Below are 65,526 nucleotides of genomic sequence, written 5' to 3' on the forward strand. Positions count from 1 at the left end.
TCACTCACAGTCGCACGCACACAATCCAATCACATAAACCTCCTTGGCTGTGATAATGAGTCAACAGCTACCTATATGAATATTTGAATGTTGGTTATGAATATGCTAAAATGCTAAACGGAATTAATTATTGTTGAATGTGTAGCAGAAGCACATTACCGCAGCTGAAGATTTTTTGTAATATTTGTTTATAAGCCAGAGATGAGCGGCAGTGTTTTTGTCTTTGTGTGTTTTGTATTTTATGGACAGTCTATTGACTCTTACTTGTTTTCTCTGGCAGTTGAAAGATATTGACGTCCTCTGTTTGCTCATGGGGGCTGAAACCAACGACAGATTCAAGCATTCCCCTTCATTGTTTTGCCATCATGTTGTGTATGTGTGTGTGTGTGTGTGTGTGTGTGTGTGTGTGTGTGCCCACTGTATGAAAGTGAGAGGAAGGAAAAAGAAAGACACACTTGCATAGTGTAGTGTGGTATTTGCTTTCTTCTTTAACAGCAGCCCATAAAAAGTTTACTGAGATCCTTTCTTTTGCTTTCATCAGCATATCACTTTGCGCTCCTATTATGCAAATGAATTCACAGCTCTATAAACCATATGTAAATGGAAAACACAAGCATGTCCAGACGAAATTACAGTCATAAAATTGATCAACAGTGCTCTGATAATCAGAAGAGTAAGTGAAGCCTTCCTGCTTCGTACTGTATGGTAAGATCATTCAGTGAGATGTGCCAGCCGAGACGTGTCAAATTGCCGGAGTTTGAAGGCTGATTGTGAGGAAATTTGCTCGCAGCTTCAATAGTCGTGTGCTGCATTTCCAAACATCTTTTTCGTGCACTCAAATACACTCCTGCAGATAAAATGGAAGACAGCTCGTGTCCGTCAAGTCAACCGGCCATGCACGATTGAATTCTTTAGCAATTCCATTTAATCTAAATGCATTGAGGCAAAACCGTCTCAGATGTACAGTAAATATGATGTATTGATAAGCTGGATGCAAAATCTACCTCAAATCAACACATAACATTTTCATAATTGAGAGAGAGCAGAGTGAGACGGAGAGACAGATTTAAAAGCCATGTGGACCGAATGGATCTCATAGGCTTTTGGATGTCAACGACATTAATAATAAATATCGCCACAAGCAGCCATTAGAACGAATGGTAGAAGCTCCAGCATAGCAGCTGAAATGTTCTCTCAACAAATTTCCATTTGAAAAATCGCCAATTTTGGTAAAGCTGTAACCAAATGCAGTCTTGCGCACTGTAAAGCCCCCCATAACATTATTAAGTTTGATAAAGCATCACTAAATAATGCATATCTTTTTGTTACGATGTCTTTGCTTTAACCATTGTTTGAAATAACAATAACACATGATTAAAAGATAGTAGTAGCTCACTGTCATATTACACACTAAAACAATTACTAAATATTGCTTTGTCTAGAGACAGCTATCAACAGATTTGAGAATCATAGATCTTTGCCACTAAAACGATCACGTCTCATCTGAGTTAGCATGTTAGCATGCACATGTTAAAGAATTTAAGCATGATGACTAAACACAATTTAAATATAACTTCGATATTTAAATTGTTTTAACTTGATGTTTAAACCTGCGGTTATTTAATGTCTTTGGCCACCTGTTAGCAAACATTATATACACATCCATTAGCTGCGGAGCAACATTAGCATCCACCTGGCGAACGTAAGTCCATCATAAAGTGGTGCAAGGATGATGTATTTTTGCAGGCCAACCCTGGAAGTTAGCATCACACTGGTTCCCTCCACAACAAGCAAATGGGATTTTTCCATTTGGGTTTTGGATTATTGCAGAACATAAACTCTATGGTAAACCCTAATCAACCCTAAATCCTACTATACTGTATGTAGGAGTTTTGAACCATGAACTTATTCAGAAGTAAAGCTAACGTTAGTAGACAAACGCATGATCACATGAACGTGAGTAAAAACAACAAGGCTGAGAGGGCGGACCAGTTGGCGTGATGACAGTTGGTAGTCTCATTCCACCAATTGTTAGCAACTGCTTTTTAAAAAAGGTAAAAGCTTCAAAATTTACGAGTTGGGGTATTTACTGACATATTTTATATTATAGAACAAAATGATAAAATCTCTTCAGTTTAAACTAACCACAGACCATATTTCAGGCACGTAACCAAAAACACATTCATAAAACACATTGACTTTAAGATGAGGGAACCTGAAGGGTAGAATATGACTCATTGTGGATTTTAGGACTCATTCCTGCACCACCGTATTCTCACTCCTTTTATCTCCCTGTTGTGTCTCCACCAACCCCTGAATGACAAAGCTGTCTCTTTTCGTTAGCCGTTTCACTGGAAACAGTGTTAGCTTGAAAAACACTAAATCTTCTGCAAATAGAAGTCAAGTCACAATGCTGTACAGCTACCCCATATTCCCATATATATCTATCGATTTCATCCACACAAACACACTGATTAGAGCTACTTGAAGATTATGATACATTCTAACTTTTATTAAACAATTACAGTTGAGCCTGAATTTAGTGTTTAGAATCATCAGATGCACTGTTTAAAAAGTCTTCAATTACTAAAGAGAACTTCCCATTGCAACACATTCAAACACACTATCTGAGTGCCAGGCTCATACTTCACCATCTGTACGTTTATGTGATGGGCTTAAAATCGTGAGCAGGGCTCCATTAGGGTAAAGATCTGCAAAATAATGAGCTGTCAGCTCCATTAACACCATTGTGTATGTGAAGCCTTGAAGATTAAGGACTGCATTTGTCTGCATGTATAATTTGAGTAATATTTACAAGCCACAGGAGCCGAGTGTTCTCACACAAAACAGCTGAATATGATCAACTGGTGTCCAGGCTTTCTGTTTGCTTCCTGTTGTGTTGATGGGCTCTGGTCCATGTCCAGAGTACGTCCTCCTCAGCATGAGATGGACCACATGTGTTGGTCCACATTTACACTTTAATTGAAGACTTTAGGTCATTCGCGGACTAACGGGTTCCTGTAATGTTATTTCAAACATTTTAAGGCCTTTTTATTTATTACTTAATAACTCCGTAAATCAATAATTAACATATAATAAATATGCAAATATGCTCATATAGACCATTTCCTAGTTGTAAACGTAAACATTCCCAGTTTATTTCCTGTGTATGTGAATGACATGAGCTGACAGGAAGTGAATTATGTTGAAACCATCTATACCAAATTAATGTATAAATTACAGGGAAAGTCTAATTAAAAACCTGCTTAGTTTGTCACTTAAGAGCCTTTTTTTGATTGTCAAATAGATGGACAAATGAAGGGACCACCAAACCAAATGTCTTCATTGAGATTGAGTAGATTGATGGATAAATTGAGGGCATTGTTATTTCCCAGTGAGCTTTATTTTTGCTTATTTGCAGATAAACTTAGCAGTGATTTCTAAAAAGTAAATGGCGAAACAATAAAGTAGGCTTCATATATCAGAGCAGCTTGGGGAATGTAACAGCTATTTAACAGCTCCTGTTTTTGTCCCTGGTGCGGTTTAGAAGCTCATTCTCTCAAGACAAAACGATGATGGGGGTTGACTTGCGACAACTGATGTCCCCCTCGGGCCACTAGCTGCCTATATTGCTGTTATAATATATAATACGATTTTGCATATAATTATGTTCATAAAGCACTGCAGCAATTTATGGACGTAGTACAATCCCTTTAGTTTCATAAAAAGACAATCCCTGGTCTGTTATCTGCTGGTCTCTGAGCACCAGTGGGCAGGTCTGAACCTTTGACCCTGACGCGATAATGGGCTCGTGTCCGTGACAGGAGTCTGACCTGGTTGTGCCCAGATGGCAGGAACACGGCCGCAGCTCTCTCAGACTGTCGAGGGAGAGTGTTCGCACACTTGGCCCCGCAGCGAGCTGTCCACGCCCGCCGCCTTCAGGAATCACACACGACATGCACGCAGCAGCTTCTACAACCTGCATACTAATTCCAAACATATAGCAGATTAAGCATACACAGATGAGGATTTCAACACAGGGACACACACTCACACACATCTCAGGTTTCTGTCTAGACTGAGCGCTGATCAAATCCACCGTATATAAAAGCTGTCTTGGTTCCCAGAACATAGACGCTCCCCCTCCCTCTCTGTCCCCTGAGGCTCCTGTACCATCCTGCCCTGCCATCCTCCACATCTGAGGCAACCCAGAGATGAAACATTAATTACTCGCATATTGGGGTTACATGTCACATATCAAACAATATGGATTTGGCTAGTTGGGTGTGATCAGATATTGGCATCATGATAAAGTGCTCCTCTCTCCATCGCGTCCACTCGGCTCAGGAATGCTCCCAAATACAATCCTGTAACCACAGTGAGATATTAAACTTTTAAGGTTTAATCATGTTTCATCAAACTATGTTTCCTTTACATTAAATGCTTTGTATAATTTCTGTAATCCCTCCAATAGAGACTCCATGTTGCCACTATTTGAAGGAAGTACATTTTACCATACATCCAGTAAATGGAGCTAAAAGCACGAGGCCCAGTCCAACGTTATTTGGCTGCCATCCACATGCAATCTCAGTCACATCACAGTCTGTACAGAGAGGAGCATTTTGTACGGGAAGGACAGGGCACACAATTTCAGCTCCTGTGCACATCAGACAGAAACACACTGAATGTCCCGCATCATTTTGAGACATGGTTTATCCAACAGGCAGTGCATGTCAACAAACATTTTGCATATGTTCTCAAAATAAGCTCCACACTTTTAACCGAACAAGACCCGAAATGATTTAAACTCAGAGCAGTGATGACGGCATTTGCAAACAATCAACTGGTTTGTTCATTTGAGCCTGTTGAGAAGTGAGTTTTTCTGAGGCTTTAATGTCACTGACCCCATCTGGAAGAAGGTCAGAGCTCAGACTCAGTCAGGCCAAAGTGTCATCATAAATTTGGAAGAGCAAAACAACGGTTGTTCTTTTGTGTCGTCTTGTGCCTTTGATTTCACTTTGTGGAGCAAACAATGCACTTTAAGCCATCTTACTCTCTCCTGGCTTACACCTACATATTTATAATGTACAGACACTGAGTGGTATCCATCTTCTCATCTAACTCTCGGTAAGAAGGCGAATAAGTGCATTTCCCAAAATTTCAAGCTATTTCTTTAGGATACACAGAAATACACACATACAAATTCCTCCCACTCGGGAGCGAGGAAATAGTGTACAAAATATATGAGTGGCCTGTTTACTTGCAGTTTTGCATTCATCCAGCTGTATTTGACAGTAAGTGCACCGTATGGACAGGGGTAAAAATAGCAGCGCTCTCAGCTGAAGTCTTAATGGTCAGACCTGTGGCTAAAACTGATGCCTAAATGTGTTCCCCTCTTGCCGCTGTTCACATCAGCTCCTGACAGCAAGTCTTAGAGATAATCATAGTCGGCAATCAGATGGTGAGGCGCTAATGATCCGTCGCCCTGTTTGGTGTACAAATGGAGACATTTTTAAGAGGCAGCGACAAACAGGGAAGGAGCCCCTGCTGGAAAGACGGAATGAAATTAGTGCCTTCTGATGAATGCCATTACCAAACCAGCAAACTAAATTGTGTCACTTTTCACATTGTTTTTTTTTTTTTTCCCTATAAAATCATCTCTTTGACAACTCCTCATTACAAATTCTTAAGGTTGCGAAAGTCGAAAGCTGTATTATTGATTTAACATTTCCAGTTTCAGAACCACAATTTGTAATAATTTCGATGTTTTTGTGCGATATAGATTTATTGGTTTTCTGAGGCCCCACCATTGCTCCTCCACCCTCTCAATTTGCTTTGTTCTACTGAAGTGCACCTTCTTGCTTGCCTTTGCAAAAATTGCAGTTTTTACTTAACACAACGCTTAATTGCAAGCACATGCTTGAGTGGTCACGGTGCCCATCAAAGTCAAAATGAGCCACAGCAGTGCAGCATAGATTATTCTAGAATCAGCAGCCGTGGTGCCAGGCTCCCACTCTAAGCCCCCTGGTTGCAAACCAGAGCCGAGTCCATCTCTTGGGCACCGGCACCAGATGGCAGAGCCAGTCACAGAGCTGGGGGACAAAAATGGCAAAGAGGAATGAGGAATAGAGAGAAGAAATGAGAGGGAAAAAAGTCGGAGATGGGAAAAAAAAAGCGAGGATGGAAAGCACTTGGGTTGGGTCTGATCATTAGATTTCTAAACTCAGACAGATTTGCATAGCCTAGGGTTGGCAGTGGCCCACTTTTCCCTCGCTGTCTTTCTGAAAGACTGCCAGTGCATTCCATTATTTGTGTCAAGGCGGGTTCTGTGATGAAGAAAATAACAGCGCTGGCACATAGTCAGAGTTTACAGTCCCCCCCCCATCCTGGTGCTCACTTTGACTAGCAGGTTCCTGAATGCAGCCCAAATATCTGCTGAGGAGGGAGAGAGGCAGAAAACGAGAAATACAGCGGGTGAGAGAAAGTGTAAGCGAGCTGAGGGGAGAGAATGTGTTGGAGAATGAAAGAGATGGAGAGATCAGTGAAGGACACGTATATTCTATGGGCAGAGCTGGAGGCCTGGCTGGCTTTGAAGACCGAAGGAAGCGGCTGGAGTCCAGCTCCCACTGTTTAGATGGCTGCCAGACATTACCTTGCTATGTAGCGCTTGTGCTAATGGAATATCGAGGACACACATACATGTATTCACACGAGAGATGCAGAGAGATGTTAAAGTTCCACACAGTAAGGAATTAAACCGATTAGAAATCATGTCCATAAATGTATGAACATGTACTAGGTTTTGATGTCTGCATGCCATGACAAATTGCCTTAAATAAATAAGCATTCACAAATGTTTCAATAAAATGTGTTGCAAAGCAGAAAATAAAATATTTTTCTGTTCTCTGTCTTTTTGATTAGATGTGATTTTAGTGAGTTTATTGTATGCATCCTTATTTACACCTTAAACTAGGAGTAATAGCAGTGGCGGGCCGTGCATTTTATACCTGGGCCTTCAGTGCTGTCCTACTACAGTTGAGCCACCTCCTAATAACCTCATTATGACGCCACAGCTACGGGTTATTAGGGGCATAACAATACATGTATTCATATTGAACCATTCAGTACGAGGCTTACGAACCGAACAATACGTTTGAATAATACTAGTGCATTTGGAAAATGCAGAAGCTTAAATTGTGGGAAATATAATGTTCTCTTGGTGGAGCCACTGCGCTCAACCTGGCAACCCACCCAACGTAACAGCCAACGTGCTGTCTGACACGCCCACCACGGAAGAACAACATTCTACTCTGGTGAGGCCTGTGTGTTCTGAAAGGCACGCTATGCTAAACTAGGAAAACAACAGCAGCACACATGCTGAAAACTCTCCCCACAGCGGAGAAACAGGGCAAAAGCAATCGCCACACAATCCCCATTTCTCCAGGCCATAGTTCCTGCTTTGTAAAAGAAAACAAAAGCCCAAACAGAGAATCAAATGTCCGACCCTAACCCCTACAGGTTATTATTTGTTTTGTGTAAAAATGAAGCTCATCACCTACAAATACACTAACTGCAGAGTACAGATACATGAATGCTTCGGCATTAACGAACAATGCATATAGTCAAAATCAACGTAATTAACACAATGACAAGAACAAACTCACAAAAATGCCAGTCACATATATTTATATGACAACAAAGCGTGCTAAAACACGTATTCCACCACACACTGAAGAGCACGGGCCATTCAAATATTATTCACATCAGAGGGAACAATATTAACCATATCATAAAAACGACACCATAGACAAATGAACACAGTAGTAACGCTACTGCAGATGTAAAACAAAAGCAGTTCACTTACCAAAGCTGCTGTTCACTTAAAGACAAAGTCCATCCTCCTTTCTTTAATTACAAAGAGTCCAATGACGCAGTTGTACAGAACATCGTGCGGTTCAGTTCCAGCCAGAGGTCCTCCTGTGGACGTGTTCGTTGAGTTGTAGATCCACTCGGGTCTCAGCAAAAGTTTTCAAAAGCACCGTAGCTTGTGAGTGTCCTGCCGTGCTATGGTGTCGTGTTGCTGACTTGGTTAGCCACCTCAGGTTAGCAAATCCAGCGTAGCTCCAAACACCAAGTTGCAAATAAAAAGCATTCCCAGCCATAAAATGTTCAACACTTCTCCGACGCTGTCAGCCAGGAATACCGTTCGTAGTTGCTGGACTGAAAGTGGCGCACAAATCCTTTTCCTGGGTGGGTCAGGGCTGATGATTTTGAGTGTTAAAAAAACAAAGCTAGAAAAAAACAAAGCTAGGTAAAAACAAAAGAATCTATACCAAGCAAAATGCTAAAAACTTCTTACATATCTTTCAACTCTTATTACTACTAACTTCTGCTAGCTAGCTTCAGTTTCACAACACTCACGCTAGCCCACTGACCAATCAAGCTGCACGTTATTGCCGACGTACACCCAGAAGCTCTGACACGTCAAAGAATACGCCCAACATGTCAAACTAAAAATCTGATTGGTTGAAGACTATGACAATCAACAATATCGTCCCCATTTATTTAAACTGCAAAGGGATTCACTTGTAAGTCTGAAGGCCTCTGGGCAGATTTTTTTACTGACAGCATAGGGGTGAAATCTGATTGGATAAAAGCTCTACTTACAACAAGCTGTGCTGGAAGCAGAGCAACTGAGGAAGACAGTAGTTGTGCAATAAGGTAAAAAGCTAATGGGAAAAATACTTATAATACATGTAGTGTATTTATGAAAAATTATTAAATTATAAAATAGCTATAACTTTGTGATTCTGTTTAGGCCAGCAGAGAAGGCTTTGCTGGCCCTGACGGCCCACCACTGAGTAATAGTATAATTACACGTTCACCTTATTGTATAAAATACACATTGAAAGTTATCTACGAGTGCTCTTGCATGTTCCCTTTAGGTGTACTCACTAAGATATAAGATAAGATCGAATTAACTGTCCCGCAGGGACATTTTTCTTTAGCTCCAAGCCGCTGCATCACACAACACACTTGGCAACGACGTCACAATGCACATGCACACTTTCAGTCGAAACTGATTGTAAACTAGCAGTGTACTGGCAAGTTCAAAATAACCCAGACACAGTGCACTAGAAGGGTTCTTACATATTTACTGTGCATGTACTTGTATGTGGCATACCTGTTACTGAAGGTTTACTGTACACACAAACTAACTCTGCAGGCCTATTATAGGTACAAAATGACACAGTACAGTAGCATAAAGTCCTCCTAATGTATATTTAAAAGTTTACATATATACTAAAAAGTGGGCCAATTTAATCAGAACAAATGTTTAACTAGTCCACTTACCCGTATACAGTATATTTACACGAGTAAATACACGTATCCACAGAAGTGTGCTTAATTCAATTCAATTCAATTTATTTAGTATAGCCCAAAATCACAAATCACAAATTTGCCTCAGAGGGATTCACAATAAATAAATAGTGTATACGTGGGATTTATTTTTTCTCTCTGGGGTTTGTGTGTGTGTGTTTATGTGTACTGCATTTACACATGACTGACATGTCTGATGTCAGGTTTTTGTTCTTGTGCCCATCATTTTAATATGTATGATGATCTTCTTATTTACTGAAGGCAAAAGCCCCTCCTCATTAGCGCCAGCACATCTCAGGCTGTATTCTTCTTGCAGCGTGAGGCTATTGTTATTCATGGTCAAGGTGTTTTCACTGTCTCTGCATATTTTTAGAGATTTGAATAACCATTCCCCTGTGGCTCAGAATCTGCTGACCTAATAAGCCAGCCTGTCCTGATTGACACAGGAGACCATGAGAGGAGCCATTCATCATCTGCTCTGAATAAACGCCGTCTCTTTCATCCCAATGTATGCTTTATAATGGATCATTTCAATCCGGTTTGAAAAAAAAAAGTCCTATACAAACCGCCAACATGTGCCTGACAATACCTGATCACAGTCCCACGTCTTCAATCCACACGAGGAGGGTGTGGAGGCCGCCAAGAATTAAAAAAATATGAAGTGATGATTGCTTTTTAGGTTCACAAAAGAGCTCATTCTACTATAAAATTGCTGGTGGCAATACAAATTGAAGAAGGGAAAATGTTTCTTTCTTTCAGAGAAGTAACTTCAGTTGACAAGTTTGAGAAGGTGTCTTTAGAAGAGCGATGAGATGCAGCACATGAATGACAATGTTGTGAGTGCAATGCACTGGATGCTTTTTTCATCATTTTTGTCACTTTTGTATTCAGAGGCGCACATCAAGCTGTCAATTAACAAGGATCTTGTTGGAAATCACTGCTGTTGTGGCTTTTCCTCTAAGAGGGTGGATAGACCCAGACTTCCTAAATCTGGCATTAGCTTGTCAAAATGAAGATTAGCAGATAATGTGCATAAGCCTGGCCTGTTTTCTCTTAATGTTTTTGCCAACGCAAAACAAACATAGAATTAATTATTGGAAAGAGGGAAGACAGTATCAAAGTTGTACAAGTTACTAAACACGTTTTAACCACACTGAATGCCCCATCTAAATGCTGAGGGTGGGTTGAGCACAGAGTTACTTTAGAAACTGCTTAGACTGGAAAACATGCAGTAGGCTTGCCCTTTATATCTGTGGCAGTTCAATCCTAAAATCCCTGAGGGAGGCGCACACCCATTTAAAGGCCCTTAAATGATGATTGATGAGGCATCCTCACAATGAGCATAGCATCTTCCACTGCTTTGGAAACAATCCGTTATACCCAAAACACCAAAAGCCAGGCCACTTTGTTGTGTTAGGCCCCCTAATTTTCTTGCATCGGGGGAATGGAAGCCATTAGCCATTTAAGTGACAGCAGAGAGCTTTGAAGGGCAAGTTGTCCAGAGATGGAGAGTCCTATTTCTAACTGGAGGTCAGAGGGCTGCTAGTTTGTTGTACCCCTCAGGGGAGCTCACAGAGCACACTCATGCTCCATGTTAAAGATATCTCTGGAGAACATATGTTCAGGAGAAAATATCAGGATAAAGAAAATAGCAAGTTAGGCTAACAAGGGGGTAAAGTTGTTTCCTTTTCAGTTCAATGAATCTATTACAGAAAGTGTGTGCAATATTACAACCTATTTGTCAGGGTGTCTTCTGTTTTGTCTCATAATATTTAGTTGTAGCTAGATATCTATCTATCTATCTATATACAAAAAACACTGTACAAACACCAACAACTCCCAGACCGGACGACACCGTGGTAGCAACCTGTCAATCACAAGGTAGCCTAAAGCATACCCTGCTTTAAGGTCTATCTGACTCTAAATGGACCATAATTTACTAAATGAACATCATGCTGTATTGAAGAAGACTTGAAACTAGAGATTGAGACCATAAACTCATGTTTACAATGTTTACTGAGGTAATAAATCAAGAGAGAAGTAGAGTCATTTTCTCATAGACTTCTATACAACCAGAGTAGTCGCCCCCTGATGGCCATTAGAGAGAATGCAGCTTTAAGCATTGTCTTCACTTTTCAGTGGTTGCCGCCTGGATAAATCCCAACTTTGTTTTATGCATGGGTTATTGAAAACATACAAACATCTGAAATACTTAATACGTGAGACCAAATAAATGTATTCAGGAAGTAACAGGCTAAAACATGCAGTCAAAAAAAAACTGAATGTACACAATCCTTTCATAATAGATTCCATGTTACAAGTAGATTACAGTCATCAGAACAATATGAACATTAAGGCTCTCTCTTGTGGCTCAAAGGTGTACTGCATATATACATGTTAAATAAAAGACAATGGAAGACATTTAGCAAATGTATTTGGGTACCCAATTAAAATCTCTCGTGACCCACCTGTGGGTGCCGACCCTGTCTTTGGGATTTACTGAACTAAACAATGTCCCCAGAGAACTTTATTTCAATGAGAACAAAGTGCAAATGGGTCGCAGTATTGATCATGTTGTGATCACCTACTGCACATTATTCATTATTTCTGTTCATGGTACATACCTTTCATGTTCTACATATGTATACAAACATTGCATGTGCTGCCCTCTGTATTAGTATGCTATGTAGAATGAAGCATTCAGACACATATAATGTGTTTTTAACTCTGTATCAACTAGCAATATAAATTAAAAAGCTAATGTCTAAATGGGTAAACATAATGAAACAGGTAACGCATTTCATTTGGCTAATTGCTAACTATCAAAATAAAAATAAAATAAACTGTCAGAAAAACTACTTGTGTATAAACTGTTAAAAACGTTTTCTTATTCTTACAAATAGTTAAACCAGTTAAAACAGCATATGTCTAGATTGTTTAAAAAATAGTTAAAACTGCTCATATTTGTCTTTGACTTATGCTAACTTTCAAATATTTTTTTACAATTGAAACAGCGATCTATCAAAAATATAAAAATAATAATAAAAACGTTTTCATTGAGCCACTGATGTTCTGAGCACAAAGCATAAAGTTACCATACACAGTGTACGTGCCACTGCATTTAATACTTTCACAAATCATAGAAATGACCTTGTTTCAGAAATTGCAGTGCATCATAAAGTGGCTACAATATGCTTCTCTGTCCAGTTTTGATTTGGCGATGAGCTTGTTTTTCTGTATTTCTTCATGACTAAATGAAACACGCTGTGACAGTCATGATGTTTACACTACAAACCGCCCTCTGTGTGCATTTCTCGTCTAGTGTCAATATTACATTTCAAGCATTGAGCGTGAGTTGTTAAGGTACAGGAAGACGAGATACAAGGAATGTGAATTATTGATTTAGACAAATGTCAATTTGCTGCTGAAGAACATTTCTGCAAAATAGGAGATGAAATCAACAATGGAGATAAATTATGATTCGGGACACAGTGTAGAAGCGAATTGATTGTCAGGTTAGTATTTTCATCCCTGTCTCTGGTGTAATAAATGTTCCACTCTGGACTGGTATTGATGCCCCTCAGCAGATGTACAGTAGGTGAAAATAAGAGAGAGAAATAGAAATTAGAAGAGTTAGACAGAGAAGACAGAAGCAGAGAGAGAAAAATCTTCACATGGAGGAATTACCAGAAAACAGACGAAGACAGATAGAAAACAGAGAGAGAGAAGATAAAATGCCCCTGCATCCACCAGAAAAAGTATTGACTTCAGCAGCGTGAAAACATAAACCCTTTAAAGGATTTTTTTTTTCATCAATGCAACTAACACAGAATGACCTGACTTATCAGACCAGAGCCCACGGAGCCCTTTGCCCTCACATTACAGATTTCCTACAGACGAACGGGAAAACTCGATCCTTTGTTTCTGCTCTCTCCAGGCCTACAAATCTTTTTCTGATTACTGGATGCGTGTCGGGACTCCGGATTATTGGGATATTGTATTTCCCTTTACCAGAGTTGCTGCATGCATTTGGTCGAACATAGTCACAACAGGACACAGTAGGAAGTTGGGTAATGATTCAAGAAAGAAATGAGAAAATAAATACTCAATGTTTCCATAGCGTACACATTCTGGATTTTGGAAGAAAATCAAGACTATTTTGACACTCAAACCAATCATTCAATTAATCTAGAAGTCAAGGGTTTCATATTATACTAAAAAACAAATACCAGAAAGTTCAGACTGTCAATTATTATTAGTTTTATTGGGGAAATTTCACATCTATAAATCCAAGCTCTCAGGTCTTGCCCATCATTTGAAGCCTTCAGTTTTGAATTTAGCAAAAACATTTGAGTCCTTTCCAAATTCTGAATAATACAAAATGTTTTTGAAAACATCAGGTTTTATTGCCTACCTTTTCTATAAAGTTATTGTTTATATCATTGTCTTCTGTTCTTTTTTAATAGTTTTTTATAATAATATTATATCCTGATACCATGTTGAATGCATCAGCATAGTGACAATTGGGTTATGTCTGTTATGGTATCATTATTTTAGTAAGACACCTAATGTTCTCTGTGTTGTCCTGTTGTCACACATTGTAAATACTGATTTCTACAATACAGAAAAAAAGTTCTCCTAGCCGGTCAGCCACTACAACTCTACTTAATATCAGATATGTGTTAATTTGATTTAATTGACTGTAAATGAACAACTGGACCCTGGACCCCCATTTAAAACTCCAATAACTTTTTATCACCACCAGGAAGATCATGCAATCGGTCACGAGTGTGTGTGAGTAACTGTGCAGCTCTGTGTCTGTCCACGGCTATTTCGATTCTGCTGCAGCAAACTGCATCATATTTTGGCTGACCAGTTCTGGCTGCATGCTCAAGGACCTCTCTGTGTTGCGGTGACTCATACTTTTATTGTTGGTTTTATATTGCCATTGACTGCCTGCTGACTCCTCGCTCATTACTCTTAACCGACTCCCTGACCGGTGTGGGGCCACATGTAAAAATACAGCTGAGTGCATCGCCCAACTCCAGCTGCTACTCTGCGCACAGAGAAACAGTAGGGTGATAATAATTTGCTCACTTTCATTGTTTTGGACAGTGTGCTAACAGCTAACGTAACTACCAATACATAAACTGCTGAGGACCTCGCCACCACGGGCTGGACATATCATCACCTTTTAGATTGAAATGTTGAACTTATTATTAAAGAGTTACATATTTACCATTGTGACAACCCTCTTTCACTCATGCACCCACCTAAACTGCTGAATTTACTGATTCCACATGCCAATCTGAGTTCAGATTTCCCTCTTATATTGCTCAGTTAATTCATAATTTGTCAATTGGCTTGGCTGTGCACCTCCCTCTTTGATCATGGCAGTGCAGTCCGGTTTGCGACAGCCCTCCATCAGACACATAAGCAACATAAGCGTTCATTTGGATTTGCGTTTATGGCCATCTGGCAAATATAGGTCCAACATTTACTCTCCTTTTAGCGCAGTTTGAATCTACACCAACTCCTAAAGGGAAATATCTGGCTTTTTAGCAGCTAAATACGCCACTATGTTCACCAGTTGCTCACTGGTTCTGGCTGCTGTTTGATGCTGGGCAGATAGTGCATGTTGGTTTGTAGAACTAAAAGTAGCCTGTTGCTGAGGCCGAAAAGGAGGCTGTGAGAGTGAACCAGAACAGTAAAGTTGTGGCCCCAAAAATTGAAACAATGAGCCAAAAGACGCTATGAAGCTGTCTAACTACAGAGTCGGGCGATCTCTCACTTCGGGGGACACCTTCCACATACAAGTTGTGTGATCCATTCATCATATACAATTATTTTACATTTAAGATGCAAATGTGTTTATCCTTTAATACAAGATGAAATGAAAGCTGTCAATACACTGTGACACAAACATTACAAACACCATCAAGGAAAATCTATCTTTGAATCCAGTCACTTGTGTTTCAATTCACATAATCTGTCAGTCCTTGTATCATTAACTATTGAATCATTTCCTAAAAGAATGAATATTCAGGTCAATAAGCCAAACAATGAGACATGTCCTCATTCCATCCTCTCCCTCACCTCTCACCTCCCTCTCTATCAGATTAGCGAGTCCTTCTTCTTTGACTCTCTGTCTCCAATCCGTCCGTCAGTATCTTTGTGTCTTACTCTGTCTATTTGCTTTATGATTATAGAGTAGAAGGCATGGGATAGAAGGAATCAAGGGGATAAGGGGAGAAGAGAATGAGCCCATTCTGAAGGGCTGACATGACGGCCATTATTGTTGCATGATGGCCAATTATAACCTCTATTTCCCCATTTGTTTTGGCGCAGCAGACAGGATTTCAAAGTGTAAACGTAGTACTGCCTCTTTAATGACAGTTTACAGTGAATGTTTCTCTTTCTAACAGAGGCTGCCGCCACATAAAGCCAAAAGGGTCAAATCAGCACAGCATCTTTCAGCCCAAGGCAGTCAGTCGGCCACTACACGCTATAAATGAGTTTCATTGTCGTGGTGGAGCTGCCTCAATGACAGTTTAAAGTGAAAGTTGGAGAGAAAAGGAAGTGAAACTGGAGTAAAGTCATTTGACATCACTGTAACAGTATGGTTTGGAAGTTAAACTAGAAAACAGTCTGATCAACAACAGTCTTTAGCTTTTGTTTTGGCAGTTTGAGCTTATTTTTAAGTTAAAATTCCATTACATGCTGCTAAACCTGGGAGCCAAATTATATTCTGCTGTTGAATTTAAAGTGTTTTACATTAGAGAGAAGTTCCTTCTTTCTGATCCAACGTTGCCTTCAGTATGTCAGGCCAAAATATCCCAGAGCATGGTGAACCCGAATCTTTCCACAACGAGATCTTGAGATTTAAATACAAGATGTCATCAAGGGACAAAATCCTCCAAACGGTAACCCACTTTTACCTTTTTGCAAAGGAGGCTCTACTGTGCTCAGCTTTGATTCACAGAGAGAGCTGCAGACGCTGACGGTCTAATGGTACATTCATATTCTGCCACTAACAAACTGCATGAAAGCGATTGGTATCGGAATGGGGGCTGAATCTTTGTCTTCATTTTCAAAAAAACAAAACCTTCCCAGCATTAATTATATTTTTAGTTGGACCCGCCCCTTCAATATCCCTCCCCAATAAATCCTAATTGTATATCAATGGAAAACATAGTGTAGTTAGGCACATTGATTTAAGCTAAATGGGAACATTGGCATGCTAACATGCTCACAATGACCATGCTGATATGCTGATATTTAGCAAGTAGAGGTGTGTATCTTTCCCTCTTAAGAGGATCCAATACGTATATCTATACACGATCTGTGATACCATACAAAATTGATACAGTTAACTATGTATTGATTCAATACAGTTTGATAAAGCACTACTTAGATGTGATCAGATTCAGCTCTGATCCGAGTTTAACCTATGAAGTATTCTCATGACGTGTCAATAGCTCACTGGCCATGGTTTAACATCAATGATAATAATTTAATTTCAACAGTTTGGAATACTATTCATGCAAATTTGACATAGTGGCCAAACAGTAAAATTACAACCTCTGGGTCATGTGATGGCATCACAGTGGCGGGCCGTGTATTTTAGACCTAAGCCTTCACTGCTGTCCTACTACAGTTGAACCACCTCCTAATAACCTCATTATGACGCCAGCATGACGGAATGCTTCGTTATTAACGGACAATGCATATAGTCAAAATCAACGTAATTAACACAATGACAAGAACAAACTCACAAGAACCAGTCACATATATTTATATAACAACAAAGGAGGTATCATAACATAAAACCCAAATAACACGATTCAACAGGCCTCTGGAAGAATGAAATCAAATATAATATTGGTGAGTTAAAAAGTTGAAAGAGCCTTCATGCAGTCCCAAAAATTATAGCAAAAAGAGTGTCATATTTTTCATACAGTCTTCAGTCTGCACGCGATTTAGATAGAGTTCTGTGTTTGTGTGTGCAGGCATACGTTATTGTGTATTTGTGTGAAGTGGGATGGAAGAAAATGAGGCATGCTGAGAGACACTGTAAGAGTCAGCTTCTATCAGTCTGTGGAGGGCACCTTAATAACTCACAACACCGAAAATGCAAAATTGGAGTCAATGACAAAACCTGCTAAACATTTACAAATCCCCTTAATGTCACAAATCAAAGCCTACATCAAATCACGAGGACTCCGTATCTCTAGTAATTGTGATTGCAGGAGTGGCATCATATAATATCACAATTGGCTTTATCGGATTAATTGCCCTCCAGATGCGTACTGCCTATAGCCCGGGCTTCGACTCAAGGACAGCCACCTGGCGTCTGCAGTGTGCTGTGAAGAGGGCTGCCTGCTCATCACTGTTTGATCCTGCAAGCGCCAGCAAACCAGTGTTCTATCAGGACAGCTAATTATAGGCAGAACACATCCTGCCTCCAGAGGAACGCAGCGTGCCCACACATTCATTTGTGCACACATGGGCTGAGAGGCATCTGAGGTTTGGCACAAGGCACTCGCGTGATTGGTGAGTGCACGTGCATCCACACGGAGATGTCAGAATTTCTTCTGAGGTTCACCACCATCCATCAAGGGGACAGGACAGCAAAATGACACGGCTAACTGCGCTGCTATTGTTGGTCAGTGACAAACATTTCTCTGGCCCCAATTTGGGGCCCTTGAACTCGGCGGTCTTTGTTTGTATCCTCCCCTGACCCGGGGTTTCTCTATTGTAAGGAGCTTTGTCGAGGTTAGGTCTTGTTTGGGGAGGTAGACATCTCGCTGGGCTTCGGTGGAAGTTGCTCTTGCATGCCGAGGTTACTCAAGTTCACCTGGTGCTGAGTTCACTTGTTGTGTTATTTGTTGTAAAAATGAGAAAGCTCAGTCAAAAAAAAGCGCCTTTAGCTATGACTAACTAGAAATGATAATGATTGTTTTGTTAATATTCATGATGATAAAGTTCTGGGGCGAAAAGCTGTTTAAGTAAATTAGAAAACTTTTGCTGGAGTTAACAGACAAAAAACATTCTAATCATCAATAATTAATAACAGCCTCATTTTTTGATTTTTTTTCATTAGCTTTTTATTTAAAACGACAGAAGAAAGTCAAATTAATAATATATTAACAAAAAGGGACGATAAACAAAAAAAACAAAAGAACAAATGTTTCAGTTTCCGGACAAAATGTCAGTGAAAGCGAGGCTATGCTCTCATTGGAGTCCAACAAACAAATCCTTGGCATAATTACAGAGATTTGGCAACTGAATTATCAACCCCAAACTCTGAACATCAGTTCATCTAATCAGGAAAGTGTGTCGGCCTTCAAACACTCAAAGACTCCAGGTTCCTTTTTTATTTGCCAATTACCCAGCGTAGGTTTGAGTCATGAGGTCTGTGCCGAGTTGAAATGCAAATAATCCTCCGTGTGTGTGTGTGTGTGTGTTTGTGTTCTGCTTTCTGTTCAGACACACAGGATGTCAGCAGACGACGCTCTAGTCTCGGATGCCGACTTCAGGGCATGATTCATAAAACTGCTACTTCTACAGTAAAGCTTCCTCCACCTGCTTTGAGCACATTTCCCCATGTTTTCTCCGTGTCAATTTTCCAGCATTTTACAGAGCCCCTCCTTTAAGCACAGTCACGTAATATGAATTATTATAAATTATTTTCATGGACATGACAGAGCCGCGTGAGAGGAACTTGGCTCTTCTTTGCAGCAGAGGACCCTCCATAGTGTGCAGGAGATGGAAACGTTGATGTGCGCAATTCATCTTCATGTCAGAGGTGTGTGTGTGTGTGTGTGTGCCTGTCTGTCTGTCGGCTTCTCTGTGTCTATGCGCATATGTGTGTGTTGTGTTCTGTGAGAGTGTGTGTGTGTTGTATTTTATTGATAGATGTTCTGACAGCCAGTCGTCTTCCGCCCTGTCTGAGGAAGAAGAGGCAGCCTGTTCTGATTTGTGAAGTGCTCAGAAGCTGCAGATGTCAAACAGCGGAGCAGTGAGCGGTTTGTGAATCTCTCTCTTCTTCTTCTTCTCTTTGTCCCTCCTCCATTGAAAGCATTAGCATGCACACATTAAGATAGGTCCACTTCAGCTAATTTTGTATTTCTGTGCCCAAAGAAAATACTGAATGAATGACTTCAAAGGGGCCAAATGTTCTTCAGAAAAATGTAATCTCATTCATTGAACCCCCAAAGAGATGAAAATAAGTTCATACAGTAAGATAATACAGAGAAGCAAAATGGTACATTTTTGGTTCTGTTAAAACAAACTCAGGTCTGTTTGCCCAGTTAGCCTGATTCATTTGGGCTGATGTGAATCGAACCCTAGTGCTGACCAAGCAGAAGTAATGGTCAGTATGTATATAACTGTAAGGATTACAGATACTAGAACCCAAAAGCACAACTCGGAGACAAGATTCAGGTATAGATTTCTTTACTTGGTAAAGGCAGGGTCAACACCAGGAGGTCAGTCCAAAAGGCAAACAAATCCAACAAGGGGCAGGCAAAAATCCAAGGTCGAGAAAACAGGCAGACAGGGTCGGAACAGGCAGATCAGAATAGTACGATATATATATAACACTGGAGAGCTTGGCAGAGACACACAAGACAATCTGGCAGGGAACAAGTGCAAGTGAGGAGACCTAAATAGTGAGGGCTAATGAGGGGATGGGCTGCAGGTGAGATGGGTGTGGAGGACCAGGTGAGGGGAATGAGAGATGATCGGGTGTGAATGGTAGGATCTGAAATGACAGGATCATTATAACTGTATTATAACTGCTACTGTGTAAAGGGAATACTGCTGTTAAAAAGAACCTTATGTGTTTAAAGTGTTTGCAAACCAAATGTTATTGTCATTTTGTTCATATAGCAGTACTTTTAAAATAAAAGTGCGCAATACACTACTTTTGAATTCATTATTGAATTTTGTGCATAACAATGCGATTAAAAAATGTAATCGTTGCCCAGCACTACTAATAATACTTTACACTAATAATATGTTTTTCTTCATGAGCTCTTGGAGACACCACAGATCGCAAATACACACATCAGAAGCATTAGAGTGCTGCATAAACTACTGTCAGAATTAGATTTCCCTGAAATCAGTGTGAGGAACCGGACCAGAACTAAAATGGAGCACATTTAATTTTTTTTCCTTTGCTCTGGACCAAATGAACACTACAGGTAAGAAAGCGCCCTAAAGGGTTTAGTTTGAACATTCTGCCCCAAGAACGAGCTGAATCCCAGTGACTCCATCCAGCGTCCTGCTATCTACTCAGGATCGTCATGGTTGTGACACATGTGGTACAAGAAACAGAGATGAAAAGGATTTTATAAGCTGACAGCTTGATCAGGCCGGTGAAATCCACTTCATTCACTGGACGTCGGCATCGCTTCCAGCTCCTGCACCGACAACAAGACCAGCTCAATCCTTCTTCTGACAACCACACACAGATAGATAAACAGAAGGGGAACCCTGTGAACTGATCTCAGAACACAAACAGCCCAGCTGGTCCAAACAGGACCGATTCATACATTACAGTAAGGGAAGACACGCTGAATAGGGTAAACATTGAACTAATACATTAGTTTTATTTTTTTGATTACAAGTTTCTGTCACTCCATGAATCAGAAAATACAGCCATAATAAATCCATTCTCACCATGATTTTAGGAACAAAATGTTCTGTAAATCAAACTATGAATGATGACAATGAAAAGCTTCAGAATATAGAGAGGAATGAAAGTGTAGTTTGGTGTATGTTAGAGCTACTGAAGTGGAGATTTCTGGATCAGTGTCTGAGAAAAAACTCTTTTCGAGAAAATGCCCTTTAGAGATATGTTTACTAAAATTACATACAATTTGCAATAATAGATATCATCACCATGAAACACATGAACCACAGTTTATTACTCACGGACAATTAGAAGACAATTATTTTTTGTATTACAAGTTTTCTGAAATCTTAAATATGCAAATGAGGCATTATATAATGGTCACTTTTGGTGAATTTAGGAGAACTCTACAGACACAAATACACAAAGTAGTAAAATAAACATCTGCATGTGTATTTAGGATGTTTTCTTTCCACTACTCAGAAAGACGACGTGATGGAAGCAAAATAGCCTCGAATCTGACCATGAAAAACAATGTTTGGCCTGTAGCGTGTTTGGCCTGTAGCGTGTTTGGCCTGTAGCGTGTTTGGCCTGTAGCGTGTTTGGCCTGTAGCGTGGTGCCTTCAGCTCTGCGTTCTAAAGCTGCAAGTATATTTGATTAAAACAAACCAAAGTTTTGATGTCATTTGCCTTCCTGGTATCCTGTACACTGCATTTATATAATCACTGAGGCCCTCTTGCATACTGTTTAAGTATATCTAAATTAATCAAATTGATTTTGATGCTTAATTACTTTGTTTCAGTAACAGTCATTGGGGTAGCTGAGTGTGTAGGAGCACTAGCATCCAGTCTGAAACCGTAAGTATGAATGTAAGAACCGAGGTGAAGAGATTTATACTCTGAAAACTGAGGAATTTGATATCATGCTCATAGTTTCCAAAGATGATTATTTATGATGTCTGCAGCACTCAGCCCGTCTTTACTAAACCTGTAAATAATTCCAGCCAACGTTTGGTTTTTCTTTAAAGGTGTAATGCTTAGAGGTTAACGTATATCAATTCCTGTCCAGAACATATTGAATATCTCAAAAAGACATTGAGCGCTGAGAGCACAGAGGAGCAGTATTTGAGTTTGAGGTATTTAGAGTCAAGGTGTTTGGATCTGGTCAAATCTCACAGTATAACGATTGCCAGTAGTCACGAATAAGTCTCTCTTGCTCGTGGCTTTCGCTGCATGCAGAGAATATTATTATATATCTTTGCCCTTTTGCTTTCTTGATTCATTTGTAATGAGCTGTGGTAATGTGGACATACGAACACAGATAACCTGAGTTAACTGGATGTTTTGATGTCTGGAATGCAAACATGGGAAAATGGATTTCTGTGGTTGACAGTTTCCTTCGGGGGGGGGGGGGGGGGGGGGATTGATACTTAGAGAAGATAAACTCCTCAAGAGAGTCAGAGGTGGTGATTAAGATACAAAGGGATTGTTTTTTCTTACACTTAATAGTTGATACATGTTCACTTGGAGAAGTGTGTTTCATGCTTCTGAAATAAACTCCAGATAAAACACTTTGGATTGAAATCAGTCTCAAAATGGTCCAAATATGTATTATGTGATCTACAAAGGAAATATATGATTTGCAAATGTATACGATTTGTGCGTAATTTTGAATATTCAAGAATGATGTTCCAATCTACACACAAATACCAAGCAATTTGTACATGTGTAAATGCACAAGTCACAACCTGAATGAATATTCATATTTTACATACAGACTTTTAACTTAATTGACACAGATCTGAAGTGAGATGTCTAAATGTATAAAAATATTTGCGACATTCTTTTGTATTTATTTACAGATTGTTAAATGTGTGCGAACAGATCGCCTGATACGCACAGACTTCTGCTTTCCCAACAGAAGAACAAGTCCACCAGCTCGCAGTAGCTCATTTAAACCATATACATTCGGCTACTGTATGAATAATAAAGTTGGTAAATGTAGGTATTCTAATTAAGGGGTGACAAGCCAGTCTGTGTATTTAGAAAAAAAAATGTCACTGAAAGCATAGATGTCCCAATTTTCCAGCAGCACTTAAACGCAGCGTGCATTTGTGGCTCCACACACACGCATCATGGTAGGTTGTTTGCTTTTTCTGCATCATGGTTTGTGCTCTATTAAGAATTCAGATGAGTCTTTTGCAGCACACACGTATTCCACCAAACTGTAAAGGCGTATAAAGCCCTGATACTCTTGTGTCCCTTTTCTAGCTCTTTATTCTGCTGTGGTTACATTTGCTTCCAAAATCCACCCAAAAGCAGAGTAAGCAGAGAAAGCCTTTCATCAGCACAGCTGGTGCCCAAATATCCTGTGAAATGCTATTTAATATTCTCTCCCGCTCTGTTGCTGAAGAGATGCCACCTCATTTCCTTTGTGTGGCTTGATGCAGGAATTCAGGCCGCCTGTGCTTACCTTGAAGGCTCCTGCTGCTTGTCACATGCTTCTCTGATGTCGGGTTTTGAAGACTCTTTATTTGCATATGATCCCTCCGTTTGGCAAGCGGCATGTTAAAATATTTGAAATGACTGACTGTTAACTATTTCTCCTTGTTAAAGCTGTGTACATGAGGCTGCAATAGAAGATTATGCATTTAAAGAGAATGGAGAAAGTCTTGCTTTAGTCTTTCCTCTATCATGTTAATAGACATCAAGTGCAGATTTAAGTCAATTTTTTTTACAAAATTATTGTTTTAAAGTAACAATGTGTAGCATTCAAGGGGATCTTTTGGCAGAATATATAATATTAAAAAGTTTATTTTAATGGATAATCACCTGAAAATGACCTTGAAATGAGCTGTTTATGTCTACATACGGAGCGGGTCTTTGTCATGGAGAGACTGCCAGGTTTCTACAGTAGCCCAGAACGGACAAAGCACACATTGGCTCTAGACAGGGACATTTGTGTTTTTGCGTCGGCCACCATAGTTCTCCTACACACTTGGCACACGGGAGAAGTTTGAGTTGGTTGCAATCTGCAGCCTCATCACTAGATGACAACAAAACCCAAACATTGCACCTTTCATACAAGTAGGCTGGAAACATGAACAAGTCAGCCGGATACAGATTAACCAACTTTAGCTTAATTAGCTCGCTAGCTACAGCTGAAAAGAAATCTGCCATTAAAAGTTGTCATTTCTGTTGGCAGGGTCAGGCTGCTTTTGTCTACCTCTGTCTGAAATCGACTCTGTTGAAATTACCATTGTACTCTGCATTATGTATGACGTGAGAATGGAAAGCTTGATATGCCTTGCAACAGTTATCTTAAGTCTATAAATGGGCATGGCATTGAGCTCCTGCAGAGTTAAGCATGTTTCATGTATGAGTTGGATTGTCTGGCTCTTGCCAATAAATAACTTTAAAGTCCTTCTTTTAATGCCTCCTTTTATACATCAGGCCCCCAAATTTGGGGGCTCTCGGGCTCAGAGGGGGTAGCACAGATCGTCGAAAAAATGCACATATCGAGAGCGAATATAATGCATGTATACATGTTATATACCAGATTAAACGTTTAGTCATTTAACAAACACTTTTAATTTGAAACGATGGGTATTGCTTGACAACACTTAGATACACATAGATGAAGCCCATGAGCAGAAGGCAAGCCTTTGCCACACTTTGACAGTCATCAAGAACCTCTTTTCCCTCCGACGACGAACACGATTGTCAGGAGTGAAGCCCTTCTGTGTTGCATTTCCATGGATGACAAGGATCTTCATGACATGTTGAGCATAGTCCTCTTCAATGATTTCTTTGAAATTCAAATTTACTAATGTTCACTTTTACATCTTCGAGTCTGATGTGTTTACAAAAAATGACGATAGTGGCAGAAATAAACAAAAATATTGAATGTGTTCAAATGCGTCATTATGTATCTATTCTCAGTGTATATGAGCCCAACATCATTTTATATAATATTAGATATCTAAACTTTACCAGGCTGGGTGATTCCAGCATGGGTCTTGGTTCCTGCAACTCCACCCTTTGTCCCAAGTATCTCCAGAACGTTGGTAGTGCAATTGTCCAATTTCGACAAAAAGTTTCGCTCCAGATGAACTGTGGTTATTCTTCTGAACTCCTCATTGATCTGAAACAAAAGACAATAAAAAACAACATGATCAAGATGAGGTACCTTGCTAAAACAATTAATGCAGTAGTCCTCCCAGTATAATGTACCATTGACAGCAACACAAACTATGACTTCAAATGTATATGTCAAGTTAATTAAACTATAACAGTACTAAGTTGATTTTACCTTGTGTCAACTGTTGATGTCAACTTTCTGAGAGTGAACATCCTTTAATATTCTGTGAAATATATAAAGAAATGTTAAAACATGAACACACAACATTAAATCTGAATTTGGCTTAAATCTTCATATTGATAGCATGTTTTATCCCCACACAAAAAAACAGCACATAAACAAGCCAACATAACGTTAATACTGAGATACACAGCAGGCCTGGTCATATTGATATGCGACACTAACTCAACACAGTACTGGCACCTTGTTTCATGCCCAAAGCCTTCATCATCAAGGACACCACATTGGATAGAGACATAAGAGACCAGTTTAAAACTAATGACAGAAATATAAGTTACTGTAAAAATATGTCAGAATATGATAGTGACAAAATAATGTTAAGTGTATTAGACTCGCTCTAAAGTCACCAATTCCACCACGTATGGGATATTCTTTAGCACAGTGTGCTTGTTGCTGTTTAGCTATGATTCCCTGTCTTGTCACATTTCCCTCATTCGACCTCGGCTGCACTTGAGGATGTCCGAGAGAAAGCACGCTGTGTGTGTGACAGAAGTGGGCTTCACAAAACCGAAGTAATTCCCCCTCCCCCTCGTCGACGGAGCGCAGCTGGTCGAGCACCGTGTCCCCAGGCCAACAACTTTTCAAGGGAGAACCCTGTAAAATCGTGACCAAAACCACCAAAAACAGCCACAAAATGTAGCGCCGTGAGCCATGTCTGTAATGCTGTCCCAAGTTAGCTAGCATGATAGCCTAACTAGCTAGCACGCTAAACTGACCAGTTCGCTACTCTTCAGTGTTCACAACTCAAACACAGACTTGACCGAAGGCTCAACAGCAACGTAGAGCATTAATTAAACATATAACCTACCCCAATGGCTCCCGTCCATGAAGTTCCTCTCCTCAGGTGAAACGCTGCCGTCCATGTTCAGGTTCTGCTGTTCCGTCGTCTCGTTGAAGAAAGGAGCGCGAAATCTCCTCTGACGTCACCCCCTGAGTACGCACTATAGGTTGCCAGGTTTTACTCGTATTACCCAAGTACATTTTACTTTGTTGTGTCAGGTAGTGCATTCAATACAGTAGTTTAGTAGATATTACTTAGTGTGAATGATTAAAATGTACTTATAAAAATGAGGATACATAATTACAAACAAACACCAAGTAACACATTAAATAAAAGGTGATATTTTAAAGTAAAAGCACTGGAATGATGATTTCTTGTAAAATTTACAAAAATAATCGAGGTAATAATTATAGGGCCAAAATGTATTTTTTTTCAGTGTACTAAAGACAGAGAAGGTGAATACATCCATGAACCCGTTACACCTAGGCTGCTTTTTTACACCTTATTTGGTGCAGTTGAATCCAATCCTGGACTATATATCCGCTTGGTTTTGGCTCCTGTCAGGAGTAGAGAATGCCTCGATCAAATCCCATCCGCATGAGACAACAGCTCCCTGGCCAGCCTGACACAGGTGATTTCATGCCACTTTCAAGTGAATTCCAGAGAGGGCAATTTAAGGTGAGAATCCAATCAAAAAAGTGCTCCCTTACAAAACCCATAATATACTTGATTTACTGAGCTTTTTTGGCTGCTGTAATTTTCCTATGCACCTGTCCAAATACCTCCAAGACCATCTCTTACTACTTTTAAAGTCACAGTGAAATGAAAAACAATGTCCTTGATTTTATTTATTGTACTTCATGGAAAAGAGTTTGTTTATATAGTGACTACAACTGGTACATAAAATCCATTTATTACCACCGAAACAGATTCCAGGACCTGAAGCTTCTCAAAGTTCAGTGACTCGCAAGATCATCGGATAGCAGTAACCTTTTCCTGAGACGCAACAGATGCATCCCAGTGCTTGTGATTTTACCCTTTTGAGAAATCCATAATTTTTGACAGCTCAAGATTAATAATGTTCTGTCCAATAAACAGCTGACCTGAGCAATCCTGACTGATTACAAATAGCCTGCTTAAATGCCGCTATCATTTGTTAATGGTCAAAAGGACGGAGCCAATGACGGCCGCAAAACAATTTCTGATTTGGACCAATCCAAACAAACTAGGTGAGAAGAGGTGAGACTGTAAAACCTCATAAATACATACACAGTATATAAGAGTACTTACATGTGGCATAATCCAAGGATATTCTGGAGATGAGGAAGCATATTTTGGCTCAGAACTAATAAAAGTGTTTTGAAATGGAGCTGATTTCCTTTTTTTCTTCAGGCCAATGAGACATGTATTCCTTATGGGGACACAGCTTTAACATCTGATGACATCATAGGTCTGAGAGAGTGACCTGGAGTGAATTCTTCCTGTTGAAGTTTCTTAGCAGCTCTCCAGGGCGAGAGCACATAACTAAAGAGTGATAATTGATTATAGAATGCTTCTGGTGATTTGTGAGGCTCAGGATTCAGAAACGAATCATTCACTGCTCACTCACAGACACATCTGACTCAGAGGAGCTCATTACTGTGTGTAATGGATCTCTACTGACATCTAGTGGTCTTAAAACGTAAACTCAAGTTTGGGACGATTCACAAGCTATTTTGGTTTACATACAGTGATATCATTTTGAACACATCTTAAAATGTATTACTATGACAAAATTTGTCCTCGAGACAAATTTTCTGCCAATTAATACCTCGATAAAGCAAAGCCCAAAAGAATACGAGGGGCAAAGCTACAGCTATGCACTTCCTTTCCTGTTCTTGGTCATGTCAGCTTCTCCAAAGAATAAACCACTATTAAAAGGATGGATCAATGAAGCCTCAGAAGCTGCAGCGTTCACCTCAGCAAAGCACCAAACAGCACTGCGTAGTCTTTTGGAACTGGAAACAGGAAAATAATTCGTTATACGTCAGTAACTGCCCATCAGCATTAAGAAGTTGTTGACCCAATACAATGCCATTGTCAACCCATTTCCCATAATATGGTGATGTATTTTTAAATGGAATATTTTTGTTATTCCAAATAAGTAGAAATAAAATTATGAAGGCAAATCCGTTTTCAGGCCAGCAGAGCTTGTTTATGAAAATGTGCAGGTAATTTAGCAATTTTGTATTTTTTCCACCCAATTAAATACATATTAAGGGAAGGTATTCCAATTGTTGTCTTCGTCTTTAAGATAAGATATACTTTATTGTCCTGCAGGCAAATTTGTCTTTGGCTCCAAGCCGCTGCATTACACAATACACTTGCCAACAACGTCACAATCCACATGTACGCATCGAACACAGGTGATACACACACTCGTGAATAAACATGCTGAGAAACACATGTCAACTTTCAAAAACAGAAAAAGCAGAAGGAATTAAAAGACAACAGTTTTGAATATTAAAACCAAATTAGTTACCCATTTCATTTTGATAGTGTACGTTTCAAAACGTAGTACATCCAGACCCCGTTTATTTGAATGATACATGGGATTTCTTTCCTCCAAACAAAATAGAATAAGATCGTATCTATTTCTTTGTATATTAGGCATTTCTATTGATAAGGAGACAGACAGGTCTACATTTTCCCTCAGCTTTCGATAGCAGAACGTTAGCATTCCATGAAAGATCTCTCACATATTGAATGTTTTAGTTGTTTGTTAAATTGTAGGACTGAAGTTTAAGTTACTGCAAATGTCTTTATTCTTATCAATGACATCACCCTGGTATGTAGCTGTGGTCTCATAGGGATACCGTTCCCTTCTGACAGCTCACATTCCTTGAGTGGTAAAAGAACAGATTTGTTCAAGTTCACTCTCAAACCAGACACAGACTTCATCACTACATCTACTGTATATGCGTTGATCACCTCATGTCTGATAGTTAAGAATGTTGAATGTTAGTGTGTGTTTTCTGCCCGTTGGGATCATCTAAATTCATTACTGGTCATTTTACCTTGAAATTGATCTTCTTCAACATGTACAGCCATAATGTGTGAAACAAGAATAGATAAGAGGGGGCTAAGAAGACAACCTTGTATTATCCTACAACAAATTTCAAATCTATAGTCGTACCGTGTGCTAACTTAACTGAGCTGTGGCATTCTTTATACAATATTTGGAGCGCTTAAAACTGAAATTTGTGGCTTATTGTGTCAAATGCTTTATAAACATTTGACACAATACAAACATTTGACACAAATAAAAATTTATATCATCCAGTCCTAATTTGAACCTTTAAGCAAAGACCAATTCAAATATCTTGGCATCGATAGTTAACAGACTAACTGGTCTCCAATCCTCAATATGAATCATCTTTTTTTGGTTTAGAGCTTTAATCTGACCTTGTTGATCATTCCCAGGAGATGTATTATCTTTAAGAGACTCGATACATTTTCATACCTCTGTTAAACAAATGTTCTGGTGGCAAACAAATTTAAAACTGTGATAAATGCCTTTCATGTACTTTTCTAAGAAACATATCAATATTGCCCTTGTTTTCAGAATCGGTAGCATACAACTTGTGATCTACATATTACAACATGTCTTTTTCAACATTGCTTTGCAGTGGGAAGATAGCTCATAGTTTCTCTTTTTTAAATAACAAAAATCTTCAGTGCATTTTTCACCTTGTTCTAACCACTTCCTCCTTGACCTGACACCTCTGGCCTTCTCCTCGTAGATTCTGTCCTATTCAAGAGGTAACGATGATCTCAGTTCTTCTCCAGATGAGCTTACTTAGTTTTATTGTTTTGTAATAATTTGAGACTCTCTTTCTTTCTTTGTTTATTTATTGGGTGTCATCTTTTGAATGCATTACCTTTTAATAGTGTTTTATATAATTTCCAGTAATCCTTATTTATGACTAATCAATCATGTTGACTTGTATTATTAACAGCCTAAAACTTAGGTTCTATTAGCACTGCTTCTTCAGTCGATCAGTTGTATTTTCAAATATATTAAACTATATTATAATTAAACAATTATAAAAACAAAGATTATATAGCAGAATCTAGCACTGATCCTACCTTGTTTTCTATTTCAGAGGCGGGATTGCTGACATTTGTTTTTATTACTCCAAGTATATATTCAATATGTCTCCAGATATCAATGAGGGCCACCCTATAAACATTTACTAATTCATATACTCTATCCATGTTTTCATCATCACAGTTTGAAAGTCTCCTCCTCATAAAACCTTGGATGAGGGGAATGTCAATAACAGCTGATTCATTTGTCTCGCAATTGTTGAAAATACAATTGCATTGTTTTTTTTATAATTGGAAGCATATATATGAACTGAGATTGGTTAATATCTATAAGGAGGATTATCCATCTATTATTTGTATCCGTTATGTGAAAGATAATATTTCCTTTAAACCAGCATCATTCTTTGGACGTTACGTGCGCGCGGAATACGCCGCACTTCCGGGTCTGTCCGTGCGGAGGAGAGGCGTCGTTGAGGGCGCAGCATCCACAGCTACAAAGAATACGGCGACGATGGCCGATCTGTCTCTGTACCTCACTAACGTCAGTGTGTCCATAGGACAGAGCATGGACGTGGAGCAGGTCGGTACACAGTTCTCTCCTTTACTGCCAACACTTTGTCTCGTGTGTTTACTGCTGTGATGTCGTCCAGTGCCTCTAGCGCATTGTAGTCAGCTGTGTGCCATGTCCGTCTGCTTCTCGTGATATTACGCCAGAAATAGATATGTTTCTATTTGTCATTAAGTCATCCTAGGCCTTCAACATAGTTGTCATCCCACCTTGAAGCAGAATTGACCACCGACTCCCTTTATTAAATATTCCTATAATAACATACACTGTCCTCATGTCTGCTGCTGATGTCCAGACTCCGGCTCCAGGCTTTGAGAGTGTGGAGCTGGGGGAGCTGGACAAGAGAGAGGAGCAGCAGAGCGAGAAGGTTCCCCGCAGGATCATCCATTTCTCTAGCGGGGAGACCATGGAGGAGTACAGCACCGACGAGGAGGAGGAGGAGGAGGGGGACAGGGAGCCGGAGAGGAAAGACCTGCTGTCCTCCCCGGCCGATGCAGCGAAGGTGAGGAACGCTGGAGGGACGGGGAATTCATGTGTGTGGGGGGGCACAAGGAGCTAAATGACGACAAGGGGAATGATGGAGGAAGCACGTGTGTGTGTGAGTGTGTGAGCATGAATCTATCCTTCACAAAGTTAAAAGTGTCCTCTTGACTGTACGTTGTTGTGTTGCAGTCTAAGTTGACCTGGGGTCCATACTTCTGGTTTCACATGTGGAGAGCTGCCACGTCCACCATCTCAGGTTTGTTCACATCATGACGTAAAACCTGACGGTGTAGATCACCATGGTAACTATGCTGCACCTGCACCGAGGCAGGTTAACGTGAGAGGATCACATCACAACTTGTGGAATTCAGGTGGAATTGTGACCGATCAGCTCACTGTTAGATTGAGTCATCAAGTCACGAAAAGCTATAGAGGTATTTTTTATTAGTCAGCAGAATCATTCTGCCGACCATAATGATTATATGACAGAATCTTTGTTACACAACGGTTCGTCCACATCGCTTTTAAAGCAGGGCTTCTAACAAACAGAGAAATTGTAGTTTACCTCATCAACAGTCTAATGAATGGTGATTATAGCTGCATGGTAATTGCACACACTGCCAATTAGCTCAGTATATTATTATTATTAATTATTTAACTATTAATACATTTCAGTCAAATAAACCTTTTTGATCTCTGGTCTTGTCTGCGTTTGCAGCAGGAAGAGCCTTACTTTACTTTAAAGAGTTTTTAAGTCACTTATTGACATTAGTGTATTCGTCATTATGTAAATAAACAAAAAATGCAAAATGAATAGATCCCTTGATTGAATTGAAAAATGACACCGTATTTAAAGGGACAATCCGCCACCTTTTATGTGGATGTCCGATCGGTACAGAAGGTACATTTCCTAGTACGTGCTATATTGACTGATCCTCTTATTATGTATTATTTTCCAGCCTGTGACTACCTGGGGGAGAGGATGGCCTCCGCCTTTGGGATAACATCAGCCAAATATCAGTACGCTATTGATGAATACTACAGGGTGAAGAAGGAGGTATGTTGCCCAGAGGTTCTGGAGTTATGAATCCACGCTGTTCTGATTTTGTCCCCCGGCTGATGTGAGGCTTTCTGCTGTCTGTGTGTCAGAGGGAGGAAGAGAAAGAGGAAGACCGCCTGTCAGAAGAAGCGGAGCGATCCTTTGACCAGCTGCCGTCTCAGGAAGATGAAGACGAGCCAATCACCGTGACAGACCGGCCAGAGGCGGCCGGCGCTCAGCCTGATGTGACCTATCAGATCGAAAATGAAAATCGGGCGTGTTCGAGCACCATCAGAGTCCCTGCTATCGTCACCGCAACCTAACTGACCCTAGAAATGGACGTTTGCGCTCCTATGTCTGTCTGTCTGTTAAAGAAGGAACACTGTCTTGTTTCACCAAGCACCGTTTGGTTTGTGTACGACACAGCTGTGGATGGGCAGTGCTGCTGTATTGTGGTTGTTTGGCAAGGACAGTAGTGGTGGAGTGAGTGTCCTTATGCAACAGTGTAGCAACTAAGTACCGGCTGGATAATGGAGCAATATGATCTTTGAATTTATTGAGGTGTGTGTGTGTGTGTGTGTGTGTGTGTGTGTGTGTGTGTGTGTGTGTGTGTGTGTGTGTGTGTGTGTGTTATAAAAAACATATATTAAGTTCCAATTTATCTGCCAATGCATAGATTTGTTCACATTGTGACAGTTTTCTATTTTGGTTAGTTGTTACATTATTCAGTGAACAGCTGCTGTGGAGTGAAGGTTCCATGTTGCTCCCCTGTGCCTCCGATCGACCTTACACTGTGCCTAAATCATCAATACAGCCCAGTCAGAGACAGATCTGGACAAAGCATACCTGGAACATAATTGGAAATGACTCCCGGCCATTTGAAGATGTCAAATAGCCGTTTTTCAAATAGTTGGTGCATGTACAACAGCTGTTTTGTCCAGATCTGATCTACCTGGTGCATTCCTGATACACCTGGCTCCACCAAAGAGCTGGCCCTTTTGACTCTCCCTCACATGTTGATTTGCCCTCTGTGTTTTTGTATTAATGCATATTAAGCTTGTATTGCACTCGATGTCTGTGTGAAAGCACTGAGCAGATTTAGCCTTGGTTAGCAAATCATCTGTGGACCACCAGACAGACATGTTGTTAAAAAAGATAACAATGAAAGCGGGTCTAGGTGTTCAGTGTTGCTCTCATCATCAGCCTTATCAACTATGGACATAAGAATAGGGGGTGTGCTATGTAAGCCTTTGGTAATGGCAGAGAACATTGTTACACTAAGTCTGTATAAATACATGCAAACTTACATTTTTAACTGTTTTTAGTAACATTTTTTATATTTATGTATTTATTTTACTACTTAATTTAAGCATATTTTCTATTGATTTGGTAATTGACACTGTCATGAACTGTTAATAAAAATCATCGTTATTGTCTTACTTTTATATTCTTTGTCATAATATTACTTTAAAGCTGTGCTGTGAAATATACGGCCTGAGGGTCTGAACCGGCCCGGTCGGGTTTTCCAAGGAAATATAATGTTCGCCGTCACAATCAGAGTCATCATGGCGGAAAAAAATACAAGACAATTGAGAACAGAGAATGTAAATGAATTGTGAGAAGATTTGAGGAATCAGCAGTCTGTTTTCAGTCGTAGCCTCTGATCTCTATCAGAGAGACATTTCAGGCTGTTCATCTATTTCGTAAATGGATTGCTTGGATTGGGGGTTTCAGAATGTACCTGTGCTCCTTCACACTAAAAGAAAAGTTCTTTGGCCACTTTATAAAACATCTTTCAAAGCCCAACACTCTTCCTGGGGGATTAGCCCACTTCTTCATGTTCTAGAAGTATTTTCTTTATAATTTCCAGTGTAGAGTCACTTCAGCCACTTAGTTACTCTTCAGTTCAATTTGACAGGCTGAACAGGTCCAAATAGGAAATCTTTGTTATTTTCCATAGTTAATATTGGCAGTTCTGCTGTCTTGTCTGCCCGTTGACAGACTCGTAGTGGTGCTACAGTGTGAGTGATGTGAGGCGTTGTCTTTGTCACTGGGAACAAAGAGCCTGTGTTGTTCTGTACGCAGACTGCTCTGAGGTCAGTCACCCCGTCCACTCGCTGCACAGTGTGTCCTTTCTCAGGTTTCTGTGGTCCTGAACGACCTCCTCGGCAGTCATGCCCCTCACTGCTACTGACATAAAGAACAGTCAAACACGCCCTGCTCACAATCTGGAGAAAACACCAGTAATAGCTGGAAGGTTTGATAGTTGAATCTATATTAGAACCACTAAGACATTGGCATGATCATAAACTACTGTTACATCACAGTGAATAGGTTTGTCATACAGCATCACTGTTCACTATTGTGTTTTCTATTATTACATTATAGGTTGTGTAAACGAGCAAGAAAAATGGCTGTTGGCTTTTAAAAGTACTTGAAAAAAGTTGTTTGAATTGAGAAAAAAGATTGAAATTGTCATTACATTGCAGATTCTTTCCGCCGTTTTCAAGGAGTAGTTTGACATTTTGGGAGATTCGCTTATTATTTTTCTTCCTAAGAGTCAGGTGAGAAGATTGAAACAACTCTTATGCTGTTTTCTCACTCCGAGCCACACAGCAACTTTCTACAAGTCATTTTCAATGGAAGTCGCTGACCTGAAGCTCCAAATTGACCCCCTGCTGTGTGACAGGCGTGACACACTACAAATCAAAAAGTTGAGGTTTCACCTTTTTTTTAGCGCTCCAATGACGCGCTGAAACCTCAACCATGTTTTTGTTTCACCCTGCTCTGTTCCATCTAATCAAATGCTGTCAGTTCCCAGTGCTATTTCACCACATAACTACGTCAACGAGCAACACTTAACAGCGACTCGCTGACAGTGTAGCTGGCCACACTTTTATCGCTCGTACTATGAACATAGCATTACTGTATGTGTGTACACTCAATTTGACGCTACAGCCAGAAGCTGATTAGCTTAGCTTAAAAACAGCTAACCTTGCTATATCAGAAAGTCCACCTACCAGCTTCTACCAAAGCTTACTAATTAATATATATTAATTAATATATATCTTGTTTGTTTAATTTCTACATAAAAAGACGTTTCCAGTCTTTATGCTAGCTAAATGGTAAATGGACTGCTCTTGCATAGCGCTTTTCTAGTCATTCTAACCACTCAAAGTGCTTTCACACTTTCACGCTTGTCATCATTCACCCATTCACTCACTGATGGAGGAAGACTATCACGTTCACACACCGTAGGCACAGCTACAAGAGAAACTTTAGGGTTAAGTGTCTTGCTCAAGGAGACATCGACATGTGACCAGCAGAACTGGGGATTGAACCGCCGATCCATTGATTGGAGGATGACCCTGCTCTCCACTTAGCCACAATCACCATAAACGGGCTCTAGCTAAATATTTAGTGTAGGCTAGACATGAGATCAATAATCTCATCTAACTCTCTGCAAGAAAGCAAAGAAAAAAAGTTGAATTAGTTCTTTGAAGAAATAGGACAAGAAAGCAGTGCCTGTTGGTGGATGATCCTCCATTCGGTGGCTGCTGTCATGTTGCACCACGTCATGTTGGTGTTACCATGAAGAGACAGATCATCTCTAATACTCACATAGTGAAGTCCATGCCAGGCAGCACAAAGCAGGCACACACAACACCCAGACTGACAGCCTGAATTAAACACTGCTGATAATTCATCATGCTGATACACATAATCTGTTACGTATACATATTTATGTTTGTAGTTGCTCAGTATCAATTGAGATGAACCTCAAGGAGAGGCCAAGTCAGTGTTGGCATACTGTGATAAAAAAAGACTCATTGGACCCTTTGATATGATTTATGTATCGACTTTTGGGTGGATTATGTACGTACTTTAATCTTCAGATGGATTTGTTTGTTTCTCATTGCATACATTGCAGACTTCATCAGATTTCAGGCCCCCTACTGTGCCACTATGTGTCCTTCCTGCAGGTCTGAATGTGAACGCCCCCCTTCCTGCCCTTTGTCATAACCTCTCCCTTACCTCTGTTCCCTAGTATTTACATACCGTCTGAACACTTCTCTCGCTCCCTGTATAAAATGCTTCTTCTTCATTCGTTCTGGGTCAACCTACCGGCTCAGATCTGCTCTGTGTCGGTGAGGTCACCAGTTTGCCGGCATACTACAATAAACTCACAACACCACAGCAACTTCTGAACTGGACTTGAATGATTTCTTCAACATGTTGTAAATCACATCACGTGATGCGACTCAGCCAATCAAATCTGTGTATTCCGACAAGTTTCCCGACTCAAGTGAGAATTACACACACAGGAGAGACGGGGCGAGAAACCGAATAGTTGGAGAATAATTACGTGTCAGAGAAGTTTTTTCACATGAAGTTCTCCAACAACAGAAATGTGGTCAGTGAGACCAGAGAGACCAGAGTCTTTAACCAAGAATGAACACCTCTTCTAGGTTAATTCTTCACACGTCAGTTTAAAATAAGTGTGTCTCACATGTTCAGAGACCGTGATGATCATTAAAAGCGGTAATGTGAAGCGTCACTACGAGACAAAGAATAACTGTATTGTAAATAACTGAGCAAACGTACCCACTCACATCTGAAATGAAGGCACAGAAAAATAAATGATATAAGAGTTATCAGAATCGTAACACATGAATTTACTAACCAACAATGATGTTAACAGAGAGAATAGAGCTGAAACAAGTGGTTTAATATCCACGGATAAAGTCCCTGAACACACGTTTATCTTATTAGAAAATGAGAATAACATGATATCGTGTTTTTTTTGGGTGGCATCACTTCACACCTGAATGAACTGAATTTAAAGCTGAAGGGCAATTCAGTGAAAGTACTTTTTCTTCAATTAAGTACTTCCTTTTAAGATGCACATTTTTCAAAAGCTTTCTGTTATGTCATTTATTCTTTAATCCAGCCTTTATTTTACTAGAAACAAGAGAAGAACTCATTCAACAGAGTGTCATATATGTAGGTTTAATAATTTACAACAGCAGAAGGGCTGGAAGCATTGTTCACTTTGAATCAGCAGATAAAGGAAAGTTGAAGCGCTTCTAGTGAGAGACCTGTGCCCCAAATGCACCCATATAGTTCCTACGCATTGGTGTCCACAGTGATACACCGCTGGTCAGTTAAGAAGAGACGTTAACAGGAAAAACGATATGGGCCTAGTTAGTCCACTAGAGGGTAGCACTGGCTTTAACAGGAGAGACTCACTGGGGTTACTATGGGCCAGTAACACCACTCAACTTAAGACAATGTAGCAAATGTTAAAGAAAGTATGATTTAATGAAAAATTGTGCTGAAAATGGAATTCATGAAAACAAAAATATATATATATATATATATATTATAAATATATACATAGAATCAATATAATTGGAAGTGGGAAAATAAAGCACATAATGTCAGAGAATCCTGATAAAATAGTTTTAAAAAATGATAGATGAAAAACATTATATATACATTAAAATTAAATTCTTGTTTTTTCTGCTTAACTTCTAAATCTGATGATTAAAATCAGTGGCTGAGTGTCTGTCATTGGTCTCTATAACCAGCAGTACTGCAGCAGAGAGGAAACTGACTTTGTCCATTTGAGCAGCTTCCTTCTGGGAGACATGAGACACGCAGCAGTCAGCAATCAGTGATTAAGAGGGAAAATCCAGAGTACAGAATTCACAATGCCATTCCTTGTGACTTAGTGTTCACTGGTGCAGCCATGAGTATGTGTCTGCTTGCTCAGATGGCCGTCCGCACACAAGCTTACGTGTCCGCGTGTGTGAAAGGGGTCCATCCCAAACCCTTCTGTGCCAGTCCCCCGCCTGCGTATCCATGCGCCGGCCTCGAGCTGTCTGCTTCTTCAAACATTTTTTGTGGGCACTGAGTGGTGGGGGAGGGGACAGTAGCTGCTTGGTGTTCTGTGGAGACCAGTTTAGTTTTCACAACAGATTCGCTTCACGTCTAACCACATGCCCTAAAATATACTACACCACACCTGACTGCCATGTGTGCTGATAAATCTCCATGATTAATGGAGTGCACATGCCAGTTAGTCACTGGCAAACTACTTACACAAATACTTTATATAAGTACAGTTGTAGATGGAAGACGCCCTGCAGAACAGAGTCTAGTACCTGGTTTCCTTGTGCAACAAAAATACCCAGGTAGGTTACTGGTTACACCTCTACAATCTCATTTCCTCCAGATGCAGCTGCTCCTCAGTGGTGAAAGAGACTTGCATGTAAATAGAAACAGAGATGGAGGTGAGGGGCTAAAGAGGGACAGTGAGACATATAGAAAGACAGAAGGAGGGAGGATGATGAGAACAGCAGCAGCCCCTTTGATGTGGGCCTCAGTGGGGCCCTGTGTGTCTCAGACGAGGCAGGGCTGTTGAGGGAAGGGGATTTCCAGCACTGCTTGGTCTCCTGTCTCACCCCCTTAGCTTTTGCTTCCTCCGTGGGCTGCAGTTTAAAAACACAGAGAGCCCGTTTAACCCCAGGATGAAGACTCTATAGGGCTAACTGTCACTCCGCAGGCATTATCATTTTAGCAATAAGACACTGTTTTATTACCACATCCCTTTGGGGGTAGAGGAGTAGAATATGTCAGATGTTAGTTTGTGGTTTACTTTGCTGTGGAGCACCGAGAGCCTTTTCATTTGGTTTGTATGCTCCGTGATGCTAGTGTGATATTTTCAGAGTTGTGATTATGCTCACATCAGTTTGCAAGCCACACAGTATCAACATAATGTAAACCCTCCATCCCATAGTTTTATTCTCCCACATTTATTTTGACATGCATATGTGCATGCTTATGTTCTCTGTCACATTACTGCAGAGCTCCTCTGCATGTCATCTCACACTTGCAGTTCATGCTACGCTCACTCACTCAGTCTGTCTGCATGCACACACCCAAACGCAGAAACATGCACTTGACTGTCAAAGAAGTACTTTACACACACACACACACACACACACGCAAACAAACTGGGTTGTGGAAAGTCCCTGGCACTAGCTGCCTCCTAGCTCAGCTGCAAGTCCTCTGCTACAGGTGGCTAGGACAATGCTAAGACAATGCTACGACAGTATGACCTGTGAACCTATACATCACCGATGCTGCACCAGCCGCAAATGTATTGATTGACCTGCTGTTTGTTTGAAAAAATAAAAAGCAAAATAAAAAGCTGAATGAAATGAAGGTAGAAAGGAGGGGTTCCAGGGCTTGACTAATACTAGTCACCAGCTAAATCTGTCTGGCAGGCCTCAAATTCATAAATGTACTATAGAAGGTTTTCAAAGTGTATCAAAAGAAAACACTTGATGAAGGTGTAGTTTTTTAATGCTCTAGAAAACTGTCGTCTCACCTCATAAAAACTGATTTTAAATTGTGTCAGGCCCACAGCTGGGGTATGTTTTTCCTACATGTATTGAAGTTAAGCATGTTCTTTCTATTCAGAAATGCATGTATCTGCAGAAAATGTTTAAACTGGATAAATTGAATGTATGAGACAGTTCAGTCTACTGATCAATAGAAGCACCTGACGGTATCTCATCCTTATCAGTGTCTTCTCGGTGATCACACACATTATGACTCAAAGCACTCGTGTGTCTTAATCACGATCTTTAACTCTCTGCTCACGTTGGCATAAGTCACGGATGATGGACTTTAGCAGTTTGTGAAAAGTCCCAGTGTGGATATTGTACTGCCTTATATTACTTTCATACTTTTTATATACTTCTTTCAAAGTATCAAAATTCAATTGATTTAAAAGGATGGGGTCAGACGGATGGCCAGGGATGGCATGGGTCATCCTGAATAGGTAGTTGGCTTTTTATAGATGGATTACACAAAATTAAATGAAAGACAACACACAAAATGAGAGCTAAAATGACTAAAACTGAAAAGAATTATTACAAAGAGACATAACACAACCAAAGAGATGCTTTCACATGTCTGTGACCAGGGCCAGTTGTCTCATAATCATAGAACCAGGAGTTTAAATTACACTCTTAACACATATTTTACAAATAAAACACAAAGAGTGGAATAAACAAAACATGGCGGTATTGTATATATGTATATATATATATATACTGTATGTATGTAGCTTTATATATATGCATAGTGGTCTTTACAACCTAAATGTCATTCCACGTAGGACAAGAAGCAGTGAGTCAGATTATTTTGGTGCTTTGAGTTTGTTTGAGAAACCTTGACTGGTCTGTGGGTGTTTTGTTTTGCAGGGTGGAGGCCTGATCCCTGCTGCACGATGGCTTACATAACACACATACCGCAGGATTAAACCTAGATTCTTTGGTGATGGATACCTCCATCTTTTTTTTAAGTAAAAAAACTGAAGTGAAATATGTTCTTTTCTAATCATGTTACACATGTGCATTTTTAGGGTAAAAAAAAGCAATATATTTGAGAGTATATAAAGTCACACATCCAAGTTTTGTTTTTCAAAACTAAGGAGAGAAAACAGAATACTGAGGAGGCTGAGCTTTTAATAGAAAATGTATATCGTGACCCATCCCATCCAGGTAGTTTCGGAGGAGTGGAACGACTCCAAAAGCCCAACAAAAACCGACGCAGGAAAATAATTCCTCAAACATTTCGATGCTCTTATGAGGAAAGAGCATTATTCATTTTGCTAGCGCCAGCGACCTGAAAGCCTCTGTGATTGAAAGATTTAATCGCACGTTGACAACAGAAATGTGGAGGTATATTACAGCTAAATACACACGTTACCTTGAGTTCTTACAGAGAGTGCTTGAGAGCTACAATAACAGTTACCAAAAATATTAAAATCACTCCTGTGCAGGTGACGTCAGAAAAATACTTCTCAAGTATTTCAAAACACGGTACATGTTCCCTTTGCTGCAAAGTTGAAGATGAATTTCAAGGAGGGAAGAATCTGGTAAGACTATCCACACTGAGAGGAGTGTTTACAGTAAGCAAAGGCATACTTTGTCTATCTCCTGTGTACAAACTGAGAGATTACAACATGAACCTATTCACAGGAAGTTTTACCAGCCAGATTTACAAAAAAAAGAAGATGGCTAAAGAAAAAGTTCATCAAGTTGAAAAACAATTTGAAAGCAGCTAATCAAAGGGGATTTTGGTGAGATGGATAAAATGTCCGGAAAAGTTGAACAGCTGAGTCAGGGCTTGTGACCTACAAAATGTTTAAAACATGAGGTAATCCATTTCATTATGACAAATAAACGGAGAAGGTTTAATGTGACATTATCCTCCAACGTCGGCCGCAATGTTTTTAAAATAATACGAGTCCAAGTTTGGATTTAGCACAACATATTGAACTGGAGGGCCTGAAAGCTGCTGTAATATTTCAGCCGACTTCAAATGGAAAAAAAGCTGATATCCCTGGCACAGCCATTTGACAAAAATTCTGTGGAGGATATTACAAAGACCTTTATTAATTCAGTGGAGAGTTGACATAGTCACACATTGTTTTAACCCAGCCCACTATCTACCTTTGGCTAACAAACTAAAGCATTAAAATTGAGATTAAAACCGCTTCAAATGTTCCTCTGGTTTTTACATATGCGGAGACTATTGTAAAATTGGATTTTAAATCTGTGCCTTCCCATTCGTCATCAACAGCAGGCTGGAGGAACAATTTGGGGGATTTCAGGAGCTCCTATGATGTACGGCTGAGGGATTGCTTCCATCTTTTCTGAATTATTTCGCTTCATCTCGCCCCTGATAAAGAAAGGCTTCGCTATTGTAAAACCTCACCTTCAAACAGCAGCCAAACACTTTGCTTCGAACATGCCATGGCCTAACGCTAGCTAGCAGTGGCAAAACACATTTGTTTCTAACTGATGTCATGTTTGATGTTGTGATATTCAAACATAACTGGTCATTGAAATTAGGCTCTTTTCTTTTATTCCTATGTTTTTTATTTATGTGAATTCTTTAACACATTTAGATGGCAGTACCTCCGCGGCCCACCAGCTCTCTGAGGCCCAGTGGTTTAGAATAGCTGGTTTATGTAACTGTTGGTCAGAGAAAAACAGTAGTAGAACATCCTCTCCACAACAATGAGTGGACCCTAGTGCTGCAAAGGACACTGAGGTCCAGATGTATACTTATTTCACAGGTACTTACACAATATTCATGTTCCTTTCAGCTTGGTTTTTTGTTTACCAACTCCTGCTGAGGGAAATATCTGTCTCTTTAGCTGCTAAATACTCCACTATGTTCTTTAGCTGGTCTTTAACTGACTCTGTCTGTTGTTTGGTGCTGGGCAGCTAGTGGTTTATCACTCAAAACAACTGCCTGATGAACCTGGAAATAATGCTAATGAGAGCGGTGACACAGTCAAGTTGTTGGCCGAAAAGCAATCACAAACTCTCCATAGAGCTGAGGGGAACGATGGGTCATACTTCACGGGGGTTACGTCACTATACTGTGGCTCAGTGATGGAGCGGGTCGTCCTTCAATCAGAAGATCGGCGATTCGATCCAAGGCTCTGCTAGTCCATGTCGTTAAGTGTCCTTGGGCAAGACACTTAATGAATGTTAGTCCTGATGGGCAGGTGGCACCTTACATGGTAGCCACAATAGCCAAATAGTGTATGAGCCTCTGGACTGAGCTTCGACTTACGCAGATGGCACAGCACAAAAATCCATCTGAAACTGGAAGACTTTTCATTTCTATTGTTAGACAGTAAGACTAATCCTGAAAGGAGAACATAAACCTCTATAGTGTAGCTCTCTGTCTGTTTGTACCTGCCAAAGAAAGCAGTCGTCTCGGCTGTCCTGTTTAAAATATCTGTGTTTCAAATAGCATGTGTGTATTTTTTGTATTTAACAGGAGCTTTCTTTACTCCGTCCTATGAAAACCCTGGCTGTGTCCAGTCACCTACGACCTGCAAACAGGAGTATCAGAGGTAAAGGTCAAGTAAATGTTGAGTGTGTGAGTCTTCAGGTAGTGGTAATGTCATATCACGGCACGTCAAAGGCACAATGGGAAGATATATCACCTGCATAAGCACACACACACACATAGCAGAACATGATTTCATAGAAAGAATGATGCAGGTCCAGCAAGTACAGAGAATGTTGTGTCCCAGAGGAGGTCGAGCACTAAGTGCATCTCAGCATAGATCACTGTCATCGTGAACATCTTGTCCCCAAATCTTGAAGTGCTAATACAAGGAAATCTTCCCACTTCCTGGAGGAGAGGAAACTCCCTGTTCTTGTTGCGTTCAGGCCAGCCCAGCAGCAAAACAATAGATATTTTTAGCCCTTTAGTTAGATTTAACCCACTTACCAGCACTGTTTCAATGAAATCATTGTTTTGTAGGGGCCTGTCTCTTGCTCGCTGCTTTGATAAACCCACTTGTGGCTGACATCTTTGCATCTTTTTCTTTTGTCATAGCAAGGACATGTGTGGTGAGGTGTGTTCAAAACCCATGATACCAAATGCAGCTTCATGTTAAGTGCTTGTTATGTCTGTGCTTCATACGCAGTACTGTATATTTACAGAAAGACTTGGCTCTTTTATCTTCCTTTTAAATGTCCTCAACACAAAGGATCCCACTCCTTCTGGAGGCGCTACCAGACCGGCTGTTTGTCTGTCTGTGGGGGAAACGGTTCATGACACACAGAGGGAAACATGAGAGGAAGAACACAGGGAGGCAGTCAAGCGACTCATTGTCCCGAGTTGAGGATTCAGCGGGACAAAATATATGGAGAGTCGCAGAGCGAGAGAGGAATTCCCCCAGTAAGTTCAAACGATTGCAGATGTGCGCCTGGCCGACTGCTAATGCACACATCTGGGCCAGCTTCCCCGCACGCCTCCCCTTCCATCCTCTGAGCCCTCCGTGTCTTGTCTTCATAACACTTCCCTCTGCTCTTCCCTGGAAAAGCAATTAGGTAGAACACATGGCCGGTGTTAACTACTGCTCACCGGGCAGCCAGTTCACCAGCTGCGGCGGGTCCTCAGCAGAGTGTATCATGGGAGGCCTGAAAAGAGCATTATCTTGGCGGCTGGGAGGAAAGATTTGGCGGAGGGAAAGTTTGGGGGATTTCAGAAGGGAGAGATGCGGCCTCTAAGTAACAGTGCTACTGGATCAGCAGTAGTCAAAACTGCACTTTCGACATAAAGTACCTCAGGCTTTGCACATTGTTAAAGCTTCATTTTCATTTCCTTAAACTACTCCGAATAAAGCAGCTGTCCACCATGCATGTGCAATTTTACTTTGTAATGCACGATGCCCTTCATGGAGCTAACTCCAAATTAAGATAAAAGAGGTTTTAAGAAGAGGTGTGAATGAGTCAGCATGCATGTCTGAGTGGTGTGTTGCTAAATCTGGAGTACAGCATGTACTCCTGAACAAAGAACCTTCCTAGGTAATGATTCATAATTGATACGAAATAACTCATGAACAAAGAAGAGGTATCTTTGGCACCTCTCACCTGACAAAAGGTTGTTATTTATACCTCCTCGAAAGGAGACCTGCACCTGAGTTAGTCAGACTTGTTTATGCAACAGCCCCTCCACCTACGCTGCATGCATACTCGCTGCACGCATGTGCAAACACACACTAGTGGGAGATTCCCAGCAAAAATTCCGCTCTAGCAGTCCTCTGTGAGCACATTCCTGCGTTTTTCATAACATTGTGCTGCTGAACTGAAAATTGAATTTACAGTTGTGGGGCAGGTTTGAAGACCCAGCGTACCCTAACGCTAGCAATAAATCTCCCTAGACTGAGGATATTGAAGTTTATATCCCTGCTAGATTTTCTGAATGTGCGAATGTGGTAGAGCATGAAAGAACAGACCGAGAGGACTGGAGGAGGAGGAGGAAGACACCAAAGGATTTAAGAGAAAAGGTGCTGAAAATGTTAAATACTGTAAGATATTGCCCGTTAATTCATTGGATCTCTAATTCTAATGATATCAGTTTTTGGGAACATTTTCTCATTCCAAATTCCCCTAGCATTCCCTGAAGTGACTTCACTGCTCCATGTAGAAATAAATAACAATTCCTAATCCTGTTTGACTATCTAACAACCAAATAAGATCGATGAGAGCATGTTTTCCATTTGCGGACAGTGTGGACACTCAATTAATGAATGCATAAGTGTGTGAAAGGGGGGATTTTTATAGGCGTACAGTAGTATGCAGAAAATGAGTCATGCTTTTTAGTCATTTGGATCCCACACAGTCTCGCTCCTATAGCGTGCCACCACCGTGTCTATCAAGGGCTAAAGCTCCATTATTGCCCAATATTTAGTAATACAACAGCATAATTCTTCTTGTTGGTCTTTTGCATATTGGTTTGATGTATCACTTTCATCTTCAAGTATGTAATTGTCCAATGCACAGTTGGTTTGGCCCTGCTGTATTGCAGCAATGCCAACAGCCACTCACAGCAGGGCGTTTTCTCTTCTCTTCTTAAGCCATCAGGAGGTTACTGACACTCTGTTATTACTGAGGCCACCAGGAGCAGGTCGCCCCCAAAATTACTCTGTCAATGAGTTTTCCAGGTTTTGGCTCCAGGCATACCTGGAGAATCTCTTTAGCTTCCAGTTGTAGGGTATTACTTTAATATGGCTAGGATGAAGTTTTACATTGATGCAGATACTTTGTATCATATTATTTGAGAGAATATTTGATTTATTAAATCAGAGTTTTCCTTTCCCTGTAGTTGTTTTAAAGAGTAACACTGGTCTGATGATGCAATGCTGCTCTGTCTGTTAGCTATTGTTAGCTATAGTTAGTTAGCTTGTGTTAGCGATTTCTATCATTTCTATTTCTTTCAGTTACAGTGTTAGCAGTGCTACCGAACTGGCAGTCAGATGGAAAGTCATGAAAACTTCGGTAAGCATGTTTCTGTTATCTGTGAGAGTAGTTAACCTCATAAGTAACATTCGGGGCTCCATTGCACCATGTTAGGAGCTAACAGCTGTTGGAGCATTTAGCAGCTAAAGAAACACAACTGCAACTGCTGCATGTGTAAAAAGGTAACTGGTTGCTAAAATGTGTTCAGTTAAACAATTAAAGGCAGGGCTTCAAAAACATTTTTGTTGAAATGTCAAAATTAATTATTTATCTAGTTGTATGTGTTGCAAATAAATTAGTTTCCTTTTGAATGTTAAGCCTAACCCATGTTGTTAACCCATCAGAGTAGCTTTTTTGTTTTCTGGTTTGAGCTCATTTAAGAGAAAGATATGGATTCAAAGCCTGAGGGCAAGGAGGTGTGAAGTTGCACTTGCTGTCAGCGCTTGAGTGAAAAAAAAAAGATAGAGCTGGGCGAGGGGTTAATATTACAAGAAAAGAATTCAGAGACTAAAGTCATACATTTCTCTGAAGTAAACATGTATATTCTTTGTCCGCATCCATTCTCATCCCCTTATCTGGGGCTGGGTCACAGGAGCAGCAGACTAAGCAGGGTATTTCAGACCTCCCCCTCCACCGCAAACGCTCAGGACATAATTAGCCATAACCTGTGGCTCAAGAAAAAGCAGTTGTGTTATGTGTCTTTTCTGTGTTGTTTTCCCTTCAGATTGCCAGTTTCCAGCCCAATCACAACTTAAAACCAGCCAGATTTAATAAACACCAGGCACACATGTAAAACCGTAAAAGTATTACATGCGCAAAAGAAAACACATCATCAGCATACAAAGCTTCATATCTGCATCACATAACCAAAGATACATTTTAAGATTGTTTGTTGCATAACGTCTGACAAAAGAAGTGGTGCAGGCACGGAAGATACTTCCAATTGAAATATATTAGTTTGAAAGTTTTGCAAGGTACTCAGCCTAAAAACAACACTGAGAAAAAGAAGAAGAGGTTTTGGGTTTCCTGCCCTGTGCCACAGCAGAGTGAGACATGTTTACTTCCTCAAGTCGCTGACCTACTCTGGAGAATGGATGTTTTTGTTGTTTGGAGATTTAGATTTTTCTCCAGGTCAAGTTTGATCCATGTGCGTTTTAACATGCTCTCCATTTTTACTTCTGTGCTCAGACACATTGCCATGTGAGTTTCTTTGAATCATTTTATATCACATTACAGAATGTGCAAACAGCCAGCGCATCTAATTTGAAATACAAGTGCCCAGCATCTGTTAATACAATTTGTGCTTTGTCTATTGGGTATTGTGCAGGTTATTTAAGGTAGGACACGTAGCTTAAAACCACAGATATACCCCCCGTTCCATGCTGGCTCTATTCGTCACCGCGGACACCTGTTCTTAGTTCACTCTGAGAGACCAGCTGATGAGGTCCCAGTCAGCTCTTACTCACTGTTCAGTCAATTCATAGACTCAGTCTTTACTGGAAACAGGACAGGTAATAGCAAAGGAGGGGTGAGACTACTTCAAATCTGGCACTTAGAGGTCATCGTCGCTGTCAGAAGTCTCATGAACTTCACCGTAAAGTTTTAATTACCATTATGATCCTCACTCCTGGGATTTTGCTAAATAAATTTTGGTGGGGATTTGTCACCGACTTTACATCTCTGGACAACCTGAGATTTAAATCAAGAGTGCACGTGATAAAGTATGCAACTTTCCATATATCTCTAACTTGTCTCTGACACGAAGCAAAAAAGGGCACATGTGAAAGCATATGATGTGATTGCACAATTGGCTGATGACTGGCAACGGCAGACGGCCTGCATACAGACGTTGCCTTTGGTTTAAAGTAAATTGCAAAGTCAACTCACCACATGACCATCAAAAATCCGCCCAAAGTCCGCCCACTGCATCGTGTTGTTGTAGCTACAAGGCTCGTCATGTAGTATAAAGCCTAACACCGGCAACGCCACTCACTTTTGGTTGAATTGGAAGACACTTTCTTTCATCTAAAAAACACATGGTTATCACAGTCAGCTTCTGGTTACGTTGTCAAAGATCAATAAAGACACAATATTAGTCACAAGCAAAGGTGATTTATTTACAGTCTGAATATAATTTCCTCTCCACGAGAATTGTTTACAATCTGGATTCATCAATTATTCGGTTAAAATGTTCAAGATCCAGCAACACAGTATTAAAATGACTGGATAACAGCTAAACAGAGCAAAGACATGACAACCTCAATTTGACTGACAGTCCCATCAATAAAAGAGATGCATGTCATTTAAAGGCTCATACGGCACAGGTCAGGTGTAGCCTAAATATTTCACCATGTATATGACTTCACAGCTTGCATCCTCAGTTGCTAACCATTAAAACGACAGACTGGATGCCAAAACCCGAGTTGTGACATAGAAGTAGCAGAAACAATGTATATCTGTGTTCAGAGTAAAACCTTCTCCTGTGATGAAGCAAATCCAACTGGCACACCGGGTGATAAGGGACAGAGACAGCTCACCTGCAACAGATAAATCAAATACAGACACAGATTGCATATAAATTCCAGGTAAGTAAACGGGGCCATAACACTCACTGACATGAGATATGAAGGAAGAATCTAAAATCTTCTGAGTGGTGTTTTGCTTTCTATTACAAGTAAACTAGTATAGATTTGCTTTTCCTATTCTTAATACATCCACTGTTCAGCTGGAAGATAATTACAGCAGCTCTGAAGGGAATTTGGTCACAAACCAAAGATATTAGTAAATGAGTGGAGAAATGCAGGCCTTCAGAAAAAGGCATTTAGTTCAATAAATAAAAAGTGTATTAAAGTCGGCCTGACCTAGCTGGCATTCCACCAACTCATTGACGGCCTAAACAGGAACAGAGGAGCACATGTGTAGTTGGAGGGAATTAAAACCGGTGTTTTCCAGTTTGTGTGTCAACAATGTTTTTAAAGGACATGAAGCTCGGAGAGTTTGCTCAGACTCAAAGACCAATAATTGAGGATATTAGATCAGGAGATCATGCAGCCTTGTTTTATTAAATGAACCGATATATATAAATATAAAGCAGGTTTGTGTTTATTTCAGAAGCTTGGCACTTGCTCTGTGCTGCAGAGTAAAGCTTATCTAAAAACCCTCATTGCATACATGAGTACACCACCCTGAAGGTGTGTGCTGTCTCACTGTCAACCAATCCTTAAGAATTAAGTGAAACCACTAATTGCAACACACCTTGAGGCTACTGTGCAACCATTCGAGTGTTTGCAACATGAGAAACCACTAGATAATTTAAAAGGAACAGTGTGCAAATTCTAAAGAGGTTTGTAGTAAAAGGAAGCGAGCACACACCATTGTTATCACACACACGCTCAGCCGACTTCACTTTGGCCTCATGCTGCGTGTTAGTCCACTTCAGATAAGCCATTCCGAGAAGCTGCTCACTGCATTCAGGTTCTTAGAAACTGTGTGCTGTAAAATATGATGAATCGTTTGTCTTTGTAAGATAAATGAGATATTCTGCTTTATATCTTCATGCTTTTTTAGAGCAACAAAATGTACATCGTGGTTCTGGGCTCAGGGTTTGTACAGAGAACAACATACAGAAGATTGTTTCAAAGAAATGTATTTGGGGAATTTTAAATACTCATGTTAAAGATCAATGGTAAGGAAAAGAAAAGCTGGTTAAAAATGTTACATATATAGAAAATGAGTCAAAACTACTAATGGTTCGTTTTAACTTACGAGGGCTTTCAGAGAAAGGCCTCATGTGTTTCCTCTATGCCTAACATTTCAACTTTTTTGCTTGGAAAACATTAGCCAGACTGTGGCTTTGCACTGTGAAAAAGCATTTTCATAGATGTTGGAGATCCCCCCAGATAACCCCACAAGTCAGTCCCACGCCGCTTCTCTTAGACCCGGGGGTGGGGGTCTTTCTGGGTTCAAATGTGAATACAGTGTGCAAATGTAGAGTGAGAGCGGAGGTGGGGAAGAGAACACGGAAGGGGCAGAAAGTATGTAGAAGGGCCTCAAAGCAAAGGTGCAGATGTTTTAGCAACATAATCTAGAAGCAAATGTATGCTTTGCCTTTTAGTCATCAGAACTCAGACAGCATCCAAATTGGACCTTATATTTGAAATATATTGTTTTATCAAATGAATGTAATTTAAACTCCCCAACTCATGCAATTAATGAAGGCCGTATTAAAGGTGATCTTAAAACCGTGTATTTTAGAGTAGAATAGTCTGCTCGTGGTTGTGCTGGAGTGGAAAAAAACCTTTTGCAATACTGGATTTTGTATGAATTTTTAAATGATTCACTTTTTATCAAAATACTTTATTGCATACACGGTGCCTGATTGTGTCATATATTTCAGGCATGGGGTCAATGAGAAACACTCCCATGTACGTCATCTATGTCACAAATCATATAGTTTTTAAAACAGGATAATGATGTGGAAACCTAACAGGGACTTTTTGCTATAAAACCAGATCAGAACGCTTGATAGAAGATAAACACTGTTGGCATTGCAGACACTTTTGGCAACTTAGTTTCACCTGCTCATCACTGATCATGATTCCGCTCTGAGTATCCGTATGAGTCACTATCTAAATGCGTGAGTAACTTATAAAGAGGAAGCAAACTTCCTCTCTTCAGCTGCAGCAGTTACCTGGGGACAGAGGGAAAATCCCACACGACACATGCACATTTGCCATTTTTTTTGTTTTTTGCAGGAACAAAAAAATGGGAATCTTATGCTTATCAGGGGATATGGCTGTGTTTTATTCCACGAATTGAAGAAAAAAAAATCAAGCTCATGTTCCATTTTAAAGATGGCATTATCTTCGCTTGGCTTGTCATGTGATAGGGGAAAGTAAACCTGTGGTATCATAAGAGAATCTGTTTTCTTCCCTGTGCAGCTTATGCAGAAATTATGTTGCTAAAAAATAATTTGCTTAGTCAACACCATATTAGTAATATAATAGCTAATGTATCACTAATGTTACATCTTAAATAACAAAAAAAAGGAGCAGGGCCTAAAAAGACTTGACACAGTTGATGTATTGCAAATATACTAAATTCACATGGAACAATGTGGCATAATTAACTCCCCAGTTTCAATATTTAGTTTAAAAAAATGTTTATTATAATAAGATTCAGAAAGGTAGTTTAGGCGCACAGCAGATATGTTGACTTGTCATTAATGATGGCACCTTCCCATGTTAGTGTTCCAGTAAGCCCTGTCAATGGGCCAGCCTGTTTCATGGGGGCATTTGAACATTTCACAGTAGGAAAAGCACAGGTGCAAATAATCAAATGAAGGACTAGTTCCAGGTATTGTACATGCTGGCTCACTGACACTTGAGTGTATCACAACCATGGTGTAGAACAGTATGACAAATCAAAATGTCAGCTAATTTCAGCTACTTAACATACTGCCTGTTATCTTAATCCATAATGGTACATCGTAGTTTATTAGTTGATTTTAAAGTTTGTATTAATAATCGGAATCTGCAAAGAAGGTTTTTTAAAGATATACAATAAATGTAGTTCCTTCTGAAATGTAGTGGAGTAAAAGTATAAAAGTATAAAATACTTAAGCAAACTACAAGTACCTCAACATTGTAGAGTACTTGAGTAAATGTTAATGTGCTACATTCCTCTGCTGATTGATTGTATTCAACATCTACTATACATTTAGAGATACTGTTTTGCAATTTGTATACAAGACATCAACATACTTAACTGTTTCATAAGAACAGGGAATGATAGAATACTTCCCACAGACCCTACTGCTGTAAGATTAAAAAGTATTCATTATTATTATTACTAATGCATTCAAGTGTAAATAGCATGTTATGTGAAAGCTGGTCAAGGTATAGCACATTTGTAATACTGTTGGGTATTATGGCCATACATTAAAGTGTATAACTATAGCTGTCATACAAAGAAATATAAATCATTCTTAAATATAGTGGATATAAAAAGCAACATAGCCAGTATAAGTAACTTTAACTCAAAATGTTACTTTTCCAAAAACCATTGCGATGTCTTTTGTGTATGATATCACCATGGAAACGAAGCAGCCTTCTCACACCGGATGAAGTTTGGATCCCATCATTCAACTTCCGGGTAAAATATTGTGCATGAAGTAAAATCTGCTCGCAAATTCATTTGGACGAACTTCTCGGGCAACTTTACCTTGTAAAATGTCCCGAGGCTCAAGTGCAGGGTTTGACCGACACATCACCATCTTCTCTCCCGAAGGAAGGCTCTATCAAGTCGGTCAGTATGTGGACCTGCTCGCACTAATGCCGGCTTACCTGTTTGCTAGCTAGCTAGCTAAATGCTCTGTCATGGTTCGTGTAGCTTGGCTTCTAGCTTATAAATGACACCCCGCCAAAGCGAAAGTAGTGTCATATAAAGCCACTGAAGTTGTCTCGTGTCAGTTGTTATTTAACGTCTACTTCGCTCATTCCAATTACACAAAAAGCGCGACTCACAATAGCTGGCTGGCTAGATAGCATGTTTAGCATTGCAGTCAAGCGAGCTGATTCATAGCTGAGAGTGACAACTTGTCATTGACTAAAATGTTACCGTTACGTTTAATTGAGTTTTATTATTTTTGATTAAACTACTTTCGGAAAAATCCAGTCTAAATATGAAGCCCATGTGTTTCTACAGTTAGTGTAATTGATCCTATCCTTTAAGATGAACTGGACATGGACAGGACTGTTGTTGATGTCATCTGATCAACAACAATCAGGAGACAGATCATGAAGCTGCTCCACAAGCCTTTAATAACAAAACAGATCTTTGTATTCCCTCACGTGCAGCCATAAATCTCCCTCTATGATTATACTATGCCAACTTATCAGATGACTGATAACACTCCTTTGCTTGTTGCTTCAGTTTTCCTGCCTGTGTGTACATATTGAATGCTGTGCTTGTTTTGTACATTCCTACCTCACACTCCTGTTTTCAGATGAACATGTAAACTTAAAGACACCCTCTTGTCTTGCTTATTTGCAGAATATGCTTTCAAGGCCATAAACCAAGGTGGACTTACGTCAGTAGCAATCAGAGGAAAGGACTGTGCAATTGTTGTAACACAAAAGAAAGTACCGGTGAGTCTTTGTGTTCACACTGCTGTGAGAGTGGAAGCACTGTGAGCATTGTAACCTATTCACTTTAGAGCTCTTTACATGCCACACTTTCATGTATTTTCATGGGAACTTGATATGCTTCATTCATTGGTTAGTGATAAATGCGCAACAATGCACCTGAGTTTCTCTCCACTACTTAAAGTACTGGTAAAATAGTTCACATCTAAGAGGTGTATATATCATATTTAAAAAAGAGATGAGCAGCAAGAAATTAAAAGCATTTTTTACGTTTAAACAAATATTGATGTAGTTTTGTTTTCATTTACATAGCTTTTTATTTGCAGGAGACATAATTGCATTTATACTCTTGACTATTTTGCCAAATGTGTGTCTGTGTGCATGTAATATTTAACTGCATTTTAGTTTATTCTGATCTCATGAATACCTAAGGCACTTATTAGTTCTATTACATCTTTTGGATGCAGTAATGCCATAAAATGATGAGGAAGCTGTCCTTTATCACACATTCATCATTTTGTTATGAAACCCTTTCCTCATTGTAACAGGACAAGCTTCTGGATTCTGCCACAGTGACGCACCTCTTCAGAATAACAGATAGTATTGGATGTGTAATGTCTGGGATGACAGGTAAGCTGTGGCGCCTACATTAAGCTACATCCACACTGAAACCCCGCTTTTAAACAAAAACGATCTCCGTCTATACTAGCACGCCTGGAAATGAATATCACATCACTATGCACGTACACTGGGCATGCGGGTGCTAGTGCAAACAGGAAGTAGATTGGTTGCTTAGATACAGAAAATACAACAGAGTATTACAGTAGTCTTTAATATTAAAAGGCAGTGCTTTATACTTAAGATCTTCCTCTATAAACTCAAACAGACACATTTCATGGAAAGTTTTAAAAGTTTTATTTGTCTAACTAAGTTAGAACGCTGCAGGTCATACTCACTCACTCTCTCTCTCTCACACACGCACATCAAATTTACTTCAACATGAACACTTACACATAAAAGTTCACTAGATTATGGGTCCATAAATGTGATCAACGTCCGCTCCGTAGGTCTGATAACACCGCTGGTCACGCCGCTCACTAATCGCTCCAATAACAGCTGCTTCCTCTGTAATAATGCAGACTTTAACTGAACAACAGCTACTAGTAAAGACAACAAGGTCGGCATCGCCTGTAATCAGTTGTCCATGTTGCATTAACCTGGTAGTCGATCGGTAATCAATGTTGTTTGTTTTCTTCCGGGAAACAGTCACGTGATAGGTGTGTGACGAATCAGGGAAGGACACGTCATGACTGCTAAGAACCAATCAAGTAGCGAACGCGGGTGTGGGCGTCATCGTTTTAAAAGTTATGCGGTTGTGCCTGTCCACATTACAAGGTTACCCCGGTTTTTTCAAATTTACGGCTTCGGGAGAGTTTTCAAACTCCTCCGTTTTCAGTGATCTTGTGTGGACGCTCAGTGTAAACGTAGCAAAAGATACGTGGATCTAGTGTGGATGTAGCCTTAATGTTTATACTAAGCAGTCTGTTATTAATCAATAGGTTCATTGGTTTTAGATTTTATGAATGTAGCTGAGGAATTAATTAAAAGGTAGTAAATTGTATTTTGATGGATACAACTTTCAGCCCCTCTGCAGTCAATCTGTTTCAGCAGCGTGTTTGTTTTCTTCTCATTTTCCTCTTCACTTTCTATTAACTGAAGCATTTAAAGTATTGTTCGTTGTACACCATGGACTCTACAGGGAATGCAGTAGTTTTTCAGTATATAGGCGGGAAAAAACATGCCTCTTTCCAAAAGTAGTATTTTCCTTTTTAAATTGAAAGCGATGAGTCTTCCGGATCATTTGACATCTCTGTTCTTCTCAGTCACAGCATTCACTGTAGCTGACGGTTCCTCTTTCCACACAAATGTTATTTTTGCCATGAGAGCAGCTTTCTCTTGGTTGTCATTGAAACATTGCATGAGAGATTAGGAGTACCTTTGTGACTGTGGGACATTTAAAACGGGGGCTTTGAACCAGTCACCCACTTTTCCCTCCTCATCTCCTTCAGCTGACAGCAGGTCCCAAGTCCAGCGAGCTCGCTACGAGGCAGCCAACTGGAAGTACAAGTACGGTTATGAGATTCCAGTGGACATGCTGTGTAAGAGGATTGCTGACATCTCACAAGTCTACACGCAGAATGCTGAGATGCGACCACTGGGCTGCTGTAAGTGTCTTTCTTTATTTGCTGTCCCGTTCGGGGTTTTCTCATGACAGTAAAGTAGTGATCTATCGGTGCAAAACACTGGAGCCAAATGTCACAATCCTCTCCGTTTGCTGTTGCCTGCAGGCATGATCATGATCGGCATAGACGAGGAGCACGGCGCCCAGGTGTACAAATGCGACCCAGCAGGCTACTACTGCGGCTTCAAGGCCACCGCCGCTGGAGTGAAGCAGACCGAAGCCACCAGCTTCCTGGAGAAGAAAGTGAAAAAGAAATTGGACTGGACCTTTAAACAAACTATTGAGGTACAAAGGGATGTAACACAGGTTGATGAGGAAGGAGCATGACTGTGACAGTAACCTTAGAGGTGGTTTCCAGCTGTGTGGCTTCTAATTTTAGCATTATGTTAATGTTGAGTAAATGCTTAGAAACGATGTAATAGAAATATCATAAACACAGTCTCCACGTTTCTCCCCTTCAGACGGCAATCTCTTGTCTGTCAACTGTTCTCTCCATTGACTTCAAGCCCTCTGAGCTCGAGGTGGGCCTTGTCACAAAGCAGGACCCCAAGTTCAGGTAAGTGACCAGCACCACTTTGTTACCCCTGTAAGATGAGAATAACAGTGGACCAAATAGATTTCTCTCACCTTTGGTTATTGGCGCTCACATTCAGCATGATGTTTCAGAGGAACTATTTAGAGAAATGTATGTAGGCCGTGGTTACCACTTCACCTTAAGACACTCTAGATACGTTTGGGTGAGGGATGAATCTGCAGCAATCGATGAATTGTTTTGTCTATAAAATGTCAGAAAAAAGTCAAAATGCCAGTTATAATTTCTCTCAGCATAAGGTAATGTACTCAAACTGCTCAGTTTATTCAACCAACAGTCCACTTACTCTCATATATGGTAATAGCCTTACTGGCTGCTCTTTATTGATGAATGACGGTAGTTACATTATATGTTGGGATAGAATGGTCATCCTCCTCCCTGTCTTCTCTATCCAGGATTCTGACGGAGACTGAAGTGGACGTTCACCTGGTGGCCCTGGCAGAGCGGGACTGAGCGAGCAAAGACGACGCGTCTTTGCTCGCTCAGTCGCGTCGCCTGTCTGATTTAAGATGGTGCATGATGGGATATGCAGTTCCCAGATGGAGGCTGGTGTTATCTTTGTTTGCTGTACATTCACCCCCACTGTTTCATTCAACAATAAAAAAGTTTTTTTTGAGTAAAATAACCATTGTCTCTCGACCTGTATTTATTGTGAAGATAGTGATTGTTGTTTGCACAAGGAGCTGTTTGCATTTTTCAGACATGAATATGTATGTATGCCTTTTAACTCCTGGCCTCTGCTATCGTCTGTGAGTTGAGTTTAGCAGCAGGGGAAACGTTTCTGGGAACAAGAGCGTGAGCAGAGCTCAACCTCTGAGCTTCCTGTTGTGGCTCTGAACGCACTAAAATCACATGACATACCGACATACTGCGGAGAGCTTGTTTTACTACAAAGTGATGGAGACCTTAGTTGACCTCATTTTCTCAACATTTCAGTGTATTTTTTTTTTTACACATATGGAGCATGTCAGAAATAGACTGCTTGCACTCACCGGATATGTTTTACCAGTAGTTTCTGTATGCAAAGGGGACATTTGTTCCCCTTTCAAAATGGTTTTGACAAAGCTGACACATGGCCTCTGGTGTGTGTCGTGGGGAAACGGTGGCTCCAGCTCAGCATTTCATTTATATGATCATCAGTAAAACTATTTCCCATCAGTCTGCTGCTACACGGCTTCCTGCAGCTATTACAGAATCAGAACGACAGCTAAAATGTATTTTTTGCTGTATGAATTCATATTGAATGCCTGTCTTGGATCATTTCCACTGCCCTTAAAAGGCAACAACTTTGACCTTGGAAAATCCCCCTGCAGTCTTGTACAGGTTTAGTTCATGTTCATGAGGACTATTGCAGTGCACACTGCTTACACCCAATCACTGGGACATTTTCTCCGTGTCGCCTTCAGGTCTACTTCATACTGGGAATTAGAGCGAGTTCCTGGTTATTTCATGTCATTCTCTGGAAGATTCTTGACAATTCTACACAACTAACAGATCTCTAGCTTGAACTTCCCAGACTCCAAAGCTCCCTGGTCATTGTGACAGCAGTTAGACTGATAACTACCTCTGGCCCATTTCCAGTATTGGTAAAAGATGCTTCCTAGTACAAGAGTTCTTCTGTATTTCTAGCAAGTGCCAGTTCCCAGCTGCCACTCAGCGGTAGCTTCGGGGCCGGGCAGAATGTTTACGTACACCATGTTCCTCTTATGCCGCCCAGGGACTTTCAACGCGGTGACTCAGAGACCTGGTGACCTCGCCCCAACAAGGAAATCCCAGACTGTTCTAAGTGGGATTGTTTTTGTCTTTCACAAGTCTGGGCGACGACTGTCTTCCTTGTCACTTTGTTTAAGTGAGAAATGATGCTCATTTTAAAGTGTGGAAAGGCCGTGAAACAGAAGGAAATAAAACTCACCAATCACAGCTGTGTATATTTATAAACTTCTTTTTATTCAGAACAACTTTTTGTTAATAGTGTTTAAATTCACACATATGTACAGGTACAAAAATAATATCTCTGTATTTACAATATATTACACACGTCTTGTCTGGTATATACACATCAATGTATATTTGCAGTATATAGAAGGACTATGGAGGTGGTGGTCTTGCTGTTTTATGGTGTTTCGGTGCAGATCATTCTGTGATCCGGACCGGGCTTGACCAGACTGGACACCGTCTTCATCCACGTTCTTTTGATCCCAGGACCAGCACCTGTGGACTTGGGCCTGGACGGGGGACATGGACTGATGTGTCCCTCGTTTGGTGGGCCGTGGCTGGGCCACATTGTAGCAGCTTCACTGTCATTCACAGCACCGGTAGATGGGATGCTTCTGTTTACTTTCCGAACTTTATGTCATCGTACAGCTGCAGGAGAGAAAAGAAAAGACGTTAGGAACCCAGACTTTAAAAACAAGATCATATGAAATCTTCAGGCTCTGTTGCCTTTGAGGACCCCGATTCAAAAACTAACCTCATCCTCCGATGAATCCAGATCCTCCATATCGCTATCGTCTGATTCGCTGTCAGGCAGCTCCCTCAGCTCCTGCGGCGTCCTCTCGTACAGCTGGCGGCGGATCTCCTCGCTCTGGCGTCCGTAGGTGAGGTGGTACGGCGTGAAGCCACCGTAGTTCAAGCAGTTCACGTCAGCGCCGAGCTCGAGGAGGCGCCCGACCAGTGTGGGGTTCTGGAGGTCTACGGCCAGATGGAGCGACGTCCGTCCACTGCACTGTTCCTATGAGCAACAACGTAAAGAAACACTGTTAGGTCGCTGCTGCATCACACCGAGGTTGTCCTTCAGACATTACTTTTGTGAAACTGGCTGCATCTTGGGCTGATGACACATACCTGTGCGTTGATGTCTGCACCCAGCCGAACGAGGCTTTCAACCAATGAGATGTAGCCGTTAATGGACGCCAAGTGGAGACAGCTATGTCCTGTGGAGAGGAAAAGCTCAGTTAATAACCAAATTCAAGAACTTCTTATGTGAGTCATGAAAATCTGTGTGTCTTCAGGTGTTCCATTTTAACTCTGTACTTACCACTGTAGTTGGGGAAGGACGCCATAGAGGCGATGTGGCGCTGGCAGTTCTGGGTGATGACGCCGAAGCAGGCGAGGGAGCCCTTCTTGCAGGCGATGTGGAGAGCCGTGTTCCCGCTGTCGTCGGCTAGACGTGGGTCACTGCCGGCCTTCAGGAGCCTCTCCACTAACTGAGGCTGCTCTGTGATCACTGCCAGGTGGAGGGCAGTCTGGGGAGGACACATTCAGAAAATATATTTAATTATCATCCTGACTTCAAAGGTCATTTGTGTATATGAGGAGGAAGGTGTGGCTTTGTATTCAATCATTTATTTGGAGTTATTACCTGTCTCTGGTGGTTCTGTGCATTGAGGAAGGGGTGCTTGTGAGAGAGTTTGATCATCTGAAAGGCATGTTCTGTGGCTTCATGGATGATGGCCAAGTGGAGGAGTCTGTTTGGTGAGGAGGAGGGGGGGGAAGAAAAAGAGAAAGGTTAGTTAAAATAGTGCTTTTAATAAATAAATAATAAGATCTACCCACTGAGGAAGTGGTTCCAGCTAAGTACGAAATAACAAAGCCCGAGCAGTGGAGCGTTTCGCAAGACCGGAGTTTTGTCGGGTTATTTCCACCAGTTGTTGCTTGACACATCTGATGCTTTATCAGTTCCTGGCACCAGGCCAGGGACTTTCCTGAACGCGCAGAGCGGACTTTAGCACCGCCCAGACTGCGCTCTCAGCTAAAGTACACACACACTCACTGAGGACGCGCTTTGTTGCACGCGCGCACACTTTTTAAAAGGCCTCTTGTTTTCGTGCAACTTTCGACATTTTCATGCGTAATTTCGCAGCTTTTTCATAGCTTTTCTATGCATTCAATTTGAACGTTGCATGCTGCGCTCGAGTGCTTTTGATTTACGCACATCTGATTTACGCAGAACGAGGAAACGTGAGAATGCGCTGTGCATGATTAATAATCTACAAAAAAAAAAAAAAATCAACTTACGTGTCACCATCGTCAGTCACTACAGATCTCCACGGTTCGTATTCATGTGTGAGCTCCTCGCTTATGTTCACATGCATGTCCTCAAACTCGTTCACCAGCTCGTCCTCCTTCAGGGAATCCAGGCCGCTGTCGAAACGGTCCTCATGGCAAGGCAGCATTTTCCCGTGTTTGGGCTCCATGCTGTCGATGTTATAATCCATTTGATTGCTGTTAGATACTCGGTGGATGTCCATGGTGACTTTGCGACTGTCAGAAAAAACAGCTCCGTCTTTCTCCAAAGGTCAGGGCAGAGTAGTGCAGCTAAGGCAAAGCGCCTGGGTTTTGTACGCTCGGTGGGCGGGGCTTCAGCGGGGAATTCCGATTGATTTATCTTAGGTCTGACAAGGGAAATCACACCGAGCGTGTGCTTTTGTGAGAAAAATCCCCCCCTCTCCCTCCCAAAGAGACTCAGAATGAAATCTTGTAGTTTCCTATTAGACACCTATTTTCACCTGTGATGTAGGTTAGGGAACATGTCATGAGTTTTGTCAATGAATGAGACACCATGGGCATGAATGAGAGGGAGGCAGCCCCAAACTGGCTCTTGAAGAATTCCCTTCTGCACTGGGGAAATTATCTATTTCAAGTGGCTAACCAAAGTGTGTGTGTGTATATATATATATATATATATATATATATATATATATATATATATATATATATAAATATATATATATATATATATTCCATTTACTTACTTTTGGCCTAATTAAAATCAGTTTAAAAAGAGACATCCAAATTTGTCATAACTATGCTATAACTCATTTTACTTGCAAAGCACATTGATATTGTACAGTCTCTTATGTAAATACCACAGAATGTAAGGGAGACCATCTTATTTGGCTTAAATTGTGTGTTGATCAGATTTGTGCTGTTACTTTACTGTAGAAGAGTTTGCAGCATTAGGCTAGTGTTCCACTGAGCGGGGTAAAACAACATCAGTGTTTTTTTATGTATATTTTTATTCTACTTAAGACTTGAATTCTCTGTCACCATCAAATAATGTTACAGTCTCAAAAGAGGTGACAAGCAAGTTAATGTTTCGTTTTTGTGATCAGACCTGCCAAACTCGCCCTTTGCCCTGAGGCAGGTTGTGATTTTTGTAACCTGCTATGGGATTTGCAAAAATAGTGCATCTGGTGCAAAAGCACAACAAAACTTCAGACAGAAGAAGATGGCAGGATTTCATCAATCGTGTCTGTACAAGGTTACACTACAAAGTGAATTTACGCAGCACATGGAGTGTAGAGGAAGGGGAAAGACTCTAAAGTTTCCAAGTGGAGACTCTTATGAAACCAACACTGCATGTTCCACAATAGAATGTTCTGGACTTACCCGTGTAGCATTGCACGTGCTTAACACACTGCTGGAGGTCAAATCCTGCACAAATTAGCTTTGATCCTGGAAAACACAGTTTTTACTCATGCAGAAAATGTATGACTTTTGGTAGGAATTTTGAATATTTTCCTTGTCTTTTTTTTTTACATTGTTGTGACTTTCCGTGTGATCTTTCTTTTCTGCATTTGTCCAATAGTTGTTTTTAGGCAAGTCTTTAAGAGGAAATTACTTTCTGTTGCGCAACATGGTGGCAAAGTGCGTGACAGCTACCTGCATGTTCTCCCCTGACATTTAAGATAAAACTCCCAGGATCCCTTCTGTTTACATTTCATTGTGAAAGGTAGGCTTGGTGAAAACATAGCAACAGTATCCAAGAGCGGTGTAGCATCCACACCTCTATGGGGCAACCCTCAGTCAAACACACGCACACGCATATACACTCCCATCATGGCTGTGATGTCATCTAATGCAGCCGTATCTCTGTCTGAGTGTCTGTGGGTGCGTCAGATCAGACAAATCACTCGTACTGGCGGCCATCAAGTCCTTTATCTAACTTGAACTCCACACATTTTTTAATCTCTGCCAAATATCACCATGAGGCATCTGGGGACAAACTGTTCTTGCTGCTCTGTGGTATTTCTCCCATTGCCAAGATTGTGTGCTTGTGTGTTTGTATGGTCAGATATTTACCTCACACAGGAAATACTGGGACTTCCACTTTACATACTTGAGATGTTTCATTTTTTTTGTAAAGCTGTGCAAGTGCTCTTGTCTCCACTAGACTATGTTTACCGCAGGTTGCTATGGACACCAACCGCTGAGAAAGCGCTGACGCCAGTTCATTGTCAAGGGCTGCACATTGCCCTCTGTCTGTGCGCTGGGAAAGCATCAATTATCTGAGTCAGTACAGTGCCTCAGGGGGCATCACACCCTGTTGGTGAAGTGCTAAAGTCATGAAACTATCCCTTTTTCTCTATTGACCAACTAACACCAACCTCACCCTACAGCCTTTGAAAAAAGGGTTGCTGTGCGCTACAGTTAGTTGCAGTCTAATACCACAGCTCTGTAATAAATCCTACCTTTATGGGGGTTATAATGTTCCGTTTTTGTTGAAAGTGTTCAGTCTTAATTCCACTGTACAATCACTTTGGAGCCTGTTTGTGTTGCTGTTCAATTATATATAGTGGCGTTCATACGTCTACCCTTGACCTAAATGGAGTGGAGAGCATAATGCAATTCTTCAGCACGAAGCCTCCTAAATTATCTTTATTTGAATAAACACCTCTCTAAAAACAGAAAATTATAAGCATCATGAAGGTACAGAGTATTAGTTCAATGTATCAGGTTGGGGTTTTAGGTGTACCTAAGCTGTCAACTAAACGATTAATCCAGGCAACAAAAAATATGCCATTACCAAATATGGAATTTGGAGACAAATCTTTGATAAATATAAATAAAGCAGAATAAAGCCGCCTACACGGCCAAATTAGTTAGTTTGAGGGAAATGTCCCACAATTAGAAGCTTTAGTAATTTGTTGTATACTTTTATTCCAGTAGTCATTTTACAGTAATAGGTAGACTACCCAACATTGTTTACAGTGACGGCTTAGGAAGGGGTAAAATACTGCTGATGAGCAAGTACAATAAAAGTAGGTTAATTTGATGAAACTGAGACAATTATCATTTTTGGAAAGCATCTGTACACTTAAGGAAGTAGTTTGACATTTTGGGACATATACCTCCTGAGAGTCAGAATGCAGTAATTATAGAGCTAGAGCCAAGATACAATTAGCTTAGCATACAAATTGGATGCAGGTGAAACATATATATATATATATATATATATATATATATATATATATATATACATACCAGCACCTTATATCATATTATATCTCTTTTGTTTAATTTGCACAGATAGACATGAGATAGAACCTATTTATTAGTACACTTTTGGTGGTAGGTTTTAGGTAGGAATAATCTTAAACTTTGTAGCTGCCTGCTTCCAGTTTTTAAGCCAAGCTAATAGCTAAATGGCTTCATTGTCATGATTAGCATACAGACAAACCTATATCTCACTTGTATCTATTTGTGTAATGATTAAACAAAAGTTATGTGGTAACAAAGCTGAAGAGATGCTGGTTTGTGTATTTCCTTTTACATTGCACAGACCCAGCTAGCAGTCGCTGCCTGCTTCCAGTCTTTAAGCTAACCTAAGCTAATATAGCTTCCTAGCAATAGTTCCATAGTTAGTGTACAGATACGCCTGTATCTCACATGCATGTGTATGTGCACAGATAAAAGTTATATACGTTAGTAGCAAAGCTTAAGAGGTGTTGGTTTGTGTACTTGTTTTACCCTACAAAGAGCCAGCTAACTGTTTCTGCTGCTTTCTGTCTTTAAGCTAATGGCCTCCTTGCTCTAGCTCCATGAGTCGCATATACATGAGAGTGATATTGATTTGCTCATCTAACTCGTGGCAGTAAAGCAAATAAGCCTGATTCACCAAATGTTGAACTATTTGCTTAAATCACTTACTTATCTTAATTAAGTAACTTAATTACTTACTTATCTATTTGTTCAGACACATTTTTCAAAAGGGTCACATTGTCACATTGTTATGTAAAGCCAGATGTTTTTATTTGGAATCCGTCATGTCAGTATTTTTTATGGGAGATCTGTTAGTTGTTCAGCTGTCTGAAAATAGCCTCAGTTTCCCAGATCTGCGCATGTCATTCATGACAACTTCCCTCCTGTTTCAAAAGGAAGCTATCACTCCATTGTTACAGTAATCACTCAATGGATAGTCAACCTCAACCAGTCCAATTCTTGTGTGGGATTGGTGACACAGCAGCTCTACACCCAGAGTTTACACAAACTACACCCACTTTATGTTTTCACAATGTGTGGCTCAGTGTAAAAAGGAGTATTTTAGTATCACTAGTTCACGCATGGCTGTTTTCCATTGTATCAAACAGGCTAGCTGTTTAATGATGTGTCAGGCTGTTTCTTAGTCAGAGAGACTTAACCACAACCATGCAAGGCTATATGAAAGGTTGTTATCTCATGTAATTACATAATGTGTGCCTGTCATACAGCATTTGCCATGATTTTATTAAAGTCACGAGGAGAATGAAGATTTGAGTATCAATCAGACAAAAAGTACAAGGAAGGTCATTAATCCTGTGTGTTTCCCAGAACAAACAATACCACTGTATAAACAGGTTTCCATACCTGTAAAAGAAAGGATGTTGTTTGCTTTCAGTGGCATGAGACGATCATGAGAATTTGGGGTGGAAAATGGTGTTTCAGCATCTTCTTTCTTTTATTTATTTTTTTGCAATAGCTTCTAAAAAAGTCATGGAAGACATCTGACACACAGGTTATTGAAACTTTCAAAATCTGGTGAGATCCTCCCCTTTGTTGCCTCAGTTTCACGCTGAATGTGCAAATGCATATTTTTTCGAGGAAGCGTAGGTGTTTTTCGGAGAAGGGGTAATACCTTTATTTCCCTCCCCAGGCATTCCCATGGTGTTAAAGGCCAGTCATTCACACAGACTGGGCTGTGGGACCCGACCCAGTCTGTGGGAAGAATTTGTAGAATTTGTCCCATAGTCTTATCTTATTAAACATTTATATCTGCAGTACACCTTTGAGCCACATGAGGAAGCCTGAATGTCCGTATTCTGATAATTGTCACCTACTAAAACTCTTATCTAATATGAAAGGCTAGTGTACATTCTTTATGTTCAACTGATGAGAGGAAAAAACAAAAGCCTGTTTACTCCACCTAAATGCATTCATTTGGGTAGCTTTTTTCCCATAATAAATGAAATCATCATTTAAAAACTGCCTTTCGTATTTACTTGGGTTATCTTTGTCTAATATTAAAATTAGTTTGATGATCTGAATCATTTAAGTGTGACAAATATGCAAAAAAAAA

At 40.3% G+C, this 65,526-nt stretch overlaps 3 protein-coding genes across 3 annotated transcripts; 2 read left to right on the forward strand and 1 right to left on the reverse strand.

Annotated features, from left to right (window-relative positions):
* Positions 1-30,723: 30,723 nt before the first annotated feature.
* Positions 30,724-33,796, forward strand: LOC116397427 (protein FAM177A1-like). Its single transcript, XM_031872835.1, has 5 exons — positions 30,724-30,850; positions 31,134-31,340; positions 31,511-31,577; positions 32,281-32,378; positions 32,471-33,796. The coding sequence occupies exons 1-5, from the start codon at positions 30,782-30,784 to the stop codon at positions 32,681-32,683; spliced, it is 654 nt and encodes a 217-aa protein (XP_031728695.1). The 5' UTR covers positions 30,724-30,781; the 3' UTR covers positions 32,684-33,796.
* An 18,556-nt stretch (positions 33,797-52,352) lies between these two features.
* psma6b (proteasome 20S subunit alpha 6b) lies at positions 52,353-56,851 on the forward strand. Its single transcript, XM_031872847.1, has 7 exons — positions 52,353-52,516; positions 53,264-53,358; positions 53,904-53,985; positions 55,425-55,580; positions 55,704-55,882; positions 56,059-56,153; positions 56,585-56,851. The coding sequence occupies exons 1-7, from the start codon at positions 52,441-52,443 to the stop codon at positions 56,640-56,642; spliced, it is 741 nt and encodes a 246-aa protein (XP_031728707.1). The 5' UTR covers positions 52,353-52,440; the 3' UTR covers positions 56,643-56,851.
* A 1,264-nt stretch (positions 56,852-58,115) lies between these two features.
* LOC116397436 (NF-kappa-B inhibitor alpha-like) lies at positions 58,116-60,518 on the reverse strand. The gene is made up of 6 exons (XM_031872845.1): positions 60,207-60,518; positions 59,551-59,656; positions 59,227-59,434; positions 59,034-59,122; positions 58,660-58,920; positions 58,116-58,553 (listed from the first exon to the last, which is right to left on the reverse strand). The coding sequence occupies exons 1-6, from the start codon at positions 60,437-60,439 to the stop codon at positions 58,524-58,526; spliced, it is 927 nt and encodes a 308-aa protein (XP_031728705.1). The 5' UTR covers positions 60,440-60,518; the 3' UTR covers positions 58,116-58,523.
* Between the last annotated feature and the right edge of the window lie 5,008 nt (positions 60,519-65,526).

Source organism: Anarrhichthys ocellatus, unplaced genomic scaffold, assembly GCF_004355925.1.
Source record: "Anarrhichthys ocellatus isolate YVR2014 unplaced genomic scaffold, GSC_Weel_1.0 scaffold66, whole genome shotgun sequence".
Lineage (NCBI taxonomy): Eukaryota > Metazoa > Chordata > Actinopteri > Perciformes > Anarhichadidae > Anarrhichthys > Anarrhichthys ocellatus.

Excerpts from the sequence above, each read along its gene's own strand:
- LOC116397436 (XM_031872845.1), bottom strand. The coding sequence starts at position 60,439 with ATGGACATCCACCGAGTATCTAACAGCAATCAAATGGATTATAACATC. Across the intron at positions 59,657-60,206 it reads GTGACTGACGATGGTGACAC|ACTCCTCCACTTGGCCATCA; the intron begins GTAAGTTGATTT and ends CTCACCAAACAG. Across the intron at positions 59,123-59,226 it reads GTCCTTCCCCAACTACAGTG|GACATAGCTGTCTCCACTTG; the intron begins GTAAGTACAGAG and ends TCCTCTCCACAG.
- LOC116397427 (XM_031872835.1), top strand. The coding sequence starts at position 30,782 with ATGGCCGATCTGTCTCTGTACCTCACTAACGTCAGTGTGTCCATAGGA. Across the intron at positions 30,851-31,133 it reads AGAGCATGGACGTGGAGCAG|ACTCCGGCTCCAGGCTTTGA; the intron begins GTCGGTACACAG and ends GCTGATGTCCAG. Across the intron at positions 32,379-32,470 it reads ACTACAGGGTGAAGAAGGAG|AGGGAGGAAGAGAAAGAGGA; the intron begins GTATGTTGCCCA and ends TCTGTGTGTCAG.
- psma6b (XM_031872847.1), top strand. The coding sequence starts at position 52,441 with ATGTCCCGAGGCTCAAGTGCAGGGTTTGACCGACACATCACCATCTTC. Across the intron at positions 55,581-55,703 it reads GATGCGACCACTGGGCTGCT|GCATGATCATGATCGGCATA; the intron begins GTAAGTGTCTTT and ends TGTTGCCTGCAG. Across the intron at positions 55,883-56,058 it reads CCTTTAAACAAACTATTGAG|ACGGCAATCTCTTGTCTGTC; the intron begins GTACAAAGGGAT and ends TCTCCCCTTCAG.